The 72,089-nt window shown below is 40.1% G+C and overlaps 2 protein-coding genes across 2 annotated transcripts; both read left to right on the top strand.

Annotated features, from left to right (window-relative positions):
* Positions 1-46,004: 46,004 nt before the first annotated feature.
* On the top strand, positions 46,005-48,037 carry atp5mc3a (ATP synthase membrane subunit c locus 3a). Its single transcript, XM_030757747.1, has 5 exons — positions 46,005-46,061; positions 46,262-46,358; positions 47,123-47,197; positions 47,439-47,629; positions 47,727-48,037. The coding sequence occupies exons 2-5, from the start codon at positions 46,320-46,322 to the stop codon at positions 47,839-47,841; spliced, it is 420 nt and encodes a 139-aa protein (XP_030613607.1). The 5' UTR covers positions 46,005-46,061; positions 46,262-46,319; the 3' UTR covers positions 47,842-48,037.
* A 1,547-nt stretch (positions 48,038-49,584) lies between these two features.
* atf2 (activating transcription factor 2) lies at positions 49,585-68,882 on the top strand. The gene is made up of 12 exons (XM_030758393.1): positions 49,585-49,645; positions 50,310-50,382; positions 51,708-51,804; positions 51,890-52,008; positions 52,100-52,225; positions 52,631-52,809; positions 54,931-55,045; positions 56,866-56,958; positions 59,520-59,750; positions 60,463-60,669; positions 63,030-63,135; positions 66,959-68,882. Exons 2-12 carry the CDS (start codon positions 50,335-50,337, stop codon positions 67,180-67,182), a joined length of 1,545 nt encoding a protein of 514 aa, XP_030614253.1. The 5' UTR covers positions 49,585-49,645; positions 50,310-50,334; the 3' UTR covers positions 67,183-68,882.
* Positions 68,883-72,089: the final 3,207 nt, after the last annotated feature.

The raw sequence follows: 72,089 nt of genomic DNA, 5'->3' as shown, positions 1-72,089 counted from the left end.
AACATTAGCAAGTCAATTTGAGATCTGGGCGCTGTAAACAGGGCTTCGCATAGCCCTGCTTTGCTTGCTTGAAAAAAAGAGAATAAGTGTGTTCCCAGACAGCAAATTCCATTTGAAACAACTGAAATCTTTTTCTTTTTACCCCCTTTTCCTTCATGCATGTCTACATTTTAATATTTTCTCCTTTTCAGTCAGACTTTTCATAATCTTGCAGTTGATATTTTATTACATATGCTTGTCTTTACTTGGCTTTACAGTTATCAGTAACCAGTGAAACACTAGCAGCGTTTGCTGTATAGAAAGCCTTTTTGTGCTTTTTCGAAAGAAACGGGCCATTTTTTAAAAAAAAAACTTCACTATTCACATTTAATGCACAAAGACAGTAGGATGTCTCACAACATCTCACACTTGTTTATTTTATCTGCACCTCACTTTTCATTTGTCAATATATTCATTCAGTTTCTACTTTTGAGGTGCTTTGATTAGTTTGATTCCAAGATGCCCCACCATCTTCTTTACAGGAGGTAACCGACAAATTTCAAAAACGGCCGTGTTTGTGCTTCAGTATAATTGGTGATGGGTTGTTTTGTGACAGATGTGGAAACTAAAAAAAAAAAATATCGTGTGCTGCATTACCCAAACACAATACAAGATGCTCCATGTTGAAGCTGCATATGAATGTGTGTGCGTAAACATGCGGGGTCTCTTTAATTGTATGGTTTTCTTCCAGACCCACAGCTGACACAAACAGGCAGCCTGTTTAATGGATGAGAAGAGCCGTTTGAAGACGGTCTGTCACTTCTGATTGCTTTGCCTCTGTTCTACAGTATAATTGATCACTTGTCTACTAATACCCCTTCATTTAGCTTGAGTTCTTGCAGTCATTATCTTTAATAGATAAATTAGAAATATACAGTAGGTAGGATGAGCTAATGAAAGACTCAGTAATTGCATATTTGACTCGTTAACTAGGTAGATATGGAGATGTATCTGCATACTGCACTCAAAGGTTTAACAAAAAAAAATCTCACTTGTTTCTTCACGCATACTTAAAAAAAAAAAAAAAAAAAAAAAAAAGCCGTAGCTCTCAATATTAGATCAAAATTTCCTTTCGTTACCATGGAGCATAATTAAACTACAGTCAGGCTTTTTGCAGATTAAGCACTTTGATGTATTGTAATTGTGATATTTCTCGATAAACATATTAATTTGAATAATTTATGCACATGCAGTACACACCACTCCATTATACCTATGAACAACAGCGTAGGCAATAAAACATAGATATTGTGAGCTTTATGTAGGGTTGAAACAGTGGGATTCCATGTTATTACCCCCCCCCCCATTACATTGAATGGGTGTGCATTGTTATTATTTGTCATCATATGCTAATTACACATCATTAATGTTAGACCTTAATGGCCCCAAGAGTGGGTAATAGTCTGTAAGGCTGAGCTGGCTGCTTGCAGGGAATCTGAGTCTAGGGGGAGAGAACACATGCTAATGAAGCTGAGACCTTTTATCTTTGCAGATTAAAAGGGAAAAGATCACAACCCTCAAAATAAGCATTTTGACATCTGTAATTGGAAGAGACAACAAGCTTTTGTTCTATTATAGGGAGCAGGAGGCATCAGACTGGATGTATAAATCTCTCCAGCGAGCTTTACTCCCTCAGTACCTTCAGTCAGTTAGCCAAATGAAATCTCACTGCTGCTTTCATGCTTTTAGCTGCAGTTAGACAGAAGATGGAGTGCTGCTGCTTCCAAAGCAGTGCGGAGTCTGTGATCTAGGTGCGTACATGTGTGAGCATGGTAGCTTAGCCTTTTCAAATTAATGGATGCCCTTGTATGCGGAATGGGAACACAGAACTGTGACCGTGTCAATTATTGGAGAAATACTGGAACTGTGTTCACACTCTGTGCTGTTATGCAGAGAACCAACATTGGCAATGATCATAACAAACATGTCTGCTTATTTGCTGCAATGATTTTTGTCAAAATAATGCCAAAGCACTGAGGTCAGATGGCAAAACCTATGTTGCAGTGAGCTGTAGAAGAGTGACTGAGTTGCGCATCTGGCCCCCTCCAACGGGTCTAGCTCAGAGCTGCGGCAAACAGCAAAGCGACAGCTGGTCCAGCATGGCTCCATGTTTGACCCCCAGCACCATGTGTAGTCCTGGGCAGCCAGCGGCACTCCATACCCTGAAGACATGTATGCCATCCTGAACACCTGGTGGGAGGGAGCCCACCTTAGAGCCTAAGGTCTAGTTGTGCTTACACCGGGTTAGGGATGGTGTTGAAGTGTGTGAGGCTAGATTTCAGGGTCTGTGACCCCCTCTTACTTTGACACCTCAGCGACCCAAAAGGCCCAGAAAGCAGGGGGCCTGCTGACTGCCCATTTGCTCTGTCTCTGAGGTCCAAGCCCAGAGGTCCTGTCATCACAAAATGGCTCAGCTGTAGGTGTAATGACCTACATCTATCCTTATAGAACAATATGTATGGTATCATCAGTCTGTTTATTTGACTTGACCTCTGCCAACTGTACTTGCATTTCATATCACAATTCTACACTCGTGCAAATGTCTAAAAGATTTAAACTGGAAAAAGTCTGATTTAGCCTGAGAAACTTTGAAAGCTGTAGTGTGCAAGAAATATGGTGCTGAGAAATGTTCTTGCTTAATTTATGAAATCCTGACTTTGATAGCCCCCATGACTTTCCTCCTGTTGTCTGTTTATGATAAATGTTTTATGCATGAAAGCAGAAAATGTTGATCAGGGAAATTGTATAGAATTTGTCTCCATTATGCATGCTTATCATAATCAAGGCAAGATTATGCAGTAACAAAGAAGCAATGGTAATACAATAAATCTCTCTGTTAAGACAAAACAATGAGGAGATGAAATGATAGTGTGTGATCGTCACATCACCTCCATTCTTTCTGTGTTCCCCTAAAATAAACTCTTACACACATACAGCATTTATAATTACCAAAATGCAAAAAGAAGAGAAATAATAGGAAAATTGTGGTGCTAAAATGTCAGTTTGTTTAATTATCGCTAGTTATCACAATCGCCTTCTCTTTGACTTATGCATGTATGTAATAAGATTGTTTCAGAGTGCCTCAGAGAAATGTGAAAGGTCAGATGTCAGTTTTAATATGACTAGAGCACCTCTAATGAAACACTGTTGCAATATGTGTTGAATACGAATGCATTAATTTCTTAAATGTCTTTCATATTTGCAGGCGCCTCAGCCTTTTTAACTTGGATAATTTGACAGCAGCCCCCTGCCTTCCTCTGACAGCTTTGAGAAGCTAGGGCTCAGCACCTGCGTCCACCCAAGCATTAAACCTCAGATCCTGAACTCTCCTCACAAATGAACTGTCAGATCATTACTGCGCGTGATGCAATATAATCTGTCTCAGAATTAGCATTTGGCCAAGTCCACACTGGGTTTTTTTCCCTCCCATCCCTCTCTTCGTAAAGCTAGCCCCCTCAGAAGGCACTGGTTTGAATATGCATCTCTTCACATTTCCATGAGGGACCCACGGGAAGTACAGGCAGAGAGCAGCTTTCAGCATTAGCATGTCAGGAGGGAAGGGTCCTTTTTGTTCAGGGTCCCACTGCAGATGCTCTGCCTCACTTGTTCATTACAATTGCATTTCATCAGCTTGATGATGTCCACATGTCAATTGAGTGTGAGGATTTTGCACACAAAGGAGCCTCTGGGAGAAGGACTTCGCTGGCTAATCAGCTGATTATCATACCTCAAATGGGGCTGTACTGTTCTGTTACAAACGGCAGCCAGAGAGAACGAGGTGCAGGAGACAGACATACGATGGGTGAGTCCAGCTAGGAGGGCAGCAAGCTAAGCTGATTAAACATGCTCTCTTATGAACACACATAGAGGAATGCAAAGTAAGCAAACAAAGCGGAACTCAAGCAGGAGACAGAAGAGAGCATTAGAATATTTATAGTTAGGTTTTTTTTTTTTTTTACTATTACGACCTTAAAGCCCTAAAGTGAAAATCTGAGTATGGCTATGTTATCCTGACATTCACTTTGATGCCTCAAACATTAAATCTTTTGGTTTTAAAGCTGCCTTTTTGACCTACAGCAAGAAGGAAGTGCATAAATCAAAACAGGATGAATATGTACACATATGAGGCTGGTCTCACAGGCACCTGGAGAGGGCATCACATGGGGATCACATAGTTCTTCAGGGGGACTTCTGTGCTCATGTGAGTAATGAAGGAGAAATCTAGAGAGTTGTGACTGGGAAGAATGGGCTTCTTGAGCTGAAAATCAGTTTGTAACAGTATCATTCCTATGGTGAGGCTGAGGTTATTTCTGAACCAGAAACCAAGAGCTGATGGATTTGTGCGCCCAAAGCTGTGTGCTGCCGCTGAATCTCAGGGCCAGCTCTCATTTCACTGATAATAGTTAAAGCATTTTCTCTCAAATCTCATTTACTTACCAATGCTTATAACGAACTGTCTATAATAAACTATGCATCTGAGTGTACCTAGTATTGTGTATTTTGAGTTCTAGTGTTTGTAGACCACTTTTAATCTGAATTTAAGAGTCATATTCAATTCTGAATTCAAATTGACCAGTAGACTAAACAGGAAGTCTTGGATAACTGCTGCCTCAGGACAAGTCAGTAGACCAGCAGATGGATTTCTAGATTGGTTTTGTAATGTACTTCATACCAAAGCTTGATGGTTGACTTTACTGTCATATGTGATCTAATGCTTGAACCAGTCTGCAATGCTGAGGGTCAACACGACCAGGCCCCTGATTTTGCCTGCCACCCAGCTCACACTGCATCCAACCCCAATGCCTGTCCCCAGAGATGGTGGGCATGTTATTTGTCAGGCTGTGACCAAGCCCTGTGAATACAGGCCTAGCCACCAGATACCCACCTCCAAACTCCCCTCCTGGGCTGCCTCTAGGAGGGGTCCCCAGTTCCCTAGTCCAGGCAAAGCTATCTAGCTGTGAATTTAAGATAAGATAAGATAAAACTTTAATGATCCCACGACGGGGAAATTTGCGCATTACAGCAGCTCACTACAAAGAAAACCAAATGAAATAAAATAGAATTTTCCACTTCATTAGGGTTTTCTTCGTGTCAAAAGGAGCCAGTTGAGGTGGTTCAGGGAACTGGCAAGGATTTTCCTGGGCACATGCCCTTGGGGGTTTCTGGGCACACCTAACTGGAAGGAAACCCCAGGCCACATCAGCTGGTGAGATTATATATCTCATATGACCTGGAAATGCCTCAGGATCTCCCAGCAGGAACAGGAAAGTTCCTGCTACCATGATCTGACTTTGGATAAGCAGATGGATGGATGGACCTGTTACCTTATGACACATGGTGAAGAGAGGAGTAGAGCTGTCAATGTAATTAGTTGATAAGCAAAGAGACATGCTAAAATCCAAAATAGCCTTGAGGATAAATTCATTATCAGGTACAAGTTGTGGAGAAATTCTTTCTTCAGTCTGTCATGGTAATCAAATGCCTCCTTAAACCTTAATTTTAACAAGGCAGCTTTTCTCAACTGTGGACAAAAGGATGTTGGTGTGTGTTGTAGTGGCATCTCAAGAACCAACAGATATCAATCTGACAAATCTTGGTTTGGGAGAAAGTAAGAGAAAACCACAGGAGAAGCAATTATAGGGCTATTGAAAACTGAAGGAAGGCAGGGCTTGTTTTACCAAGCACTGCCTACTTTACCTGAGCATATAAAGATACATAAAAAGATACAGGTCATTGTATTTTCATACTTTTATGAAATAATATTCATCCATCCATCCATCCATCCATCCATTCTCTGCCGCTTATTCTTTTCAGGATTCTGGTATCTATTTTGGCATAATTTTATTTTCTTATCCTTTTATTCATTACTTGAAATCCTGTGGAATTTACTCAGTGTTGATCACAGTGATCAGTAAATTAAGCCATAATGTTTAATAGTGAGCATGTATAGCATAAGTATAATTTAGTGGGGGGAAAGCTTTTAAACTTAATTTTGGGGCAAACTTTTAAAACATTTTGGCCAATGATTCTATACTTTTTATGTTGCACTAAATTATGTCTCTCTACCATTCATTTAGATAGGGCCCTTGAAGGAACTGCCAAGAGGTGTTCCCAAGATGGCTGCCAAATGTGGAGACATGTTTCTGGAAGCACTTTGGTAAACTTAGTTTTCACCAAATATGTACATTTGTATTTATGTATTTACTGCATATTTGAGTGTATCCCTCTGTATGCTTCCCTTTGTCTTCTGGGATTGATGTAGTATACCATTGTCATTTCAATGACCTTGGCAACTTTTTGCAGACGATGTTTTGTTTGTTACTTCATACTGCAATCCCCCACACCAATTCTGAAGAAATAATATTCTGTTAGAATATAGTGAATTTCCTCCATCTGAGCCAGAATTCAGTTGCATTGAATGTTTTCAAGTGCCACATGGTCCTGTGAAGTAAAAGTAAAATGCACTGTGACAGCAGTGAAGTATTGGCAGTTATTTACCCATTGCACCTGACAGTGGAGTCTAAAAAAAAGAGATCTTAGCTTAGAGGCATATCTCTTCATTTGCCACTTAGTCTGTTCTACCTGGTCATAAGCTCTTGGTAGGTGGGAAATGCAGAATAGTTTTGACATGTGTGCCACACCCAGTCTATTAGTGAGCTTGAAACACCTTGGGACTCCTCAGGAGTGGTCAGTTCCTATGATAAACAAATAGCTCATTCATACCATCAAATAGAAAACAATTCTTCAGTCAGCTCCAAAACTCCTAAAAACCCAAAGTAAAAGGAAAGAAAAAAAAAAAGCAAATTACATTTTTTTTCTCACCCTCTTTGTTAAAGCTCCATCCATGGCAGTGTTTTGGACATCAAATTTTTATCTCCAGTGTCCTCTGTGTCCACTAGCAGCTCACATTCAGCTTTTTTTCTAAGAGACCTTTACACTCTAGCATGTGTAGTGTGAAATTCGCTGGTATTCATGAATAAAAATGTATTTATATTGAATATTATTGGTATAGATTGAAAAATGCATATTTTTGGACAGTTCTCGCCGAGGCCATTTTTGACATGTAATGGATTGATACAAGACTGAATTAAATCAAACAGTACTGCTGTCATCGCTGTAAGAATATCTGACTGCATTTAAAGCATCAACATCTATTTCTGCTGAATAGTTATGTAGTTCTTTGGGTTTTATGTTGTGGCTCATAATCCATGGACATTCTCCTAATTCCATGAGCTCAGTGGGAATGTGTTTTTGTTATCAGCTTCTTTTGTTTGAATGGAGATCATCAGCCACACATAGTAGAAGTGAAGTCACAAGTGACCTAAAAGCCCAATTATAAAGTCTGCAATCTGCATTGTTCTTGGAGCGAAAAACAATCAATGTGCTGAAGGCATATCCCCATCAGAAGACCTAATGATGTCTTTCTGGACCACAGCCTTGCACACTGCATAGTAATCTTCTGCTAATTAGGTTTATAATGCCTAGGCAGGCCTCCGCATCAGCACAATTCCAGGGAGGACAGTGAAGTTATTTATTTATCTAACTGTGGCTCATTGTTATAATTAAAGCAAAATTATTTAGATAGGAAAAGGGCTTATTGGAATTAGCATTGCACATTGCAAGTGCATACACTTCAACTGTGTTTTCAATCATAAGGTCACATTAATTCAAACCGTTTGTCTATTAGTCATGCAAATCCATAGAAAGATATCCTCTTACAAAAAGCTCATTCCTAAACTGACACTCTTAAACAAAGTATCATTAAAGTTAAGAAGCTGGAGTGACTTAGAGCTCTATCAACTAATGCTCAAGTATAACACTTAACACCTGAGGTATTTTAACCCGTGAGGCTCAATAAACACAGATCAGTAAGTCAGATCCATTGCTTTAATCATGAAATCATAGTGATTTAGCGACATGCATTTTGTGTCACAATAGGTACTCAACAACGATGCCAATAATGATTAGTTACATTATAAATTTATTAGTTAATTTTAATAATTAGGCTGATCATAACAAATCATTGATGGGTGGCGAAGGGGGAGAGCACAGGTTTTCTACTAATCAGAAGGTTGGTGGGTCGATCCCTGGATGCCCCAGTGTTGTGTGCCAAAGTATCCTTGGGCAAGATACTGAACCCCAAGTTGCTCATCGGCGTGTGAATGTGTGTGCGAATGTTAGATAGAAAGCACTTAGACATAGAAGTGCTTGTATGAATGTATATGTGAATGAGACATGCTGTATAAAGTGTTTTGAGTGCTCATGTAGAGAAGAAAAGTGCTGTATAATAACCAGTCCAGTTACCATCATTAGTACTAATAAAAACACACAAATGACCTTTTTTTTCCCAATAAACTTGACACAAGCACGCTATATTATTCTGGTACATTACAGTGGGCAACTAGGGTTTAGGTCATTTTTTTTCAGTCTTATGGAAGATTCATGATTTATTAATTTTTTTCTCTCAAGACAAAATTTTATTCAGAAATAGATTTTGTTTTCTATTTAAACTATATTAATTTCCCCAGTAACTGCTGTATGTGAATATAAACAGCAAACATTGCCCTTACTCTTATTCACATTGTAAAGAACAGAATATCAACACTTGCAAATGTGTAAGTGTGTGTTACTAACTTAATCGGATTTCTGTATCACTGAAGTGATAGGGCTACTTTTCTTTGTGTTTGCCTCATTGTGTTTGATTGGCAAACTACATGATTGGCTTATGTTACAAACAGGTCTCTCGAGAACCCTTTCTACTAGTAAACCTAGCACATGTCTTGATTGAGCAATTTATACAATATTTACAATACAAACAAAGCTCGTTATTGCCTCTGCAAACACAGTTTAAAACTGTACTATGCAAAGGAAAACCCATATATAAACAAGATCCAGAAATGCCTTCTCTGGAGCTGTGCTCATTTAAGATGAACTGAGGCATGCAAAACTGTCCCGCGGTCTGACGAATCAAAAATTTAAAATTGAAAACAGGAGAGGGACCATCCAGCTTGTTATCAGCACACAGTTCAAAAACCAGCATCCATGGTGGTGTAGGGAAGCATTAGTGCACATGGCATGAGTAACTTATACATCTGTGAAGGCACTGTTGATGCTGAATGATATTTACAGGTTTTGGAGCAACTGTGCTGCCTTCTGAATGATGTCCTTTTGAAAGAAGGCCTTGCTTATTCCAGCCAGGCAAGTCTAGAACACATTCTGCACATTTAAGATCAACATTACAGTAAAAGAGTCTGGGTGCTCCACTTACCTCCCAGCAGTTCAGAACTGGAATCTATTTTTAAATATTTAGAACATTATGAAATGAAAAATATGATAAAGAAGGCCTTGAAATGTGAGCAGCTGAAATCCTTTCAGACCTACAGCTGCCAATCTCCTTAGTTCACAATGGTGTTATGGGTGTTGTAAAAAAAAAAAAAAAAGATCTGATGCAACCCATCTTGGAAACAAACCGTATTTTAATCATTCAGTCTTATGACTGTTAAAACCATTGCTGAGAAACTTTTGAAAAACTCTCCGTGCAGCTTTCCCTTTAAATGCATCAAAACATTTTATCTCAAAGTTAATCAGTGTAAAAAATACTGGTAATTATTTTTCTCAAGAAAGTCTAAACTTTCTTTTTATGGCTTGGAACTTACTGTTGGTCTTTGTCTTTTCTCTGAGAGGTTAGTAACTGTCCACCTTTTTTTTTCTGGCAGACTGTTAACTGACAAGCTTCGAGCATTTGGCAAGATGTTATCCAGCAGCAGAGCTCATCTACAGCTCTGACAGCCCAAAGCACCTGCCAAAGGATCTCCTTACCTTCACTATCTGCTGTGAGTGAGCACTGCTCAATGCTGAGGGAACTATTTCAGGCTCCCTCATGTTGGAATTTTTCAGCTTGTTCCTGTGTTTCCCTTCTCTTTGATTAGACAGAGGAAGCCAAGAAGATAGTTTCATGGATAATGAGACACTGGACAGAGGTTTTATTTGTTTCCCAAGCTAAGGTCTCCATTGGTCTGTTGGCAGATGTGCTGAGTCTAGAATGACAAAAAAAAAAAAAGCCAAACTGCAGTTAGGTTGCTTTACTAATAAATTTAATGGAGATAGCTAAACTATGTAACAAGATTTTCTTTTTATTGTGGAGAACAAACAGAAGATAAAGACTTACCCCTGAACTGCTAGGTGCCAGTTTTATCCTCAAGAGATCCTCTGTTTTTTTTTAAACTGATGCAATCTGGACACAGCTGAGGAGGTAGATGAGAAGAATTTAATTTGGTCTTCTTTCTACTTCAGTGCCTACAAACTTAAGGTCTTATGTCTAATGCAGTCGTGACCATAATAGATAAGCCTGCATAAGTCTACAAAGCCAGCTTCAATGCATCAGAGATTAGCACATCGTCTCAGTCTGAATCTTCGGCAGCAGTGGAGATGACCCTGGCCTTGGTGACAGGACAGCTGGACATAAAAGTCTCCAAGAACCCAGGCAGTTCCTCATAAGAGCATGTGCCATAATTAGAGCCATAATGGCATCTGAATGCGGTGCAGGTTAATGAAACTCTGTCTCTGCGAGGGAACAAGGGGCTTTTGGGTAAAGAAAACAGCAGGGTTCTGCCAGAAGCCCGATGATAGCAATTTGCAGAGTGAGTTATGTCCTATAACCTAGAAGCAGCCAGTACTTTGAGCATGTTTTGTTCTTAAATGGGGTATAGTTTTCCATTTCCCACCCATTAATATGCATAGAACAGCTAATGAGGCTGAACCAACTAAGATAATAAGATTCTGAGGCTGCAGCACCACTGACTGCATTAATGGTGTATGACTTTGTGGTGAGGCATTTGTCTCAGATGCCTTTAGACATAAGCACAAAATGGAAACCTAAAGAAACCGTATTCAGTGATGAATACAGTGAAGATTTGATCTGCATTTTGTTGCTATTGCCCTGTTGGCATGCTCCAGAAAGGAAGGGCTTTTATCCATTGAGATGATCTTTTAATGAGCATTAATGGACTCATTTAATTAGTTCATTTTTTTTTTTTTTTTTTTACATTTTAATTTGTCCCTGCTCATTATCTGTGCTAACTGCAATCATACATTTAAGTTATGTTCCCATATGTAGATCATGAAATGTGAAATTATAGACCTTATGAGCATAATTTTGTGTCTTTTACCTTCAAAATCTTATCTCTTCTTCTCTAACCTGGTCATAGCAGGTATGTAGGTTTTACCCCTTTGAAGACATCTTTACTTTCATACGTCACTGATTGACCTCATCAGTGTCAAAGCACTCCTAATGTAGAAAATGGGGGGAGTATAGATCTCCTCAGATCCAACACCGTGTAGTTGAACCGACAGTGAGAGCGACTGTGGAGGTTGTCTTGAGGTGTATTGGCAGACTGTGGGTTGTTATTAAACATGACTATAAATATAAAATAAGTGCAACGTCCTCTAGGAGGGAAAACCTATGATTTTTGCCCTCTTCCTGTCAGCAGTTTTCTGCAGCCGTGTATTAGCGTTGTCTCCTCTCAGTAAATAATGTGTCCTCATTCAGTCACAGTGAAGAGAAAGAGCATTTGACTACAATGGGCTATTATTGGCTATAATAGGGATGAAGCAGACTCTCAGGAGAGACTGGGAGTCTTGTGAACTGGAAATGTCTGCTGTTCATCACAGCATTTTACAGCCAACGTTTTCTCTGCAAGAGCAGCATCACTGCCCCAGGATAGCTTACACTGATGCCTCACTTCATTTACACAGTGCAGTTTTGCTTCTGCTTGAACAGAAACTGCTGTTAGATGTTGGAAAAACTCGACACCTAGACCACTTGACCAGCCCCCTGTATAGATCCATATATAATGCTGCAAAGAAATCCCTCTCCCTCCCTCCAAAATTTGAGCCATCCATCTTTGTGAATGAGGATCCCCATCACTCTCTTACGCAGACTGGACCTTCCTCTTCTTCTTCTCGTACAACTTAACCCAAGCGCTGTCGTCTTCCTTTCTCATCTCTTTTTTTCTTCTATGGCGTACCACCCAGTAAGGTAGCCTCACTCACTTTATCATCCCTGTTTCTTTTCTTTCATTCTCTACGTTTACCAGACTTACTACAGCCGTGACCATAACACGACTCACCATTGCACCCTCTTTAGCTATGTCTCATCTCTCCCTGCTTTTGAAGGACCCCCCACCCCACCCTTTCCAGAACCCTCTCCTTTTTTTCCCTCCCCCCATACTGACCCTCCTCTCTCCACCCCCTTAGCTGGACCCCTCTCTCTGGTGCGGGGCCTGGCTGTCAGGCCCTCTCCTGTGAGTGCGGCTGCTGTGATTTCCTCTGGGCCATCAGGTGGGCTGCTGCTAACTAGCCAAGCCTGAGACAGGGTGACCTCAAGCCTCAACATGATGGGTCTGAATCAACAATGTGTTCGCCTAAACAGGGAGGGAGAGACCAAACAACTTAGAGGGCTGCCTGCCAGCAAGTAAACCAACAACGCTGCATCTCAAACTTGTCTACCTATGGACATTTTTTTAGTGCAAGTAAGCATTTAATTCTTTTCCCTAAGAGTGCCTATTAGGTCTAACTTATGTCGTTTTAATCTATACTAAACTGTTTTCGCTTGGGTGTGTTTGCTGCAGTGGCTGTCGCAGTGGTGCCTCACAGTAGGTGTATTGTAAATCAACTGGGTGCTGCGTGAACTGTCATTATAGTGATCATTAACACTCGTGATATCATCAGCGCATGGCAGATACTTAATTATCAGATCCCGTCTTGTGTTTCAGAGGCCCTGGTGTATTTTTCTTTTTTCAGAACAATTTCTGATGTCTGCAAAATCCATATAAGCCTGTCTGATTAGAACAAGCTCAGTTTAATGAGTTTCTCCTGTGCCACTGTTTCAGATGGATCTCATTAAGGGTAATCATACTGTAGTATGAGTTCTAAGGAGGACTTTATATACAAGCCAAGGCTATCTAAATTGATTTCCCTTCTCAGTATTGAGTATTTAACAGGTGTGATTCTGTTGGTCATGAGAAAAATGTCATTCTACTAATCAGATATAAAGAGTGATCAAGTAAATGTTTCTGTCAAACTCCACTGTGGTGTGACTGCAGAGCATTTGCCAGCATTTAGGTAATAATCAAATTTAATGATGGCATTACTGAATAGCTGAGGCTTGCTGCAGTTGCTCTTTTCTCTCCTGGGTCCTCCTCTGCTCCTCAAAATGTTTCAAACTTTTTCTTTTCCACAATTCCCTGGAGCTAGCCTCCCATCATATCTGAAATGCGCTTACAGCAGTGGCCGTCTTTTGCTTGAGAGCTCTTTGCCTTATGCTTCCATCAGAGGAGACTGAGTCTCACAGATGCACTGCTTAACAATGCCATCCCCTGCTCCCATCAGAGGGGGGAAGGTTGCGGAGCTGCGCCCCGCAGAATAAGGGGGGCAGGTCCCCTGTGATTGGCGAGAGCTGAACATCGATGCCAGCTTCCATCTGTCATGATAGCCTATCTCTGAACCTTCAATCTGTCAAAAGCTTGCTGCCTAGCTGAAGGCTCCAGGAGATTTGGCGTGCTAAACAGATTTGACAACAGGCATTATCACTGTGAGGGGCCCGGCGAAAAACGCCATCAATGTGTTAATTGTGGCTGGAAATGTAAACTGTCACTTCTCATCTCATTTAACACTAGCTTTGCCAATTTTTTCTCACCTCATTTTCCCTTATGTTAGTAAACATATGGAAATGTTTAGGCAGACACTTTAATCCTTGAACTATATTTGCTTTAAGGCACTGACTTGTACTCCTCACCTACAGGCAGTGAGACCTAGAACTACGCACTCTTTTGTCCTTGGTCAAGGCGCCCTTCCACTTCATGCTCAAAGATATGCAGTCTGAATGGAGCTGTGTTATTTTTTATATATGAAAATCTGTTGCAGTTTCAAAATTCTACAAGCAAAGCTACCTCAAGTTGCAAAACCCAGTCCGTTTTCACCTCATTTGCAAAGCTAGAGGTGAAAATCAGAGTGGGTTTATTTTCTGGATCATTGCGTGCAAACACTAGTGAAGATTTGCAGTATACATTAGAGCGCTTACATCATTAGCTCACAAAAATGACCTAAAATAACATTTTAGAGGGAGTAATGTGTCAATTAGTTGATTAGTCAACTGGCCAATGATTAGTCTACTGTTGTGATAATCAATAAGTAGCTTTCAAAGTAAAAAAATGTCACCAGCTGTGAGGATTTGCTGCTTTTCTCAGTCTCTTATGACACTAAATTTAATATTTAAGACTGTTTGAACATGGCACTTTGACAAGTGTGCCTTGGGCCTCAGGACACTTAATCAGAACATTTAATATTGTTTTCTGGCATTTTCAAGGCCAAGTAAAATTATTAATTAATCCAGGAAATAATTTCTGAATGATTCCCCATATAATTTCCTCTCTTACACTTTTATCTGTACTCCTTTAATAAAAACCTAAAATCTAGTTTCTCATAAACATTTTGTTGCTGTCTTCGTTACAGTTTCCCTTTTTCTGTTACATCTCAGAATGTCAGGCCTGTTCCTATTAGCTCTAATTGATTATCCTCTATCAAAGCACCTAATTATTTGTCAGTTGTAGCGATCAGCCCTATTATTTGTGGGCTTTCCCCTGACAGGCCTTTAATGGTGATGGTTGGTTTAACCCCCAGGCCTTGCTAATAGGATTTAGCAGCAGGTGACTGGTAACACAGACACACACACCCCTCTAACCCCTTCACCCCCAGGAATAACAGACCCTCCCACTGCCTGTTCACTGAAAAGGCGTACAAACACTGCACTAATACAGCCTTGTCATTCCCTCTGAGCTGAATGTATCTGTATGTAGCAAGGCAGGACTGTAGTGTCACGCCTGGTTCTCCCCCTTTGTTTTGATGCTGCGGAGTCAAGATTCATGCAGCAAAGCAGACGTATGCAAAAAGCCAATGCAAATAAAGCCGAAGCAGACAAGGCGCCATCTTGGAGGTGACAGACGACGGCTAGACGGAGAGGCCACGGCCTCTATACGCTGGTTGTTTCCTGACAGTGATGTCATTACAAGCCATGCTGTTTGCAGTGTCATACAGTGTAGATTTGAATGTTTATTAAAGAGAATTTCTGGACACTGGAAGTGAGACAACATAGATTTTATGAATAAGACTTTCAGTGTGACAATATAAGAAGTGATTTATTATTATTGACAGTTTATTAGGATGTTTTACCTGTAAACTGCTGCTTTATCCAGGTGAGGCCCCCGTATCACTATAATGCCTCTGCCAATCAAGTACAGAGCTGCTAACTCAGACAGTCATTCCTTCAGCTTTTATCACTTTATTTGGTGTCCATCCATCCACTCATGGCAAACAGCAGCAAAGGCCATTCATTTATACTGATTGGAAGGAAGAGCGTAGGAAGCCTGGGAGGTGACGGCATTGGCCGAGGGGGGGAAGTAGTGTGAGGAGAACAGGACAATGAGGAGCAGGGAGGGGATGGGTTTGTTATCCTGGTAATTAAGGACAGAGTGGCTTCCATGCCTGGTGTGCGGACAGGATGTGGCAAATTACTAGAATCTTTGTGAGGAAAAGCTGCTCCCTCTCTACTCTGTCCATTCTCAGGGGACCTCATCATCTTCTCTAACAGTCAGGATGGGATTTTGTACCCTCTATTCCCTCACCTTCTCCTTCTCTCGTTCTGTCTCTCTTTTCATTTCCTTTCACTTCTCTCTGTCAGCTTCCTCCTGAAATGCAACTCAGTCTGAAGTAACATTGCGGGTTTAGAATTGTAGATTAGTGTGCCGGCTTCTTGGGAATGAAAACTTTTGGCAATTATTCATGTTTATCTTTTTCAGTATTTACATGCTGCAGAAGAGCTAGGCTTTTTTTTTTTAACATCTTGAGACAGATTTTGATAATTAACTGTGTGTGTTTCTCGCAATGCAATTCCCCTGACATGCAGAGAAGGATAGAGAAATAGACAAACCATAAACAGTAGTTTATGTTCAGTTGCCTCTGTGAAACTGTGTGTGTGTCTCTCAGTGACATCACTGTTACTTTGATATCGTATATTAGGGACAAGAGGATATTATTCCTGCTTTCTCTTGACATTTTGCATTGGGCTCCTCGGGCTGTGGTGCTCAGGTGGGGTTAGAGAAAACAGTGGCCCTCACAACGACATGATACGGTAGCAGCAGCATGGCAAGACAGCAAGAGAACACTCTGGGGTTTAAAAGTACCCAAAGCATCCTGGGTAATTAGCCATTACAGCGCTGTCACAGAGGGTTCTGCAGTCAATACAGAGATAATTTGGGCAATGGTGAATGACAGTGCTGTCCAGGCTTTTGGGATGATCAAGGACAGATCCAGCTGCACCAGGCATCTGTCAGGCCCATGAATCACTCCTCCAGCCAGCAGCTGGGTGAGTGGAGCAGAGAGAATCGCTGGAGAAGCATGTGCAGACACACAAATAAACATGTTCCCCCTCTCTCCCCTCGCCACACCGGGAAATGGCTATTAAAGGTCTGCCGTTACAGAGCACCGAGTGGAAAAGGCTTGTTACCTTCAGTGGCAAATGAATGACATTGGGAATAAGGTGAGGAATAAAAGTCAGACCAAGGGGACATTTTTCACAGTTATTTCAGCTGTGTAGCTAAAGCCAAAGAATGCAGTTAGCATGCATTTTTTTGTGTGTGTTATAGTGATATAAGTAATACGTTTTACGCAAAATAACAACAAGGCTTTATGTTATTACAAAAAAAAAAATCTGGAAACTACCTTGCTGTATCTCTCTTGCTCATTGGCAGTTGAAGACTGTTTGCTGTATTCAGGTTGCAGATTTTAGATATTATGTAAAGCGTCAGCCAAATCCATAGACAAGTACTTCAATTCTTACCTGTTTTGTTTTTTTTTCCTGTAATCCCTACAAAACAGGTAAGAATATAAGAAGGACTGAGCAGCATAACAGATCAGGGCTTGTGTGGTAAAGTGCACGCATCACTGTATGAAGCCCAAGCCTGCCACGTTTGAACCCAGTGTTTCAGGTAATATGAGTTGCTAATTGCTGATATTTTTCATTTTTTACTTGGAAAGGTTTCTTCCAGCATACCTGCTGTCATTAGGTGAGTTTTAATATATTTTAATCCTCTGCAAAATATTGTGCACGATTTTCAATATGACAATATTCACTGGCCCATACTGCTGTGAGCTTTGAATACAGTATCAGTGCTCATGCAGTAGCTTTTAAGAGTTTATTCTTGGACAATGTAACCACATTTGAGGGCTCATCATAGATGTTGATCAGATCACATTTATTTAACCTTAGGAAAACCCTGTCCCCAGTGATATCACATTTATTCATTTATTTATTCAAACCCTTTATTTGATTTTAAGATCTTATACAGCAGTACACAGAATATAATTCTGAACACAAAAACAACGCAAGCTTGTTTTGATTATGAAGCTGAATCTCCATCTTGACACCACAACACTAAGGTTGTGCATGCATGCAAAATTTTAAAGATTGTAGACTCTGTTGATATCATTTGTGTGACACCCTCTGTTGGAATATTGTTCCCTCTTTATAATATTACACTGAGATAAGTTGCAATATAGCTCTACTATAGCTCTACTAAACTAAATAAAATATTTGATACCAAGAGTAGAGTGATGTGCATCGCTGCAGTCTTTCAAATGCCTAAAAGAAAACTCTTTGATCACTGTGGCTAATGATTATGCAGGACTAGTTTATCAAAAGTCATTTTAAATTTCATGATATTATTTTAGTATAGTAACCTTTTAGAAAGTTTTGGTTTTCATCATTTCAGTTGTTGTCTTATTCCTCAGAGAAGTTATGACATCTGTAGTGTCATTATCCAAAACATGATTATGCTGGGGACCAACCCAAAGATTTAATCCCAAAGTAAGGCGCTCTAATAGATGCTATTTTTTTAAAACGTGAAAACAGCTATTTTTAGGATTAGCTCATATGCTGTATATAGATGCACAAGGTTGGCTTCTATGTGAGATATAGGTCCTATCTCTGTGCACCCTATTTAATCATAGCTGTGGAGGCTCTGCCCTGGGACTGGAGCTTTTTCTTATCATACTTTAATCAATATCTTTCTCACTATGTTAACACAAAGCAGTCCTCTCAACACTGTGGCGCTGTAGTGTCCTTATTTTACAGTTGATGAATCTATGGAAATACATCTGTATATTAAGCGTGATTCTGTGACCTGTGCCGATGCTGAAGCACTTCATTTATTTAATAATACTCAGATTACAGTGAGATTGTTTTCAGAGTGTATTCAAAAGGCAGACATTTCTGTATTCATCTCGTTGATACACAGAATATCTTTGCTATAATTTCAGGTGATTTTCAGAGTACATCGTGTAATAGCGCAAGAATAACAGCAGCATATTATGGAAAAGGGAAGCTGATTTCAAGTAAGTCACCTTTCTTTAGTGTTATCACTCCAATTCATCTAAGAATGGAATTAACTTCATGATAGGCGGTGAAAGTACCTATCCATCTTTGATAGAATGAATTCAGAGATGCACAGCACTGACAGTCAATTAAAAATGAAAGATAATCCACCCCTCCCTCGCAGAGGAATATTCAGTTTGGCATATGTACCATAAATACCTGCTATGATTTTACATCAGTTTGCTATTTATCTGTCCTTTTTATTTTTTTCTAAAGTGGATGAGCATAACATCTGAATGTTTACCTGCTTTTTAGTAGGGCTAGTAGTTTCTTGGTGACTGCTGTATTACCACATTTTAGTATTCCCACGGGATCCATTACCGTATATGTGTCTATAAAGGGAATTTGCAGTGAGCAAAGTGAACATGTTATGTCGGTCATTTGCTGCGCAAGGATATTTTCCTGCAAAGTGCATTTTAAATGCTGTGTTTCTCCCCATTACTCTGCACTGAGAAACATTTAAATGCCCTTTAATTAGTGTGTCCTTCCTACTATTGATAGGCCACTGGTAATCACTCAGAGGACTAATGACTCCTAATTGAATTGCTTTAAAGAGGAACACAATAGGTCCTGTCATCAGTACCCAAACAGCAAGATTTGGGAGCAAACCCAAAACGGAGGTCATTTTGTTAAGCATCACGTTAATCGAAGTTACATATTTTCACAGTGGCAGAGAAAAGCCTGATGTTACTGTGGTGATTTCAGATCATGTTCTCTCAATAGAGCCTGGGGAAGGAGGGACTGGGTCGGTGGGGGTGGGGGGGGTTGGGGGTGGAGTGACTTGCGGATCATCAAAATTTCAGTAGATATTGATTTGATCTTTTCATATTGTCAAGGAGAAATCTAATCATAATAGAGCAACATATGATATCTCCCTCAAACACCTTTTAACAAGCTTTTGCAGCTTATTATCCAGTTTGCCTGCACCAAACCCCCATATTATATTTCCAAGCACTACAGACCTGTAAGGATGTCCTTTTCATTCGCTTGTCCTGAAATTCATACACCACAAAACTTTCATCCTGCACCTACATTTCATAACAAGACTAATGGCTTTGAAAAATAACTAAGACTGGGCAGCTGTGCAAAAAAAAAAAAAAAAAAAAAGATGAAAAGCAGCCTTGTATTTGTCCAGGAGGTCAAAGCAGAAATTATGCTAAATATATTCACAGGTAGTTATAAAGATAGTTAAAGTGCCTACATTCTGACATTTCTCTAAAACAGAGGTAAGGGCTACACCTTAAGTTAAACAGAGCCTGGTTGTAATGAAATGAAAAGTTGTAATAAAAAGAATGACTATGACGAGCAATTTTATATAGATACACTGTACAGTGATTTTATATAGAACTTAATGATCCTATATCCTGTAGAGTGTCACTGGCATCGCAGAAACTTTCTGTCCTAATTATCCATTTCAGCCTGCCTGTTTCACATCTCTGCAGTCCCTCATTATCCCCACAGCCACCTCACAGTCTGCTCAGTGTTACATTAGTAAAATAGAGCCTTTGATTTGTCCTCAACAGCACAGACGTTTGAAAAACAGAAGAGCGAATGAGAGCGAGAAAGTGAAACGAAGAAGGAGAAGAGTAAAGTCCTCTGTATTAGCCTGGAAGTGGCCTTGAGTGTTGAATATATTGACCATGTCACCCTCCAGTTTTTGGGGGGGAGAAACTAAATTCAAGGCCACACCAGGGATTTGATGCATCACGGACATAATAGAGGATATTTTGGTTTGCTCTCTGAAGTATGAGAAACATTATTTTTTTTTCCTCCCGATTGCAGGGAGTGTGAATTGCCGGAGGGCATTTGTAAAACAAAATACTTTACTTGACTGTAGAAACAATGAGTGCCCACACCCCCTGCGGTTGTAATGATGCAGTGAAAACCAATTCAACGGTCCTTAAAACAAAACTGCCCTTATTCAGACAGTCTCACACACGCCTTATTCAGATGTTATGTTCAACACATTAACCTGTGTTTCCGAAACCAAGATGCGCTGCACTGAAATATGCCTGGGCTTCATTTGCAATACATTAATAGTCTTGGACTGACTTGCTATGACATTACGTTGGAGTTATTAAAGCGCTCCCTGTACCTTACTGGCCATATTTCAGCACAAAATGACAGCAATAAGAATCTGATCATGTTGGGTCACTCTGTTTGAAAGCTGCCCCTGCCTCTGTTTCCCTTAATTAAACCCACGCAGGGCTCTTTCGTCTTTGCATATTCCACGGCTGGGACATTGATACTCATTATTTCTTAAGTCTAAACACCAAGACTCTGTCAAGAATGCATCCATCACCGGCAGGCTGCTCGGAGTCAGCAGAATTTTTCCCACTCTGTCAGCAAATTTAGCAATTTGCAATTTTCTTACAGGGTTGTGACGTGTTTTTATCGCTGAAGATGACTTTCAAATGCACAGATCATGAGGAAGTTGGCTTGTTAGTTCTTTCTTCTAGCCTCTGCTCTAATGACAGTAATTAACAGGGCCACATTAGAGAGCCACCTCAGGAAGCGTCTGACTGTTCATTTGCATGGCGTTAATACAGGAGGATGCCGTGCTGTGAAAGGCTTGCCACGAGTGCAGCAGTGCAGCTCTGCCTGTTTGGCAAGCCCTCCTGTTCTTAACAGCGCCAGGGCCCATTCTCCCATTCATTATGTGCCTAAAGCTTGAGTTATCCTCTCCTTGGTACGGGGATGAATGTTATTAAAGGCATAGCTGTCTGACACAACTCTAATGAAAAATAGGATGTTTCTGAAGGTTATGTTGCCAGCGAGCGCAGAAATGCCTGCTTCATTTTCCCACCCCAGCACAGGGCAATGTAATTCCCACCTCTTGATAGATATTTTTTCTTAAGTTTTTCATGGCTCTGTGTGCAGGAGCCTCATCATAAAGAGACCTTTATTATCCCTGTTTCTTCCTCTGTAGATGCTCAACAAAGGGCGAGGCTGGACTTTTTGGCAGATCATACAATTGTGAAAAACTACATTTGTGTTTCCTGAAGCGATGGCTGCTGCTGCATGGATTTAATTAAAAGGCACTGCTTGTATATGGTTTTCAGGAAGATATTTGTTTTCATTTGGTGCACCTTAGAGATATAATTGTGTTTTTAAAACCAGGTAAGAAGCAAACTCTAACTCATAAACATCGTCAAGATCATAATTTACAGATTACACAATCGTACCGCAGAAATAAAGGATCATTACTAAATTACAGTAAAACCTCTCCATTCAGATGACGCAGATTTGTGACAGTGAGAGATGGCTGCTCAGCAGCAGGGTCAGATTGCACTTTTCAGAGCTCCATCAGAGGTGGCAGGTCACGCTGAAGATGACCCAATCCGCCCACACTGACGGATCCCAGCTCTGGCCTTAAGTGTAAATCCGCCTCTCCCCCTCACTCCCTGCCCTGGTTTGGCCTTGCCAGTCCCTAACAGCCCTATCAGAGTCACATGGGAGGCCTCTGACAGACACACAAGATAGCAGGCTACTCCAATTTAGCCCAATATTCAAATAAAAGACAGCAAAGTCGCCATGTCGACATCTTTCGTAAGCTCACGATGCTTGGTCCATTTCCATGAGGAAGTGAGGATGTTGCAGAATTATAAATTGCACCTAGTTGTGTGCAGTGCTATTGCAGTATTGATTATTAAAACCAGTATTGAGGGTGTTCCAGTGCTACATATGAATTTTATGTCCTCCCAATAAACTAGTAACCTAAAGCCTGAATATGCTGACTGTCCTTTCTTAAAGTGGAAATTTACCTCAAGGTAGAAATCATTTGCAGTTCAGTGGCTCCTCCTTTGATCCTGTACTGGTGAGCTTATCAAATATCGAAATACCAAAAAAACCCCCAAAAAAACCAGAACTGCCATAATCAAGTCAAAGCAAACATAAACTTTACATTTGTTTTATTTATTAATATAAAGGTTGTGGTGGTGACTTAAGAAATAACTGAGTCAAAGGGCACACATTGTCACAGTAAACATCTATACTGAAATATAAATAATGGAAATCTTTAATTTATGAATTAAAATGGACAAGAAGATGGTCAGTTCTTATGGAAAAATAAACTTTTAGAAAAAAAGTGAATTAATGGAAAACGGCATATCCCCACAAACAAAAATAATAACAATCAATGTTCTATAAAGCGTGCTAATTACTGAACTCTGAAACTGTGAAAGCAGCATTACATTATTTTTTTTCTGAATTATAGATTTATATTTACATAATTAATTATTTACATACTGATTTCAGCTTTGCTATTTTTTTAAATCATTAAAACCAAGTTTGGTAAATAAATATTCATACTACCTTAAAATAGTCAAATGCCATCAATCTGTCATTTTAAACTCTGAAAAATAAGTCCTAACAATTCCCTACAAAACCAACAAAAAAATCATATGTTACACACAGCTGTGTGGAAACTAACTGTGTGGCAGTCCAGGCTGAGTGATTTATATCATCAGCATCAGAAAAAAAGTGTTAGCATCAAAAGACAGGGAAGTTCACCTTCAGGCATAAAGATTTATCAGTAACTATTAATCTTTGAAAAATGATTTTTGACAAGACAGGACACAGATCCAGCGAGGCAGCAGACAGCATGGTGCAGTCACATCAACATATAATGCAATTTTTTTTCATAAAGTCTTTTTATGTAATTGAAAAAAATGTGAATTTATAGAAATGACATTATTTTTTTGCTGCCATTTAAGGAAAATATTTTTTCACCTCTGCCTTGTCTGTTGTGTAATAAGCAACAGACCCTGAACACAGATGTTCCGGGGTCAACCAGCAAGACCTCTGACAATTGGTTACCACCTCTTTCTGTTTGTAAATCACAACCAAAGTCAGTGTCCCTAAAAAAAAAAAACATGGGTATGCGGGTGTTCCCCTTGGCAAACCCCCTCCTCACCAAAAAACCACGTGTGACGAGCTGATATAGGTGTCAGGTCACTTTAATGCTTCATCTTTCGTACCTTGAATTTTCCTATGTGACCCATATTGGCCTTTAAATACAATATCTACTGAAGGATGAAGAGAAAGTTCAAAGTCTTGAAAAATGTACATTTTTTTTTTTTTTTTTGGTCTAATCCTCTTTCATTAGCTACATACCTAGCTAATTTTGTTGACTTGCAGGTGACTGATATCATAACTCCATCACCTGTGGAGCATTTAAAAACATGCAACTATTGTCGCTGTTGTCTGGATTCGTGGTTTGTTAGAGATGTTTTTGAAGCGGCGACTCACCGTGTCAGATTATGCCACATATCCATTTGACTTTCATAAGCTGTTTACGCTTCAGAAATTGTGGCAATGGCTTCTCTCTTGTGCAAAGGCTTTTACATATGTTGTGTGTCTCAGAAATGCTGCCCCAGTTATAGCTATCATTCTGAAAATCAAAAAAAAAAAAAAAAAAAAAAAAACAACCCCGCAAGGTTACATGAGGCTTGTCATTTTGTGATTTCTTTACTTATTTGCATTTTGTTTTGCCTTTTGATAAAGCACGGAGATAATTTCAGTGCAAGGCAAAAATAAAAGTAACAGTGAATTCTGAAGTTGTGCCATAAAGCAGTTATTTTCACTTGATTATTATTAGCCTAATGACGTCCCCATTATTTCTCCCTTCTCATAAAGAACTATGGTCTTTGGCTTATTTCTGTGAATGTATTTATGGCTTATGTCTTACACAAAGCTCACTAATAATGTGTTTAATGTGGACAATATTGCTTACACATGGGCTCTTATTAGTGGTAGCCTGGTCTCAGGATCAGTGGCAGTATCCTTAAGGGATGGCCTCTCTTAGGAAGGGATGAAACAAGTGCATGTGAAAAAAACCCAGTGTGAGTCCTGTTCAAAGGCACAGACGAGTTCTGACTGGATTAACATTTATTGACCGCTAAAGCTTTGCTTTTTTTTTCCACCCACTTTTTTATTTTCCTTTTTTTTTTTTTAGCTCCAGGACAAAGATTCAAACTTAATTGCAGTGGCTGTTCCACCAACTGATCACCAATGTGCCAACAAAAGCCTCCCTAATAGGCGCTTCATTAAGGATTAGAAAGTCTCTATTACAAAACAAATTAAGCATGCTCTGATCTTAACCTATAGGTCGAACGGCATTACAGCAAAGTTTAAGCTGTTAGATGGCTGAAAAACTTATTACGGGTTAGCGCTGAGGTAGCAGTTTGGTATTGATTTTACGATAGCTAGGTATGATGATTTATGGAGTGCTTGTGTCAGTATAACAAGCTGAAGGACACACAATATCATCTCCAACATCATTAAAATTCAGAGGTCTCCAGAGCTAGCTCATCAAGTACTGTTCACCTCTTTGGAATTTGATACACACACACACACATGCACACACACACACAGCTATATATATTTATATATAAAAGATCGAGGTAGAGGTATGTATTAACTCAGACTTTTCAGTTTTTTGGACCTCTTTGAGGCTGTATTACAGTACATTGTACTTTTAGCAGGTTTTTTTTTACCCCATTTTGTGTTTAATTTGCACTGTTATAGCATGCTAATATTCTGTTTTGTGCATAAGCTTGGTTAATGCTTGTATCAATCGTATAGTTGCAGTTCAAAAGGTCTACCCTCAACACAATCAGTGGCTTGGTCTCTGAGCTGCAGTTAACAGATTCTGAGCAGTAAAATCTGTGGTACACTAGAGCCCCCTGTGGGCACATGAAAGTAATACCAGCTGGTTGTAATGAGTTCTACTTATTTACATTTGGATGAGGATTTATTGTTGAAAATTTGTCCCAAGGCTAATGATTAATATTATGTGAAGCATTTTTTTTAATTGTTTCCAGCCAGTTATAAATATTCTGGTACAATTCAGCATCAGTCAGCTTTCTTAACACATGACTTACTGTTTAACTGAAAAGATGGATATAAAATGTGGTCCTGTTTGCTTCATACGTTAGGGCTCGCTTATACTGTTAATGCTGCAAAGACGTGTAGCAGAAAGTGGTGCTTCTCAAACTTTGCTGGTTTGGTAAATCTATTCCATAAATAAGTATTTAAAGACGCTCGTGGTGTATTACACTGTGTTAGTGGGATTCCTAATAATAGTTCATTAGAAATGCACTTTCAACATGAATACCATCGTAAAGCTTTTGTGCTAAGAAAAAGATGCCGGTAGAGTCAGTAGCATAGAAGTAAGTGAAAGTGATAATACAGAACCAAGAAAGTCATTCAGCTGTCATTTCACACCCCTCTTGCTCCCTCTTAAAGAAACCCAACAAGGAGATTCAGACTACCATATAAGGTCGGGTTGTCCGAGGATCGGCCTGTGGGATGAAGGTAAGCTTCTGGGCTTCTGTCTGTCTTTCTCTGTCTCTCAGATTCCTCTGGATCCACCCCCCTCCAGGATCCCAGATTCTCTCCATCATCTCCTCCAACCGTGAGGTCTAACCGGCAGGGCAGGGGCGTGTGGGCGGACATGCTGGGTGCTGGCAGCATGCTCCGTCTGCTAGTGAGTAATGCGAGTACAGAGAGGACCCCCTCCACCCCCCACCCCAAACCACACACACACACACACACACCTCACACTCCTAGAAAGAGATGGGCCATAGATGGAAAGGCAGGCACTCCTGCTGTGACTTGGCGCACCCCACTGGACAGCTGGAGATTTAGGGAAAGGAGACGTTGCCAAACATGCCTGACAGAGCAGGGGAGTGGTAGAGGTGCAAGGCTGGGCGAGGCCTGAGGTGGCTCCCATACCTGCAGCTGATCACCAGCCCATCATCTGTAATTATCTGCACTTATATACCAGTGAGATAAACGGAAAGACACACGTGTGCACTCAGACATACAGTCATGACCACATTAAACAGGTATGATGGGAAATGCATATGTTCTTACGCTATGATTTTGCTTGATGCACTTGTACAGGTATAATAGGCATAATGAGTTTCTGTGTTGTTTAGCTAATGAAAATGATATTGTATAATGAAATCAATTTGATCAAACTGAGAAGAATATTTATTAGTTAAACCAAACAGTGAGATCTCTTACTGTCTTATTTGGGTCATATTTATAAAGGCATCGCAAATAAAAAATAAGCTAAATTACCTCTGCAAAAATGGTAATAATCAGGGACTATGTCAAGTATTTTTCTTTTTTTAACTAATATTTTGCATATAAATCGTCAGAAAAAAAAAATCATTGCATTTTTAAATTTCTACTTCTGGTTAATAGCAGCTCAGCTCAGCAAATATTTTATTTAGAATTTGACTGATGTGCCAGTTGATAATGTGGCCCGATATCTAGATTGGCGTATATGTTGTGAAACATGCACCTTCATGAGTACTTGCATTTATTTTGAAAGAACATTGCGCAGAAACAGATGCTTGGGTTAATTTGGGTTAATTGAAATGGTGTCATCGCATGGTTTGTCCAGCAAAGCTGCTCAGAGTTCATTGTTTGTGTGCAGCACATGCAGCAGAGTAGCATTGCGACTCGATGTCTTTACTTAAGTTGCTAGTTGTGAAATTCATTGCTAAATAGTTAATGCTAAATTTACTAACATAGCGGTGTGTATATATAGTATATTTATATTAACAATATTATTTGCATACCTGATATAACAACTTCTGTCATAAAAAATAATTTGTAGAGGGAAATATATATATATAAAAAGTCAGTATTGCAGAAGCACAGTGGTGATACTCCTTATGATGCAAACAGGCTAGAGTTATTTTCCACTGCAGATTTTCAAACTGCATTAATCCCTCTCTGTGAGGAATATCACCACTTTAATGTTATGAATATTAGACTAAAGCCCCCTGCAACATGGCTGTAGCCCATTTTCTCCTCCTTCATTCTCAATCTAGTGCGTAATCTTGATTCATCAGTTACTGCAGCTTATTATGGAGCCTTGACAGCATGCTCAGGTTCTTGATAAATGACACCACTCAGGCCAGATTCAAAATGTGAGGCTCAAGTGCCAATTATCTATGCAGACCTGGTTAATAAGGGGATCTCTTGTTAACTATCTGATCTCAGCATGAGCATCATTTGTCATGAGGGCCCATGTTTACCTCTGAGACAGGAGTTCCCGAGACCTCCCCTGCCTAACATATGTAAAACCTGGATCTTTGTTCCTTTAATAACCTTTTATTAACAGCCTGACATCATGATTAAGTTTGGTCCAAACACGTGCACAATGAGGTACACAATTATCCGCACCCGCTCGCAGAACCGCAGCAGATCACAGTCAGAGAGAATAATGAATATTGAGCCGACGTTTGATCCATTCCACATTGGAAGCCCAATTTGCTGGAGCACCTGGAGCTGTGCCACTGCATGCAGTTTTTTGAGGTGATGATGGATACTCATGGGAGCTTATTTCCATGAGCACATCTTCTCCTGATTTGTAAAGATGATAAGTGCTTTGACCTTAGCTCATCATTACAGCTCATTAAAGCTTTTGTTTGTACCACCTTGGAAGAAGAAGCTGGTTTTAAATCAGCTCACAAAGCATTATGGCTCTTGACTGTTAAGAAGTTGGATGTGCTGCGTGTCTCTCTTTTAGTTTTTATTTAGCAACTTCTCTGAGGTCTCAAGGTCTCAGATTAATAAACACTCGCTGTGGTCAGAAGTGCACAGCAGCCGAGGGAGGCGAGATGCCGCATGTCCTCTCTGAAACTCAGCATTGCTCGTGGCTATCCTGTCAGCCACATCTTGACGTCTGGCTCACAGGCTCGCTGCTCTGTCTTAGTATGTATTCACTTCCTGGGAAAGTAGCAAATAAAACATTTTGCAAGGCTGCCCAGCCAAGGGACTTTGTCTTCCATCAAGAAACACCTCTAGCTCGTAAGCACAGAAGTTGTAAAATACTTCCAGACAGCACTTGGAACATTCCCTTTAACCTTAGTTGTCCAGCATGAGATACAGAAAAAAAAAAAAGATTCCTTGAAATAAATAATTAATCAGTTTGTTTTCTATTATTGCTTGGATATGGAGTCAGTAGGAAGCCAGGTGGAGCGATCAGATCTTCACAGCATCCCCACTTCCTGTCCCCCACTGAATGCTAGACTGTCTAGGTAGCATCTGCTGAGGAAAATAAAGCCCCTTTTCCTTCTCATGTAGAGAAGATGATTTGCATAATATCCCCCTCTGTAAGGTGAAAACAGAATAATAATTGGTTTGCCCTTTTCTCTCTGTGTGTTGTAAAACAGTTAGGAATTAATTTGAGGATAACTGTGCAATTAATTCTAAATGCTAAAGATGGTGTGGGGGCTTTGATTCAAAGGAGGGGAAAGGATACAGAGACTGAGGTCATGAAACAAAGACTTTGTGTTTCTGTTGCTGCCAGAAAGTACTCTGACTGCATTTAAAGAGCGCATAGGGGGGTCTTGGAATATTTCACTGACAAACAGGGGCAACATGGACACACATTTACCCCCTCCACATTTACTATTCCACTTTAGTCCTCACTTACTGTATATATTCAACTGTGTAGTTGGATATACTTGTCTTAATGATGAATAATAGTACTGCACAAAAAAAAAAAATGTGTTGCGTGAATACTAGGATTCATGAGGTTGTTTTAACCTTGTTACACAATGGTGTAAATTCCACATGTATCCCCATTATAGCTAATGAGCAGCACTGTAATCAGTACTGTTTTTATAGTGAGGGAACATGTTCTGGCTTCCTCAGACAGATGCCAATAATGGCCCCCGTGTGCACACCCTTGAAGGTCAACATCAAAAAGGGTAGTCTGACATGACAATAGACTTGGTGTGACATTAGAGTAAAGGGGATTTGACACATGTACAGATCTTGCTGAGCTTCAATTTAGACCAGAAGTGTGATATCAGGACACAGTGTTACTGCTGTAGCAGTGGCCTGGACATGTGTCCCTTCTGTAGCATTTTTTTTTCTGTATCTGTTAGAGGAGTAGCAGCTCCATTCCCGATATTTCCACAGCAGAAAAAGAACATGCCTCGCCATGAGTCCCAATTACACCTAATGATGGCAAAAGGATGGAGCACATGCAGATTGTGCCGCAGTTCCTTTGTCATGCCAGGCACAAGGTGTGATCATTTATCACACTCGTCATATCCTGCACTCCTCCCTGAGCGCAGACAATAGATCCCAGCACATCATCCATGCTGTTATTTGTGTTTAACTGCCAGGAAAAGGAAAATAAAAGCCCAGTTAGAAGGCACTGCAAGAACACGGCTGTATCCTGTAAGCAATTGTGAGAGTCAGGGAGGAAATGCCGCCATCCTCTAAGTCCTCAGAATAGATCTGTGCTGACAAAGGCTGCACACAGGACCAGCCACCCTCACCCTTTGTGTTTAGATAATTTTGTTTGTAATCAATTTTAGCTTTGAAATTCAAATGAGATGACAGTAAGGTCTGTGTGTTACATGTTGCAGGGTGGGAGAGAGCTTAGTGCGAGATTTGGGTGGTGCTGTGTGAGCGTGTGCGCTTGCCGCAGCACAGAGGAGGCTCTGCGCTTGTCAGTGGCTTTCCCTAATCCTGGCCTGATCTTTGTGTTTGATCCGCAGCGTGGTCCTGAGACAGCATGAGCAGCAGCTATTGCTGTAATTTAAAGTCAATATTGTACTCATGATCCCTCTCCCTGGGCTAACAGAACAGCCTCTCACCGTGATGGAAAAAGTCATCGCTGCTGCTTTAGAGGGAATCCTCAGCTTGAGTAGTTCTCTGTGATTCTCAAAAGAAACCGAGCATGCGGGTTGTGTTAGTTCCTGGAAAAAACAGATTTGGTATTATATAAGACTTTTTTTCTATTTGCTGTTATCCCACCCCTTACCAGACTACTGACGTTCCCTCAAAACCATTAAGAAGTACTCGACTCTCTTCAACACAAAAATATACTGAAATGAACCTCAAACATTTCACGTTGCAGTTTTACTATCTTGCATAATTGGATAATCGAGTGTGTGTTACTCTTTTAGAAGCAAAGTATAAATACAAATAGGATCTGTTTGCTTGACTCTGGGAATCGGCTAACAAGCCTCCACCTCCATCCACAGCTTTGATGATTCATGCAGAAGGACTCGGAAAGATCTAAGATTAGCAGCGGGGGTCTCATCCGCAAATCTCCTCCTGCGTTATTACACCAAGAGCTAAGATATTTATCCTGTGTGAATGACGTGACATATATAAAGATGGCTCAAGGGCCCATTAAATCCATACATGTCATGATCTGCAATGTGTTACACTAAAACTTTCAACAAAATGTGTTGCTGACAAACACTTTGATAGAAGCTGCACAGAGCAGTAAATTTAAGAGGCAGGGTCAGCGAGATAGAGGTGAAATGTCAAAAATTGATTCCTTTAGCGGCCACAATTTGTTTTGATATAGTGAAGCTTTTTATTGTGGAGCTGTTGTTCTAGTTAGTGTTTGTGGATTCATCCAAAATGCAGGAAAACCAGTTATTTTGATTTTGTGGCAGCCTTCGTTAATTTTGGATGCTGGGAGATTAGTTGGTTTTTGATAACACACACTGCTTAGAATTACCTGAACATGTGCCCGTGAACACACCCCTGAAAATGTGCATGTTCCCATGCTGTGGGTCTGGTAAGTGACGTGTCCTTGAAGTATTTTCTCTATTATTGTATCCTGCAGAAAGCATGTACACATGAAGTACAATTCAAATACACTCTAGTTGAAAGTGAATCAGGGTTATTGCATTACTGAGTAACAGGTCAAATTCAGGCACATACTAAACTCTATAAACACGTCTGTCTGCATATGAATATACAGAATGTGTAGGCAAGAGACAAAATTTTTGGTATTTCTGGTTTGTAGTTTGTTTACTTCTACAGACTATAGTAATAAATATTAAATAAACTCATCTATATTAACATTATAAAACATCAAGCCATAAATTTTAAAACATCAACAACTCAACTTTGTTTTATTCAATAAGAGTCCACTTCCACACTATGTTGATATGCTGCTTTTCTGAGCCTATTTTCACTTTTAAGGCGCACACACACAGATACACACACAAGCAGGTGGCTATAGTTTAAAAACTAAACTGGAGATATTTAAAAACTTTAAGTTCTTCCTCTGAACCCATTCAAATCCAAAAATAATCTTCATAAAATGTCTTTGTCTACCAGAGAAACTCTACTTGTATTATACCTTTTAGACCTGAAAACGTGAAAAAGTCAAGAAGATTATAATCCCACACATTAATAAATCTACTAGATACGACTTGCAGTTATATACAGCTGAAAGTGTAAGTCCGCTACATCTTAAAATACACTGAGCTTATAGTCAGTGCTGTGACATTATTTTGGTTATATGAAAAATACCATCACAGTCTTAAAGACTGCATAACCACAGGATGCCATATAAATAATGGAACCACCTAACGGGATGTGAATATCAAGCTCTTAATCAACAGTTGTCCTTGTATGTTGTCATGTATGACCTGAACTGTGCAGTGAACTATTGGGCTGTTCATCGGGGCTGTTTTGAAACCTCGAATTTATGTAATTTATGTTGTTGTGGCATTTTCATTCCGTAATTACATACAGAAGCATCTTGAGTGAACAGTGCTGACACCCTTGGGTGCACCCAGTCCTGGAAAATATTCTCATATTCCCTATCTATTAAGAAACCTTATAGAGCTAATTATGAGTGCTAATGACTCCTGCGAATGGCTGCGCTCACCAGTTGCAACACTCCATTTTAAGTATTTGTGATTTTTTTTTCTTTTTTTAGGTTTTCTCTGTTAACCTGACTGCATGCAGTGAAAAGAGTGGCTGGTATTTAACTGTTTTCAGGTTTTTGAGCTTGTTACAGCAGATTATGCATCATGGCACTTTTAGCACAGCAGCAGCCCTGTCAGATATACCAGCTTTAGGATGATCATGGCACATAGATTTTCTTGCATTAGGATTTTATAGCCTTTGTGTTTGATGTTGTATCTTTAAGTACATTTTAAATTGTTATGCATTCCTTACAGTGAACCTCCTCGATATTGCATGTCAGTTTCTTTGTATGGGCTTTTGTTTGGGTCCACCTTTTGTCCACCTTCTGCACAGGAGGAACCTTTAACTATTTTATTTTTTTCATCTAACGCCAAATTATGTAAGTCAACACAAGGCTAAATGTAACATAATGTCTATGAAAACCAGCTGGGGTTACTGCAGCACTTGGCATAATCCATATCTGTGTACGCAAACATGCGCCAGTGGCCCACTTATAACTTAAATGACTAGTTTAGTTAACCTTCCTGTTTAAGTGTAACATATTGTTATGACAGCAATAGTGCACTGCATAATTTCCACAGCATTAGCATCAGTCATCGGGCCGCCTGCTATAAATACACCTGACAGAACAACTGTTTCAGAAGTGCTCGTTGCAGGATAGCGTGCAGGACTCCAGAGGTGCGGTAGTTTGATAGTGCAGCTCATGAAATATTTGCTGACTTCTATCACCTATGGGACTACTGTTCTGATGGAGCCAATGATATGTGCCCCTATTAGTCTCTAAGGATTTTTCCTAGCCCACTTTCACCCGATCTGTGCCAATTAAGTAGCAGAATTATGTATATTAGTTGAAGTCACTTGTACTTCCATGCAAAGGGGTGCATATAGGGAAGGATGACAGAGGGATACTGTTGAATAATTAGAGTGAATTTTCACAGCCCTGGAAACTCAATCATATGCTGCCATATGCTAACTATTTTTAACCTATTCTTTCGTCCTCCTCTACCCTCTTTCTTTCATATACCCTGCTGCAGAAATAAAGAACAAACTTAACTCTTTATCCATACGGCTGCTGTTGCTTTGCCAAAAGTAATTCTTCAAAGGCTATATGGAAACAAAGAGAACGGACACTTTGACAAAAGCCTCTTTAAAATTTAAGGCATAACAGGTGCTTTCTTAAAATAAACTTGTTTTAATCATTTGTGAATATAAAACCATTCTCTCTTCTCGTGCCTAATTCTCATTTCCCGTCATCGATGATAAACAAGTAAATGGATCCTAAAAGTTATGCATGAAAAAACCTTAATTGAGCTCCTCAGAGTTTCTCTAAACTCATTAAGCCACGCTTGACTTACCATCCATACAATGCTCACAGCAATAGCTCCTCAGTCTTCTTTATGGTGCCGGGTGGTTTGTGGAAATATGGAGTGTCACAAGCAGACCTCTCCTCCTCACAGACACTTCCCACAGTCATCAGTATTCTAATGACTCACCACTGCCATCCCAGGGTGTTTATTTTTAGAGATAGAGAGATTGATGAGATGCTCATATCATCCTTAACCACCAACTAATTAACTAATTAGGACATTCAAATGAAGACTTGCTCTGGATAATGCAGCGTGGCTTTGGCATGAGCAAACAGCTCTTGATTCTAAGTGCTTGACTCAGCCGAGGAGGGGTTCAGCATCATGGTTCACGTTCGCCTCGTTGGTGCCAAATAGTTCAGCCGCATTATTGATGTAGGCAGGTATTGATCAGACAAAAATGATGCTGTATCGGGTGACCAAAGTGGCAGCCGTGACGCCGATGTTATCAAGTGCACATCTTTTATATTCATGTATTCACATACTAATCAGAGCATGTGTTCCTCCTTACAGTTTCTCATGCAGGTGTTCATGAAGAGGTGGTGTGTTGATCAATGAGGTGCCATCAAACCCCGACCAAACCAATCCACCACTTTCACTGTCTGAAGCATACTCTTATTTGTCCAAGATTTCCAATGATTTTCAATCAGGCTCCACTTAGGCTGACTTTGAACTTTGAACTCGCTCGCTGTGGACTCTAAAACTTACCGAGGCAAATATCTCACTGTCTGTATTATAATGAGTTTTTTTTCCCTTTTTTCCCATTGACTCATTCACCCTTTCACCTTGTTCTCACCACGTTTATATTCTCTGTGGTCAGATCTTTATCATTATCCATCTATTCGCAGTGATTGCTAGCTCGCCAGGTGTAATGTGTCAGCACTTTGTAAATTTTAATTGGAAGAAGATATAGATGATGGCTCATAGCTGTTGTAAGTCAGCTCCTTGAAAAGGCTAACATGTAGTGCAGCCATGAGACATCTGATCAGCCCTATAGTCTCCTGATTATGATTGAAATGATACAGCCCATTCTGAGCTTGCGTTGTTTAAAAAAAAAAAAAAGCTTTTGACACCAGCGTTTGAGGGTTTAATCCCACATGTCTCCATTTTAAAGGTTAATAATCCTTTTAATTAAAGGATAAGACTGGTATTGAACGCAAAATGTAATCACCAAAGGATTACAGAGAGAGATGAATATAGCCGTAGCAATTAGTTCAATAATTAAGGCTTTAGTGCTGGACAGAGATGAGAGCGCGCTGGTGATGTGTCATAAAATTCATAGAGTTGTTAGGGCGCTGTGAATGCGTTTGGTTGCAGCTTTACAGCAGCACGCCTGCATGTGCACTCAGGGTGGTGGTGAAACATGGCGTCCCAGTGGATGGAGCCGCAACAGCTGTTCTTGCCTGAGCCTGGTGTTTCGCACAATATGATCGCTCCATCAGCGAGCCCGCTCTCCTAACTGCCGCATCTGCATTCATCAAACACACTTATCAATAAACAGGACCATGCAACAATAAATGATCTCTGAGAGGGAACAAAATAGCCAGAGTGGGGGGAAAAAATGTCAGGCATTCACTTTAATCACTGATGTTGTTAATCAATAAAGCAGCTTCATATCTTTTAATTAAAGTTTTATTCACAGCAAATGTTTGCCAAGTCTGACTGCATGTCTTTTGTTTTTTTCTTTCATTAATGGAACCAGTTGGGACTGGAGAATGGAGGTGGCAGCTGCTGATGACCAGTCACGATGGGGCACTTGTGTTTGTAATTGCATTTTGTCACCTACAGAGGGTGTTAAGAATCCTTGTTAAAAGCTGGGGGGGGAAATCTCACAGTAACAATTATTGTAGAGCAAATTACCAGGTAGGCAATATCTAAGCTGTCAGGAAAGGTTAGGAGAAATGAGAGGAAGAAGATGGACTATTCAGACATTCATCATGGCCGTAGTTGCCGATTCCAAATTGAAAATTGGACGGAATGCATCCTCCATTTTCTCAAAATCTGAATGAGTTAGTTCTGATTATTGCTGTGATTGACAGAAAGGCCTGGATAAATAAATAGGATGGTAATTCATTTCTGTGCTTGTGTCTTAGATCCTTTCCTGGACATCACCTTTCACTGTTTTGGCATTTACATTAATGAGTCAGCCAGGATCAGACAGCCCACATGGACATGTATGTGAGCGGGAACGTGATAGATGCACATGAACATGTATTAATGGATCTAATCTGGCCTTGGATGCTTTGGGGAGGATTTCTTCATTGGCACTGGCTGCACTGGTACCATTGCACAGTGTTGCCATGTGAGATTTTCACTCTACCATCTGTCTCTTTCAACTCTGTATATTACATTTACACCACATGCTTGGAAATGTAGCTTCCTGGTTTTAATGGGAATGTGAGGCAACCGTAAAATAAATATTCTGTCTTTCCTCTGGCACGTAGGGCGTTGCTGGAGCCAAGAGCATCGTCTGTGTTCATTTGCAACAGCACTGTCTTTTGAATTCTATTTATGGTGAGCTATAAATTGAATTATTGAAAAGCTATTGTTTGTTGCATGAAATCAGTGAAGCAGTAAAGGGGTTAAAGTCAAAGGGTTATAAAAACAATAAGCAAGGGAGTGAAAAAAAATCTACTCCAATCAGGACTGGGTCAATATTTAGCCCCTCACCATATCACAGGATTTAATAGGACATGCTCCATGTGTATTTATAGATTGCAGACATCTGCTGAAAATGGGAAAAGGTTTAGGCAGTATTGATTCTGAATTTTAGTACTGTTTTATTCAGTAGCACATACAGTAGGTAACTAAGTTTTGGGGGGGATACGTTTTGGGACATGATCTAGTTTGGTGGAAAAAGTAGGCCTGAGTTTGAGAAAAACTTGGGGGAAAAAAAGAGAAGAAAGAAATCCTGTGGGTATGGAGGACAAGCTGAGTTTTACCTGCTGTGTGTCAGCCTGAAGTTCAAGATCTTTTTTTTTTATTTATGTAGATTACACACACAGTATTATAGGATAGCCCTGAAACAGCTGTCTGATTGATCTGTAACTGATCTGATAATCAATTAAAGCAACAAAGGCCAATCATCTGCAGGTTTGTACTTGAGGATTTCTTTGTCTCATGCGCTTTTTAGCTGAATATTTCGAGGTCGTGGACTGTTAGCGAGATGCAACGGAAACATTTGAAGATGCTGATTTGAGCTTTTTGCACCATCTTCTGAAATTTTATGGAGCAGACAGTTAATTGATTTATCTAGAATATAATCAGCAGCAGATTAACTAATAAATAAAGACCTCTTATACACCATATTGCTGCTAAAAATGATCTCATAAAGACCTCCTCTTTTGGCTCTTAGCCATTTGCAAGCTGTGACCATTGTTGATTCAAGGTGAGCCCTGATATTATTGCCTTATAGGCTTGTGTTTTTATTGTTGTTATTTTCAAGAATGGGCCCATTTTGTCATTTAATTGAGGCTCATGGGCTCGGCTGCGAAACGGCACACAGGGGAATAAGACGTCAAGCGTCTGAATTTCCACAGCCATTAACTGTTCCACACTCAATTAGAATGCATAGGATCCTGACATTTCATAACTTATGGGTCTCCAGGCTGATATAACCCCCTGCTATAAAAGAAGCAACATTCTGAAGACACAGAGCCAGATACTTACATCCTCTCTGAGGTTTTAACCAATTGCTTTGTGAATTTTTGCAGTGAAAAAAAAAAATATCATGGCTAGTTAAAAGAAATGCGTGATGTGATTAAAAAAAAACAAAAAAAAAAACCTTCCAGGGGCTCCGTGCTGCAGCTGCTCTGTGTAGGTGTAGGTGTGGTGTAAAAATATCATGCTGTTTAGCTCAGAAGAAGCCAGAGACTACTCTTTAGATGCCATATCGTCTGAAGCTATCAATTAAATCCAGTTTCATGGCAACATTGTTTTCTTTCCTAATCTAATAAATCATACTGAATACCAGGAATAACAGGAATGGAGGATACACGTATGACACGGTTGTAATACAACATAAATATGAAATATGAACGGCAGCAAATTGAACCGCTTAATAAAAACTAGAATTTGTTATGCTGCTATGAGCCATCTCGGAGAAGGTGATCCTGACAATCAGAATTATGATGAAAGAAATGTAGTTTGATTGCTGTTTAATTTTCTTTGGTGATCTCTCGCCACCACTATAGCTCAGGTTGAAAACAGACAGGTTCTATTTGCCAGGTAATTAATAACAGTCCGCTGAGGCAAGATTTAGCTATTATTTCTAATATGGTGTGTGATTGTAAAAAGTACCTTTTCCAACGGTACGATTGCATTCATTTATATCTTGTTATATTCTAAATGCTTTTGCAGAGCTCTAATTTATACAAAGTGAAAGCAAATTTTCAGCAGAAGCATCAGTAATCTAATTTAAAGGGAGGCTGCTGCTATCTGAAGGGTTATCAATTAATTCAAATTGATTGCCTGTAATAATTTAGCATATTACAGTGCAGTATTAAGCTTTCATTACATGGGCCGTGACTGTTCCTCCTTTGAGTTTTTCAACTTATTTTTCATCAAATAGGTCTGACCTTTAATAACTCATATCATGAATACCTTTATGTAATGTAGAGGTGATGGGTTTTAAGAGTGCTACTGCGAGCATAAAGTACCCGACATGGATAAGATGAGAGCAGAGAAATTGAAGCCAGAGGTTGGGCAATAGATCACACTTTCTTTGGGCTCGCCGTTGGTGGCAAACCAATAAACTTAAAATAGGTGAGGCCCTCTGCCATGAACAACAAAGCACCATCAGCAGTGCCTCCAAGACGGAGCCTTCTATAGGTCACTGCTGCTGTGACTCTCGACAGAATGACAGATTAACGACAACAGGTTGAGCCCCGTACTTTCGGCCGCCCACAATCTCAATTATGTCTGTCTTAATGTACACTGAACAGCCACAATCGCAGGGCCATGGACAGGGTAAACACACTTGCAGGAAGCAGACTAGTGACAGGATAATAAAGTGCCATGATTGATTCAGCTTGCTGTGTGCCACATCGGTTTATTGTGTGGGAGGAGTGGTACCAGATTGTGTAGGGTTCCATGATGAGCTATCTGTTGTTCGGTGATTCTTTGTAAATGTAAAGAGCTGGCTTCCTATACTGTAGCTGCTATGTAGTGTTTTGCATTGTTTTCAAGTAGATATCTAATATGTTTCAAGAACTGTGGGACATTATCAGTAAATATGGCATAAAAAAGCAGCAAAGCTTTAGAAAACGCTTCAGCAAGTATGGGTTTGTTGTTGGGGTTTTTTTGCTGTGGACATTAAGAAGACCCAAAAATCTGTGGATTATTCCAGCTTTAAAACATTTCCCTCTAAAATGTGGAATATCATAAAATACTTTCAGCACTGTATTCAGACATTTTACTTAGTCCTGTTTAGGTTATCTCCATAATAACTTTTCATAGTGAAAAAAATGTACCATGTTTTCAAAAGTTTTTACAAATCTGTTACTTGGTTAATATGTGGCCAGGAGCAACTGTTTGCCTGTGCACACACACTGAAAAGAGAGCTAATGCATATTAATGGGGCCTATAAAAGCAACTAATTGAGCATTCCGGATCTTGCTGAGTTGGGCATCTGTGAGTGACATTGTGCAGCTCCAGGACCTACACCAGACTGCCCTTTATTAGCTCTCTGAACTGGGATGTAGGTCAGGCCATTAAAAGCAGGAAGGGCTCTTTCAGTAAATACTGTTGTGACAGCCTCATACTTGACACCCCAGTATGTGAGCACCGTGCGGGCGACATTTGCAGCGGCTGCACGGTAAATACCTCTAAGCATGGAGACGTTATCGAATGAATTGCCGCACCGAAAAGTTAATCCTAGTTTAAAGCAATTTAATTGAGCACAATAAAAAGCAGCCATATGCCTCCCATAAAAATCAACAGCGTTCCATGTGAGTGCTAAGTAAACACGCCTGGAATATCAGCTTATGCATAACATATAAGTCTCATATCCAGTAATCTTTGTTGATGATTGAAACAAAACCTGCATTTCCTTATTTAGTCATTTGAAGGCGATATTCACAATAGTTAAAGAGCTGCTTGCTGGTTGCATATCATAAAGCCATCATTATTTTAAAATAGAGACTTGTTCTGTTCAAGAAGAGAACAGAGCTTCATCAAAGCATCGTCACATTCAGGTAAAGACATATTTAGCAGTTAAATGCACTTTAAATCAACACCCGGCCATTAAATTTCAGAGTGACGACTGAAATAAACTGAGCTAGACAGAACACTACACTAAATCACCGTCTGAAACTATAAGTAGCAGGGCAGTAATATCTCAATAGGGGGCAGCACACTGTCATTACAGATTGGCCTTTAAATCATATTTAATTGCTCTTTTGTGTAGTAGACTGAAACTGCAGTTTTCCTCAAGCTTGAAATACACCTTTCTTATAATCTACTATACTGTGTGCACCATATAGTGTCTGTCTATCAAATCCATTCTCCATATGCCGTCCTTAACAACCTTCTGTCTGCTCACGTGCATATCTACTGGTTGTTGTAATAAAAACAGACGGCAGCACATCCAGTCACGGACCACACTGTGAGGTCAGGCAGATTCCTCTAACGTGATCGCCTTCGTTTCTTTTCCTGTCATCAGCTTTGGCTGGTTTTTACTAAAGTGTCATAAGCCATTTGATTGTAAATCTCAGCGACCTTGAAGTCACTACAGAAAGCAGAGATCCGTAAACCAATCATCACACGGCTGCCCCTGTCAGCCACGCTCCTGTTCACACAGTCACTGACTGAATTTCCTGATGTTAAACAGAGAGAGGAAAGGGGATTAAAGCTCAGTTCGAGCTGGCGTTTTTCAAAAACAAAGTGTCAGTTTTTAAACTTTATTTAAAATCCAGTGAATATTGGCCAATATAGCGCTCCTGTTAAGGAATAATTTAATAAAATCGCTCTGCTCAGTTGAATACTCCTAAGCATAGGGGATGCAGTGGATATAGAGGTGTTACAGACTTAGCTAAAAAGTCAGGATGAAGACTAATGATACTGCAGCCTTCAGCATTTCTCAGACCACTTCCAGCTGCTCTGCTCAGCAGCAGCACAGACATCAGTGCTATTATGGATTTGCAGAAAAATTGATTTTTGTGAATGTCCTTTAAATCTTTCAGAGATAAACAATGCTTGGTTCATTTCTGTGGGATGATTTTTGGCCGTATTAGGAAACTGTCTGCGTGTTCCAGCTCTGGATTATTGGAGCCGCTGCATGAAGGCTGTCTGTACTCTCACTGAAGATGGTTCTCAGAATCTTTTCATGGGTTAAAGAATCTCGAGTTTCTTAAAAATTTTCACAAGCTACGGGCTCTGCAGAGCTGTGACCTGGATTCGGTCGCCACCTGATTTTACACCTGTTCTCCAGTTTGCTTAGGGAATAAAACTAAAAGTGTTATCATGGTGTATGATCATCACTGCAGTAATTATCAACTGTGCCACCCAGGAGAAGCGGAGCAGTCACATCTTTTAGCTTTGCAGGGCTTGGAAATGTTTTCTCGTAAACACATAATGATTAATAAACCGGGACCACTTTTCCTGCTACATGTTGTCTCTTAGCATTAGAAAATATGAAAATGACCTCAAAATATAAACAAAACAGCATGAATGCATTTAAACAGAATAGTTTCTTTCACCCATTTGTTTATTTGTGAAGCAAAACTACAACCACTGGAGTTACTGACTGCAGGTTGAACCTAATTATGTGTTAGTATTAGAATAGAAACTGAAGTTATGTCTACACTGATATTTCTGAATATTTTAGTGTATCTAAAGTGACTGCTTTGTGTGCCTAAATTTTGTCTCTATTTCTTTTTGGGTCTCAGTGAGACATGTTGAAAAGGATAAGTCTGAAATAAACTGAGCATAACGTTAATGCAGAAAGGCCAGAAAGTCAAGCTCAGCATATTAGATCAACTTCTACACATCCAAGTGGTAAATCTCATATAGCACGCTTCTTCTAAGCCGCTGCATCTGCAATCCACTTTGCAACCCACCTCCACCCCAGCTCCTCCTTTCATCTGATTCCATTAAAACCTGCCCAGTTCTGTGCTGTGGTCTTGCTGCTGCCTTCTCCACCCTCAGCTTTCCATGTATGCATGTGGAAGGAGGAGGTCCTAAAAGAGACCAGTGCTGCTAACTATTAATTAGTCCAGAGAGAATAAAATGGGCTTATCAGACTGACATGTTGATGAACACATAGTACTTGTCTAGTTAGTTCACACTACTCTAAGCTGTGAATACAAAAGGAAAAAACAAAACAATGAGCGAATCCTTGTTAGATTGGACTATGATCTAAACCACTCAACAAGTGTTTCCATCTTATAATTTACTGCTTTTTCTTTGTACCCACAGACAGATTTTAAAAGGAGTAAAAACACCAGGCCAAAAAAACAGGTGAACTGTAGTCCTGCAGGCTGTGTTTCCCTGGTCTCGACAAAGAAAGGAGCCTCAGTAGTTTTGTGCAGCATCCAGCGATAGAGATTAGCATGGAGCCATCAGCAGCGCTGCAGTCCCTCCCTACCTTGCTTCTGCTGTCAGACCGCCTCCTCCCTGCTTGTCAGGAGCTCCGACGAGGAGCTGTAAAAACCTTTTCCCCTCTCCTTAACAACTGCAAAACAACACGCACACACCCCGGCTGAGGTGCCTGCTTTTCTGAGGCCTCTGACAGGACGTGCTGCAGGCACAAATTGTAATTCATAAAGGTTAAGGGGGTCAATGCCTTTTATTACCAGTCTGAGTGCATCCAGCTTGATGGGGCGGGCATGCAAATGGAATGTCTCAGAGTGTTCTGTGCAAGAACTCAGACAGCGAGTGCGTGCATGCTTCTGAATGGGAGGAAGTAAAAGGTGGGTAAAGGGTGGCGCGGAGGGGGGAGGTGTGAAATCGGCTGCTCTCTCCACCCTCCACAGCCATGTAGGACCACACAGCCGCTGCCCGGTTAATTAGACAGTATGACATTGACCTCAGGTAGTTAACGGCCCACTTTGATATGTGCCGTCTTGCAATTAATATTTTGTAAATCTTCATGTTTTATCATCCGGTTAGCTTTGACCTATAAGTTGCTGTGCACCAATTGGATATAGAGTGTGCTCTGTCATTCTACATTGTGCATTAACAGAGTTCAGTATCAGTAGGGGTAAATTGAATCTGTCATATGGTAATTTTGCCAAGAAAGCTCTCTTTCTCTTTTGAGTAAGAGCTCTAGACCAAAACAGGTATAGAATCATAAAAATTTATAAAAAAGTATTTTACCTACAGGATTGATCCTAAATCACAATTAACCAGGCCAAAAAGGTCTGTCCTGACTAATTCACTGTGAATTTTATAAACATGTCACTGTGGAAAGTATAGGTTTCTCTCCTCTTTTGTGCTGTTACCACGACCCCAGCAACAAAGGCTATGATTACATCAGACCCTATTGCACCCTCTGCTGGACCTCAATAAGAATGACCTTTTTCTTCATTCCAAAAACTTTGTTCCAGGCTGTGCATGCCATATAATCAATCAATAACAAGATAACAAGTTTGTAACGTGAGAGATTGCAGATTAGTGAATGGTTTGGAGATGGTGGCACTGACAAAATGACAGGAGGTGGCAGAGCTGAAGATATTAAGATTTTCCTTGGGCGTGACCAGAATGGACAAGATTAGAAATGATTATATCTGAGGTACAACTCAGGTTAAGCGGGTTGGACACAAAACTAGAGAAGAAAGGCTGAGCTGGTTTGGACATGTGTAGAGGAGGGACAGTGGATATATTGGACAAATGATGTTGAACATGGAACTGCCAGGCAGGAGGAAATGAGGAAGACCATAGAGGAAGTTTATGGATGTAGTGAAGGAGGAAATGTAGAGGGGTTGATGTGACAGAGGAGGATGCTAGGGATAGGGTGAGGTTGCCACAGCTGATATATATAAACTTAGCATAAAAAGTAAGGAAATTTGTGTTGGTTGATAATTTGTTATAACAATGCTTCTTGGCAATAAATCTTATACTGCTGAAAAGCCTGTTTATTTCCACTTAAATGGAGCCACATTTGTAAGGAAAATGCATTTGTGGGTTGAGCAGCAGAGTTGAGTATGTGGGTCGCACCCATGAAAAACTTGCCAGAGCTTCTCTGCCAATGCCAAACAGCTTATTCTGCTATTGACTCTTGCTTTGTGTTGTTTATTGGATTGGATGATTGAAGTCTGAAGAAACAAGACATATTGGTAATTTAGCAATTTAGTCATATAAATAAACAGGGGCCTCAGTAGCATGTGGAAGAACCATACACAGCCACAACAGCCTGGCCCCTCCTCCTCATGCTGATTACCAGCTTGGGCACACACTGACCACTGACGGCATCCCATTCGTCAACCAGTGTTTGTCAGCCAGTGTAGTTGTGTTGGTCACTCTGGCACAAAGGGCACACTCAATCTGATCCCACAAGTGTTCATTGGTGTTGAAGTCAGGACTGCAGGCAGGCCATCCTATACATTCCCTGACAAACCCCACTCTGTGGGGGTGAGGGTTGCCATCTTGTCATCTTCAGTCCCAGACTGTGGAGATATGGGATACCCGCTGGTTGCAGAATCTCATCTCTATATCTCTCTGTATTGAGATTACCTCCAATGATGATAAGCATGATTGTCAGCACCTGGGGTACCAGAAGCTCAGAACAAGCTGCTTAGCACTGGCAGAGAAGATCTGGCAAGTTTTTCATGGATGCAACCCACATACTCAACTCTGCTGCTCAATCCACAAATGCATTTTCCTTACAAATGTGGCACCATTTAATGGGAAATAAACAAGCTCTCCAACAGAATAAGAATTATTGCCAAGAAACATTGTTACAATGAATAAATGATCAACCAAATTTCCTTATTTTTGTGCTAGGTTTCTATGTGTATATATGTTGTGTGTATATATGTTGCAGAAATTTGGCTCTGGTTTGTAATATAAGCAACCATCTAAACTCTACAATATAAAGTTTGAAACAAACATGAGGCACAGATTCTGAAAGAATATAAAGGAATAAAGTGGGGTTGAATAGAACAGAACAGAACAGAACATTTAAAAATAGAATATCATTAAGCAGAACTGCATACAATAGTATAGAACAGAATGAAATAGAACCGAATAGATTAGAATAGAATATACTGTAGTACAATGGTAGATCTGAAGGGAATAGTATGTAACAGAATAAAATGAATTATACTACAATAGAGTCAACACAGTACAATAGAAAGGAACAGCATGCAGCTGTTGTGTGCTTTCTTAATGCATAAGATCTGTCACTGTCTTCCTCAGTGTTTCTGGTACATATATGATCTACTGACTGATCCTACTCAATGTTTATGAGGTCAGGAATCTGTAGCTTCATGCTCATTGTAAAACTGAAAAGATCATATCTGAGGAGCCACTGGGACTTTCCTCCCTTTAAGCCAGCTTGCAGCAAAGGCATGCTCCCCGTGCTCATTACCTTTCCATCACAGACCAGCTGCTGTGGAGTCATTCATCACGATTACAAATCTGCCCGGTGCTGGTAGCCTGCAGCTCCAACATCAGCCTGTGAGGAACACAGATAGGCCCTAGTCATCTGTCCCCCTGGACAGAGTGTTAAATTCACACCACAACAGGTGATAGAGGTGGACAGCAGCAGACAGGTTTTGTTATGAGAGAAAAACTAATGCTGAAATGCAGGGTTGAATTCTACCTCTACCTGAAAAATGGTCTCACAATGTTGTCTGAGCTAAATTTAAATATATTACTTAGAGGAGGAAGAGAAACTAATTAAGTACCTGCATTAAAAACAAAAAAAGAGTTGTTGCCACAGTTGGGCTGAGGTGTGTGGCTACACAAGAGTGGGTAGATTAATGTTAATTATCACCCCTCAACCAATTAGCATTGGCACTTCTTTTCCACATAGAACATTTGAGTTAATTACTGAGTTTGCAATTGTCATACATCCTTCTTCTTTTGGCTATTCCCTTTAGTGGGTGTAAACCCTTTGCATGTCCTCCTTCACTATATTTATGAAGTAATGCTATACATCCAATTAAAAATATAGTAAATGACCCAATAGTGCTTCAAACTCAGTGGCTAGTGATTTTCTTTTTATGGTGAATGCAGCTTAAAGGAAATTTAATATTAAAGTACAGTGCCCATGTTTAGTATTTTTGAACATCAAAAAAAAAAAGAGAAGCAGGTAAGTGTGATCAGTTTGTTGTTTATTTTTTTCATTTCATCCGTAAAATATGCCTCTTACATTTATTGATAAAGATTGCTTCCCTGCTCATTTTCAATAAAGTTTCAGTGAAACGACCTTCCTTGTCAGTATCCGGGCCTCTTACAAACACCGTATCGCGCATGCGCACTCTTCCACTGTGGTTCGACCTCTGCAGTCGGTAAGTGTATAATGGCAGTTTGAATGAGAACGCTATCTTTATAAATCCCTTTTCATCCTTTCTTTTAGCTTCGTATTGCAGCGCGCAAGTGAGGATAGCATACAGGATGGATGTGAATGCACTTATGATTGGTGATATTTTTTCCGCTGGGCATTTTTACACCCGTTTGACCTTACTTCTCTCCGGTATTCTTTCCACAGAGAGACCCGGGCTTCAACCAGATTTGACCGAACCGGTGAAAACAACATAAAGTAGAAAATGTACGCCTGCGCAAAGTTCGTCTCCACGCCGGCTGTGGTGAGTTTCGCCCAGTTGTTATGTTTCTTTGAGTCAGACTTTCTTTTAACGTCGCTAATAAAGCCGGTGGGCCTCTGGTTGAACTTGACTGCTGCTTTCCTGCAAGGGTATCTACAGCCTAGGCCGGGCGCTTAGGCGGCTAATGCTAAAGCATTAATTCACAGGGATCCTTAATCGCAGCGGAATGGCTACAATGTTCATGAAAGCTACGCATGCAATGTTTTAATTTTAAAGTAATTCAGCTAAGTTGCTGCTTTAGCCTGTAGCACATAGCTCCCATTATGGCCGCTAGCTAAGGTCACCCAAGTCCTCCGTTAGCTGAATAAGACGCAGACAGATTGCACTAGAAACGCACAATTTGCACGCAATACAACAATGTCTGCATTTTCCATTTGGACTGTCAGCTTGTACATACATGTACCCTGGAGTGTCTTTATCCAAGGTCATAACCATGGCTAACCAGTTTAAATTATTATACAAATGAATGATAGTCTGCTTACTTTTGGTCTCAATTGTAATGTGCCAACTCCATAGGTCAACAATGGATTTTTGGCTGTGCTTGCAGTCATCACTGAATGCCACAGATCACACAGTGGAGTGAATTACACTTTGACATTCAAGGTGTCATCCACCTGCCCATATGCCTATGAAGGGGGAATAGTTACCACAATAAAGCATGTTCTGTGTGTTACTGAGCATGTATGCATGCATGCAAGTTGTTGATCTAGACTCATTATTCAGTGTTGTTGGTGCTGTTGCTGCAGGTCCGTGCTGGTTCCCGGGCTCTTTACAGACCTCTGTCTGCCTCTGTGCTGTCCAGGCCTGATGTCAAATCAGAGGTAAGAAGAAATATAGGTGTTCCGCAAGGGCTGCAGCTCTTTGTTGGAAATGATCACCTAAATCACCAATCTCAAAGAAAAGCTTAAAATTTTACGAAACTGCTTAATTTCCCTAAAATTCAAAAAGTCTCAACCATTATTCCTGTTATTTGTTGCAGCACTATTTTAAATGTCAGCTGATGTTTACATTGAGGTGGGCAGTGAAAGGACAGTGTTTACAGTGCCTCTTCTCTTGTTACAGAGCACTGTTGCTCTGATGCCCCAGAGCCCCCTCAGCCAGGTTACACTGAGAGGCTTCCAGACCAGTGCCGTCAGCAGGGACATTGACACCGCAGCCAAGTTCATTGGCGCTGGAGCCGCCACTGTCGGAGTAGCTGGATCTGGTGCCGGAATTGGGACAGTGTTTGGTAGTCTCATCATCGGCTATGCTAGGTTTGTTTTTAACTTCAGTATCTTCATTCTTCACTAAAACACTAATTGATTTTGGGTGTGTTCTGTAAATGTGCTGACAGCTGCTTCTTCTTCACAGGAACCCATCTCTGAAGCAACAGCTGTTTTCATATGCTATCCTGGGATTCGCCCTGTCTGAAGCCATGGGACTGTTCTGTTTGATGGTGGCTTTTCTTATCCTGTTCGCTATGTAAAACTCTGCCGTCAGACAACAGTTTCATTACAGATGTGACTACATATTTTATTGTGGCTACCAAAATTGTTCTGTGTTGGTGTCATGGAAAATGTACATTTTCAAATCTTTTAGACACTGTCAAAAAAGCCAAGACATGTATTGTACAAATGTAAGAAATTACGTGATTAAAATACATGTGTTTGACTATTTAAAAATGGCAGTAACTTTTATGTCTGGAATATAATGCTAACAGAACAGAAAGCACTTGACTTTCATGAATGTCATCTTTCCTGTGAAGCAGGTGCTTAGACTTGCCATTACTCAGCCTTGTTTTCATAGACCTTAACACACAAGCTTTTTCTTTTTTTGGGTCCACCTTAATGACTTTTTGGTTCAGCTGCACTTAAGAATTACTGTATTCAGTCAGCAAGTGAGTGCTTGGTTTTGTAAATGCCACTGAATAAATCTAGATTTTAATTGAGCTGAGTAATGGTTTTTGAATTTTTTTGACTTGTATTAGTTTCAAAAGCTGACTGTCATAACACCTTTAATGTTGGCTGCATTCACTGGCTGAACTTTAAGATGAAGTCATCAAATCAGTCTTAAAAACGTCAGAGGCAGTAAAGTACCTTATTAAGCAGGGTGTATGTATATATATATATATATATATATATATTTTTTTTTTTTTTTAACATTTCTGAAAGTAAGGTTTGGCTTAACTTTGGCTATGCAGTGCTTTACAATAGTTTAAATCCATCCATCAGTTTTTTCGCTTATCCAATTTAGGTTTTTTTGGGGGGTGGAGCTGGATTGCATCCCAGTTGCCATGTGGCGAGAGGCAGGCTACACCTTATGGTATATATACAAATAAGGTGTGCGAAAGTTACCCCTTGTCAGAAGCCTTATCAGTGAAAAAGGTGCAGGAAATTTGAAAATTTTGACCAACAGCAGTAAAACTGATCGTACAGGATGTCAGATAAAATTTTAACAATTCCATTTTCTTTATATGATACCAAATCACAACAGTCACCTCAAGTTGATTTATATTGTAAGGTAAAGACATACAACAATAACCAAGAAAACCCAACAATCCAAACAACCCCAATGAGCAAGCACTTCGCAACGGTGGGAAGGAAAAACTCCCTTTTAACAGGAAGAAACCTCTGGCAGAACCAGGCTCAGGGAGGCACAGTCATCTGCCACAACTGGTTGGGGGTGAGGAGAGGGAGACAGGACAAACGACATGATATTAATATGATTAAATGTAGAGAGGTGTATAAACAGAGTGAAAGGAGGTGAATGAAAAAGAAATACTCAGTCCATCATGGGAACCCCCCACCAGCCTAGGCCTATTGTAGCATAACTAAGGGAAGGTTCTGGGTCACCTGATTCAGCCCTAACTATAAGCTTGAATAAAAAAAGAATAGTTTTAAGCTTAATCTTAAAAATAGAGAGTGTGTTTGTGTATAGGAGCTAGTACCCTTTTAATATATTTTTTTATTTTTATTTTGATAGATTATAATACAAAAGGAAAACTAATACATATTTGTATGAGTGTAAATGCTAATAAAACGGGTAAGCTTTATCTCCAGAACACATCAGAAATGAGTAATGCAAGCAAGCAGGATATTTTGTATGCCTTAAAACGTTTCTGGTGTGGATTTATTCTCCTAATTCTTTTCCGAAACTACTTGAAGGTCAATGATAGAAAAATACCAAAGTCTAGGCTGTCCGAATGTGACGTTTACGGAAGAGCCGTAGCTGTTCTCGCGATGCTTTAGTACAACCGTGGGATTTTGTAAATCGAGGGTTGTGGCTGAGGGGTAAGTGACCACATAAACTGATAGCGAATGGGTATAAAGCTGTAGTAAAAGACAATTGCTGAGAGCGTGAGGTACTCGTGCTCCGTTACGATGAGACAGCCTTGAAACAAACGTTGACATCTCCTTTGTTTACAGTGATATTTAGGTCCTAATATGGCGACGGTAGTATGTTAACGCAGGGCTCAGGCTATTCCATGGAAGCGACTGGAAGAGACGAGCGCTACCTATGTAGTAACGTTATAGTTACATGTTCTGTGATGCCTGTCAGCGATGAGCTGCTGTATTTACAGTACAGAAGCTTTTGGCCAAAGGTGTCAGACTATAATAGCCCTGGATGTGTAGCTCAGTCGCTTGTTGGGCGAAAACAAATGAAGCGATAATCCTCTTTATGATGACACCGAGGTGTAAACAAGCAAAGCAGCCGCCCTGCATCCATAGGCTTTGTCCAGATTTCCAACTCTGCCTTCTAAATACAGCATCCTTTGCAGGGCTCCTCCAACCACCCTGTATTCACACACCATGAGCTACATTTATTCTCTCAAATTATTATTTGACATAATCCTGTGCATATGCAGCTACCTCTTGAAATATACATTATTCCGTGTCTGCACGTATAACTTTATTCATATATTTACTTTATTTATTTATCTTGATTTTATTTCAGGGCGAGGTAACAGGAATTCCTTAATATGAGTGATGATAAACCTTTCCTATGTACTGCTCCTGGGTGTGGACAGGTAAGTCTTTGATCACCAGTGTTTCATAAATCTCAGTGTTCAGATGAGCAGGACTGGATACACATGTTTGGTGCTCAAGGGCAAAAAAAAAAAAAATTCAATTTACATTACAGGCTGGTCATCACTTCAATCTATTTAGTACATCAGTCCAAAAAAGTTTATTTAGAAAAATCCACCATGTGAGCACATAATAAACTAAAGCAAATATAGAGTTCAAACACTAAGCTTAAAACATATCCCATCATAATAATACTGGATTGACTGCACGTTTATAAGAGGTTAAATCCTAACAGCTACTCACATACATTGATTTGAGGTCCTGAGAAAGTTATTAAGGTTGCCTGCTATTCATGATCAGGTGCTTTTTTGTTGTAATTTTTTTCTCATGATTTTTGAGTTATAAGATGATCTAAAGCCCTCTAAAATGTTTATTTCGGTGGAAATCTATGCTTAATTAATTTATAATTTTGCTAAAATGCATATAATTCAGATGTAGTGAATCCTAAAAGTACTGAAATCTGCCTAAAACCTCTTAAAAAGGGGGGATACTCCTCTTGTAAAATGTATGCCAGTACCATTGCCAGTGATTAAAATAACAGTTTGACTAATAATCAATGCCGATCTCCATTTTTAAATTTAGCTTTTGTTTGCTAATTGCTACCCGTTGTGGGGTAACAAACATAGATTCATTTTAAAAAAAAGTCTTTCAGCTGTTCATCACAAAATTAATGTGACACATCAGATAAAAATAAGCCACTAAACATTTTTCATTTATTTACTGATAGGCTGAAATTGGGACATGGACTGGTACGTGCCTAATTAGATTTAACATATATAAATGGGTCTTCAGACTCCCCAAAGCCCTTTCAAAATACTGAGGACATGGTCAGTGTGTCGTCAGTACTAGACTTGTCAGTTGTCCGATAAGCACAAACTTAGTGCTGTCTACCCTCATGAAGTTCAGTGTCCAAATGTTTGTTACAACTGCTCTACATTCATAGTAACATTAGATACCTTTGGTTGTGGTGCTGCTCAGTTGTTTGTCATTTTGGTCAGCAGGATTTGTTTCTGTTTAGTCAATACTCATAAAGATAAATGGGTTGGGCTCAGTTGTAAAACACTTGCAGCTTTTGTAGTTAAAGCCTGTAATGAGCTTCGACAGCCACATGTTAGAGCCAGTAAGTGTCAGAATGGAATCCACCCATGAAGCAGAAGACAAGTTATTCTTCAGAATTAAAAGGTGGAAGCGTTCTGCTCCAGACGTCTTTCAGTCACATCGCTTTGCTGTATTTTAAAAAAAAATTTTTTTTTTTAACCTTCCATAGAGATTCACAAATGAAGACCACTTGGCTGTCCACAAACACAAACATGAGATGACCCTGAAGTTTGGCCCTGCTCGGAATGACAGCGTTATCATTGCAGGTGAGTGCTCTTTAAGTTGGGATATTTAGATGCGATGGATGCTTTACATTTCTGTGTCTGTGCTCAACAGTTTCCTCCTTTGCAGACCAAACCCCAACACCTACCCGCTTTCTGAAGAACTGTGACGAGGTTGGGCTCTTCAATGAACTCGCAAGTCCTTTTGACCATGACTTCAAAAAAGCCACTGAAGATGAAATCAAAAAGGTGGTTCACGTTGTTAAATGTGTTAGTGGATCATCTGAGCTTTGTCTGCGTTCAGTCTTTTGATGATTTTGGGCTTATTGATGTTCTACAGCTACCCCTGGATTTGTCACCTCTTGCAACACCTATCATACGCAACAAAATTGAGGAGCCCACAGCTATAGAGACACACCGAGATAGCCCTCTGCCTCACCCTGAGTCTACTACAAATGATGACAAGGTATATGCTTTAAATAAGTGCCTCTGGTATTTTATCTAATCACAGAGCATTTACAAAGCTGTAATGAAGGATGCTCTCTGCTCCTGTGATCAGTAATTTGCAGATTCACTGGTATGAACAATCTTTGAAGCTCTGGGACTTTTTGCTCATTATAATTTAATTTTGACTTGAACTCCAACTTGTTTTCTTTTGTTGTGAATCCACAAAAAAAAAAAAAAACTGGCAAGAATAGCATTACATCACAAATATTAGATGGATTCAAACAAATACCTTTTATTTTATTGCTCATATTATTTATTCCTGATGTTGAGGAAAGATTAACTGCGTCTTATAATAGGAAACATTCAAGTAATCTGGTGTCAGTTAAACACTTCATTCAGCTAAGGTCTTGTATGATGTTTCCAGGATTTATCTTTGCAGCCAGCCTCACTGCCAACATCTACTATAGTCCATCCTGCATCCCTCCAAGTTCCCAATGTACTCCTAGCAACCTCAGAGGCTAATGTTGTAATACAGCAAGCTCTCCCATCGCCAACATCTAGCTCTGTTATTACCCAAGTCCCATCTACTAATAGGCCTATAGTGTAAGTAACCAAATGTGTCCATTTCTTGAGATCCTAGTTCTATTAAGTCATTGTTTCCTTTTCCAAATCATTTTTGTGCAGTTTTGCCATGGTGAGCTCATATTTCATGAGGCATGTGCTTGTTTTTGGATTTATTTGCGCTCTGCAGGAACATTTTCTTTTGGCTGTAACTTCCATCTTCGGAGAACAAAATCAGTGTTGCTCAAATATACGCAAATATACAGCACATTAATTAAAAATTAGAGTTTTAGAAGAAAAAAATGAATGGGGTTTTCACATAATCATCGCTGTCACAGCGGGTCTTGCACTTATTTTTGGCTCCAGCATTTTACATAAGTCTTTGGCAAAATTAAAACCTAGCTAAATTTCATTTTTTTTCATAACGGTAACTGAAGGAAACTTCACTCAGTCAGCGACAAAATGCTAGCTGCACTCACAGTTATACTGAGTGTTAGGATCCAATGGTTTTCTCATTCTTACTAATGATTCTTCCCACCTTATTCCCTGCATCCTTTTTTGTCTTCTGAAAGGCTCAGTTTTTTGTTTTTGTTTTTTTGGTTCATCAGCTTATAAAAACCTCCACTGCAGCTTTGTAGGTTTTTCCTCCAGCAGATGGAAATGACATAGAGGCACCTTCATTACTTTGTAAAACTGTGCACCATCTTTTGCCACGCAGGGCAAATTAGAATGAGACTGCAATCTCAAAAAAGTGCAGATGGGAGTGGAAAGTTCTGCGAGTGATCTGCTAAAAGTGCTCATGTCGTTTATCTTTGAGCACAAATCCGGCCATTTCATTTCAGTAATGATCAGTGTGATGTACCAAAAAGCAGTGGAAGTCACAAACATGCAGTAATCTGCTAACAAAAATAATATAATACAGGTGTAGGCTTTACACTTAATGAGTTTCTTCCCAGAAACAGCTTAAAAACTCAAATAAAGAAGAGACAGCTAAAGGAGATTTAATATGTTCTGATTGAAGGGTGAGTCTTGAGTAATTTATTTGCATTCATATAAGATTTAAACTCTGTATTGTATCATATTTAATTTATTGAACTCATCAAATTTTTTGGATTTCCTATTTAACCAAGCTCCCATTTTAGTGTAATTTTTTGTTGTTGTTCATATCTTGGGAGCTATAACAAGGTAATTTCACAACTTTGGGGATAAATAAGGAATCTTAAATGTACACATCCCTGTTTTGTTTTTTTCTTTTCTGCATGCAGGCAAGTCAAAGAATCTCAGCCACAGCCTCCAGTCCTCCACTTTAATCTCTACTCTGGTACATTAAAATAAATGTATTGTGGACTCACCCCTCAACATTTGGAGTGAAACTCAGGGAAGATCTGCTCAAGAGAGCCAAAGCTTTGACACCGGCACTCACAGATTTGATTGACACCCCCCCCCTCCTAGAGTCTACTATCACAGCTATATCAGGCACAGAAAAGGTCACGCTTATTCAGGATTAAATAATGGCATAAATAACAGTAAATTATAAATCACATTTGTATAATTCATTTAAATACACGCGCCCCAAATTTAGCTCTCTGAAAGGGAAACTTTATCCACACTGTTCAGTCACAAACTTAATGAAAAAACAGGGTTTTGCACCTGCACAGATGGTTTGTAAATCTGGGGCTAAGTGCAGAACCTGCTACAGTTGCTATATTATGTTTGAAATGGGGACTTAGTTTGTAAATATATATGATTTTACTATATTTTTTCTATTTTTAGTAGTAAAATTTGTGCTTGATTTTTCAGTATTATTCAATATTTGAAATCCCGACACAGATGATTTGGTGAAAACTCCATGTGTTTTCCTGACAGTGAAATCACTTCGTTACCAGAAATCAATATCTGGGCAATACTGATGTCACTTATTAGGCCTAATGTAACAGTAAAATGTGATTTTTTTGATAATATTGTTTGACTCTGTTATGTAGCAGGTCCTTTTTTTTTTCTTTTTTTTTTCTGTCTGGTTAATTTCCATCAGTTGTTGCCTGAATATGACATTATGTTGTATATTTGTAGTCACCCCTGTCTTTAAGTTGTGACATATTCTGTTTTTTGTTAATCTCAGAGTTGTTTGTTGTCTGCCTCACTGTGATTTCTTTGCTCTTTCAGCCCAGTGTCTGGTACCTTCCCCGTGCTCTTACAGCTGCCTAATGGCCAGACCATGCCAGTTGCTATACCTGCATCTATTACAAGCTCAAGTGTACATATTCCAACTACAATCCCTGTGAGTTTTATGCCCAGTATGTTCTGTCGACATTGTGTTTCATTAAATTAGGCTTAAGCTGTTTTCACAAATGCACTTCAGCCCAGAAACTTGTTTTGCTATCATCTGGCAGACGTGTTTTGGAGAACATGAACGTTGGCCAATCTTTAACATGCCAGCTCACTGGTACAAATTCCTGTACTGGCGTGAGAAGCGCAGGGAATATTCTGGTGAATTCACAGCTAGCGGGTGGTCGTTCTGTACCTGCTACCTGCACGCTCCAGTTAGGCAGCTTCCTCGCCTAAACCACACGGAGTATTTCAAGGAGTGAAAAATGCAGCTGATGCAAATTGTCTTTTGCTGTGTTCTGTATTAAAAAATATATATAATTTTTGAACAGCGTCCCAACCTGATTATCCCAGCATTTTCCAGAGTTCATGTGTGAAAACAGCTTTTCTGTAGAAACTGAACATTTTGGTGTTTATTTGATTAAACCGATCAGCATGCAGTGATCATAACCTGCAGAACAAATAGAGGAGTCAGAGCTATTTATTACTGAAATAATCTTATTGTGAAGTTTATTTAGAAGCTGTTGTGGAGCTTTTGAGCTTCCATAACAAATATAATATGCCCACTTGTCAGTTGCTGAATGCTGTTTCCAAAGAAAAGAATGAACGAATGAAAAAAAAAAAACATTTGTTTTCACCAAATGAGTCGAATGATTTCACGCTCTACTGACCGGTAGTTTACACGGGAAATGTTGCTGTTTTCCATTTAACATCAAAACACATCATTTCTGCAGATATACCTCTGTTGCTTTCAAACATTAATGGATAGTAACTTATGTGGTTAAAAATTCAAATCCCTCTCAGATGACATTGATTTTAAGCTGTTGCAATACTTTGAAATCATTCTTTGTTTGCTTTAGTTGGACAGAGGGACTATTTACAACTTTGGCACCTCAGATTTGGCAGTCAGTGTAAAAGCTGGAGAGGCTGACTGAAATAATAGACTTTAGAGTACACTTGTGGCAAAGACACAGGATTTGGCTGAGGTACAGCGGGCTTCTTTCCAGCACACTTTACTCCTGTTTTTTCTTGTACAATCAAAATCATCGCCCTTAATTTAAAGTGGAAGCGAAAGATGATGCTACTTGTTTTTTGTGCGAATACTATGGCTGTGTGTCATATTAAAATATGCTGTAAATGAAGGTCTTGTTGGCATTTTTTTAACTCTCCCATGTGGTTGCCTGTCCTATTGTTCACTGTAGTCCTGATTATCTACGTGGAACACTGAGCAGCAGTCGATTATCTCCTGATAGAGGCACAGCAGGGAAAACCTCTGTCTTCCTGGTCTGTGGGGATATGGAAAGCCTTTGACAAGTAAAGGAGGACGAAAGTAGATGGAGAACATGAGCCACCAGTGGGCCTCCCTTTCACTCGATCAAACCCCCCCCCCCCCCATCTCTTCCCATCTCCCTCTGTTTCATTGTCAGCGGCAGTGAGAGGAGGCCCAAGTCTGGCCTTCTGACTCATGTCTCTCCATCCTCTCTTCAGCTTCCCTGTCCATATGCTCTCACGCAGGCAGGCAGAGGTTCATTAGCGTGCACACTGCATCTCCATGTGGCGCTGCCTCCACAAAATAACAGGCCATCCAACCTAATGAGGCTGAGATATGAGGAAACTCTGAGAGCCTGCCATGGCTGTGTGTATGTGTGTGTGTGTGTGTCTGTATGTATGTATGTGTGTGTGTTTACATTGTGGGGGGAGCACTGGCTGCCTTTTTACTGCGCAAAGACTAATTTTCTCTGTGCTGATTTGTGTCTGTGTGTCTGCTGTCAGCTTGTCAGACCTGTCACCGTAGTGCCTAACGTCCCCGGAATCCCAGGACCTCCCTCGCCACAGCCTCAGCCCGCCCAATCAGAAGCAAAGCTGGTATTTATTATTTCTTCTTTAATTTGCATCAAATGTTATTTCCACACTGAAGCTGCTATTCCCCATTTGAGAGAGGTGATAACAGCTAAGGTAATGAGAGAGCCTAATGAGGAACAATAAGACAATAAGGTTGCTTTCTTCAAGAATGATGAGGAAGACTGGGTTTGTGCTATCCAAAAAAAAAAATGGTGCTGATGATTTATTAATCCATGAGCAGTGTGCTCACTGGAGACCTTTCCCGGTATTTTGTGATATAAATGATTAATCAATTATTTGAGAAACTAATTAGCAGATTAATGAGGAATGGAATAAAAACACTTACACCTGTCCTACCAATTTAACATGATCCAGCTACAAAAAATGCCCCAAAAATGCGCCAGGTATCTCTCTGAGGGGAGAAGGTGGTCACAGCAGTCTTGTCTTGTATTAACAGTGATAGTTGAAGGGCAGAGATATAAAGTGTTGTGAGGGAGATCAGTGGCAACGTGATGAAGCACGGATCACAGAACCTGTAAGTGTTCGCAGCATGCTCCGCCTTTGGAAATTAACAGCTAAACTACAGAGAGGAGGTGTGTGTGTGTGTGTGTGTGTGTGTGTGTGTGTGTGTGTGTGTGTGTGTGTGTGTGTGTGTGTGTGTGTGTGTGTGTGTGTGTGTGTGTGTGTGTGTGTGTGTGTTGGGAGGGAGGATTGATCCTGACTGGTGAGAAGGAGGAAGAGGGAAGAATAAAGAGAGGGGCAGGGAGTTGTTGGGGATCATGGGGTTCGGAGATGACAAACGGGAAGACAGCGTTGCACTCAGCACGCCGTCACCAGGGCCAACCAGAGGGGGGCTACCTGTGAAAGCCAGCTGGGGGCATCCTGGCACACGCTCAGCGAGGCACATTAAGTTGGCCTCACCCTGCATGGAACCTTTTGTTCAGCAGAATCCTGCCTGACCTGCATCCCCCCTCTTACTCGCGGCACCTCCCACCGCACTCAGCTCATCAGCAAACACCTAATGAGCCTGCGTCAAGAAAACAGACCCCCAGCTCAACCTGCCCGCTCCCCGCCCCCACCTTGCTCTCGGGGGGCACGGAGACGGCACTTTACAAGGACTGATGATGCTGCAAAGACCACAATAATGATAATTAACTTGCTGAATTTAGAAGATTATGCTGTTAATTAGTTGCAAAATAAAGATAAGTAATATAGTAGCAGATGGTTGAATAACACCCATGAGATGGAGGGTTATTACACTGATGAGGTTTCCATGGCAGAGATGAAATATGAATCTGACTGGCTTTTCCCTCTTTCTGTGGGCCATTCCAAGAGAATAATATCTTGTTTCTGCCAGAAGAGCTTCTGGAAGGGTATCACACGATAAACTAATTTGGTAGATAGATTGGTCTGGCAAAGGTAGTTGCTAGAATAATGCGGTCCTCTGTTTTCTCATGTAAATGTATTCCCTCTCACTCTGTTACTGCTTCCAAAGGCTCATTCACTTTCACCTTGTTTGTTTGCATGTTTTTGATGCTAGAGGAATTGACCTGTGAATTGCAGGGAGCAATGTTTGTGTGTCGTGTGGTTAGAGGAAGTGTTAAAAAAAAATCTCTTGGGGGTGGAGGTGCTGTTCGGACTTCTCAATCATTCTAATGCGAGATCCAGTGTGTTTAGTCAGTTTTAGACCCACAGTTCACCATCATGTCCATGCCATGAAATCCAAGGAACTGTCTGTAGATCTGAAATTATGGCGAAGCATCGATTGAGCAAAAATCTAAATCCACTGCCATCTCATTAATAAGACCCCTACAATTAAACACGGTGGAGGCAGCATCATGCAGAGGGACCGGGGAGAAGGGTTTCTGAGCAGCATGGACAGGCAGACTGGCTAGTTAAAGGATAGATTATTGCAGTCACATCCTGAAGATGAAGAAAGGCAACTTCTTCCAGATTGCACAGGAATTGAGACTGGGGTCCAGGTGTCCAGCCTTAACCTCATACTGTAAAACATCTTGCCATACAGCCACGACAAAAAGAAGAGTTACACCATATAAAATATAACTTTGGAGAGACCCCGAGAAAGCAGCTTCCTATCTAATCAAATGAAGCTTGAGATGATCTGAGAGGGAGAATAAGACGAACTACCCTGTAAGTCTGCAGAAACTTACCAGAAGTGTAAGTGCTACTAAATGTTTTTCTGCAAAGTATCAGGATGCTATTGTAAATGAGAAATGTCCTTTTTGTTTTTTGAAACATTATAGAATTAAAATTTTGGTCCATGTCGGTAGCCTTTCTCATTTCACAAAATGGAAATAGAAACTCTCCTGAAGGTAATAACAGCTGAAAATCAGCAGTTTTTGTGCTCTGTTATACATCACGCTGTGATAGACAGTGAAAATTCATTTTGATGTTCAGAAATGTAACTTTTATATGCCTACACTTTTACTCTGCAGTTTAGGGAGCCATATGGTCTCTTTTTAAAATCACTTTCTACATAATGTTTTCCATCTTGCACTAACCAGTGCTTGTTTTTTTTATAAACCTTGCACAGATATTTTCCCTCTGCCAAATTTTGTTTCCAGAAATTGAAAGCCACATTAAGCCAGCAGCTTCCTCAGGTAACCAATGGAGATGGTGGTGAAATCCAAAGCAGTGCTGTAACACACACTGCCACCCCGGCTTCTCCTGCCCCCACACCAACCCCAACTCCAGCCCCGACCGCAGTCCTAACTCCGGCTCCTCACCTGCCCACAACCGAGGCACCCTCTCCACATTCTCTGCAGCAGCCAGCCACCTCCACCACAGAGACACCTGTAAGTATTTATATCTTCTCCACAGTTTATTGTTTTATTACTGTTTCATCTATTGTGTGTCTTAAATCTTTGGCCAGACTAATACATTTAATACATAATCAATTTTTTTTGCTTATTAAGTCATGGCTTAAACACCACATTTTCCTGCAAAGTCATTTGGTTTTAAAATGTCTCAGAAGTTCATTCAAGTAAGTATTAGGTTCTATTTGTTGCTTACCAATAGTTCGTTGGTATCTATGCCATGGATGCGCCAAGCTTGCCAGCATTAGCTGTTAACATACTTCACCTTTTTGTCCACAGCAAATTTCTGTCACAGCAGCTAGTATTTAGAAAAAAAAAAAAAAACTGAAAATCCCCCTTTGCTATTCTGTTTAACGGCAAACAGTGATGGTAAAGTGGTCGCTTAGTAGCAGGAAGAGTGTGGTTCTGGTATGAGAACCAGAATTTCCAATAATACTTCAGACCTACTGTAGTATCATCAGTAATATCTTTTAGCCATCTCTGAGAATATTTTGTGCCTGTATTAAAGCCTTTTGTAAGCACAAGCTTATATCACAGTATTAAACAGGACGACCTGAAACTAGATTAAGTTAAAAATGACGTGTGACATGGTAAATTTTTTAGTTACAAAATGCAATTAGTGATTTTCTTCTTCTAGTTATGTCTCTATATCATCATGATTGTTAGTATTTTGTTTGTTGATGTTGCACAGGCTTCCCCGGTGCCCCCTGCGCCAAACCCACCGAGCACAGGGGGTCGGCGGCGCAGAACCACGAGTGAAGATCCCGATGAGAAGCGGCGCAAATTCCTGGAGCGTAACAGGGCTGCAGCTTCTCGCTGCAGGCAGAAGAGAAAGGTGTGGGTCCAGTCTTTGGAGAAGAAAGCTGAGGACCTCGCCTCCATGAACGCACAACTACAGGTGCTTTTTTACATACTTCAGTCAGCTGCCGAGAATAAAAATCCCTCCTTCGTCTCTCTTTGTTTTGCGCTCAGATGCATTAGTGTGTCGCTTTGTGTATGCATGCGTGCCTACTGTATGTCTGTTTGTCAGTCTAAGATGTTAGCGTATGTGTCCTTACGCAGACTTTTCCCTTCTGTGGTGATGAAGTCATTAAAGCCGATTAAGAAGAGCTGCCGTGTGACAGCAGCGGTGTGTGAGCCCTTTACATCGATATGTCCCTGTCAATAAAGATGTATCCTCCAGATGTCAGCCGCACACAAGCGTGTCTTCGCTTCTGTCTCAGCAGTTTACTGAATGGCCTCAAAAATCTCCTAGGGAAAGGTGTCTTTTTGAACCTTCATTTCGCTGGAAGCAATTAGGATCTGATGCTGACAAGTTCGAAACAGTTCATGTATCTGCTGTCTCTGTTGATAAGTGTGAGCCGGGGGTGCGGCACATCGGTGTTCCAGACAATTAAATGAGATGTGGTGTTTATTTGCTCACTGTCTTATTTTTCTATGAAAGCAGAGTAAGATGTGCAGGGTGGAGGAGGGAATACACGGCAGTGGAAAATAAATGGGTTCATGTTGTTAATATCTTCTGGTTCAAAAACAAGTTATCAGCACTTGTCATGGCGACGCGACTCAGTATTTTATTTAAATAAAGGTAGATGAAAAGGAAATGATAGGTGAGTGAATAAGGTTATAAAATGAGAACTAAAAAAAGGAGAACAACATGTGGCTGAGAATAAAAGGGACGCTTTATACGGGGGCATTAATCAGCATTGCAGGGCTTTTTTGTTTTTTAAACACATGCTGACATGGCCCAGCTGATCAGCAAAACTGCCTCTAATGATGCACAATTATTTTAACATCATCCTTAACTGGCTTTTTAATGAGGTGTCAGACCAGGCAGCTCAGAGAGCTTCCAGCATCACCGAAGGCCCATTTACTCAATTCCGATTAAATCACAAAGTTTGAGATAAGTTTTTAACTCTCAAAAGTCCATTTTAGTCCCATTTTAAATCCTACGTAGGATGCAGTTTAATGTTACTGGTGTTGGAATTTTTGGCAAGTGTCTGTCTCTGTAGTGAATTGGAAGAAGTGGTTCAAAATCATTTTCTGTTGCCTGTAAATGAAAGCAGTCATGGTGGAATAACAGTGAGTACAGCGTTGGCTGGATGCGATACATACGCTTCTTCCAGCTGTGTTTAAATCTGTCTTACAATAGCTCAACCCTGCCAAAGGCAGCTAGACTAAACAGATGGAATCAAATAAATTGGCTGCTTTTAGACTAATAGATTAAGCCACCCATAGTCCTTTAAAGGAGAAGAGACAGAGCTTAAATCTGCCATTGGGTGTTCTGTGGGCCCCTGGCCGCTCTAAATCCAGTTAAAGTCACCTTCAACGTAATGTGGCTCTCTTTTACGACATGCAGAAATCCTCACCTCCCTCGGGAGCTGTAACGACACGAAAGCGTAAATCTGCGCAGCATCTACAAAGTTGCTCTGACAATCCGAACAGCTCACCTCTGACAAATGTGCTGGTCGGTAGCCAGTGAAGGCTCATAATTATTGCACAGGAAATACATAAATGAAAAAGTGCATACTTTATTCTGAATTCATTTGTTGTATTGTTGCCCTTCCCCTGTGTTCACTGGTTCTTGTTGGAGTGTTTGCAGGTTTGGTTACAGTAACATAGTGGTCATGTCGTTAGTACTGTACAGAGGAGGTCTTTAGAATGCAACCCTACATTTCCAGTAATAATTCATTGAAGATGAAGCTTTTCATATAGAGAGGGCACAAAACAACATTCAGGTTGCTTTTGTGTGTGTTCATGCATATGTGAATTTATTATATTGTATACATGAACATTTGGGGATGCATCTTTTGCAGTAACATTACCACTATAGCATATTGTGTTGGCCTTTTTTGGAGCTTAAACTCTAGCTAAACCTCAAACACTCAGAGTACACATTCATCCATATTAGCTTATTTCTTACATATTTGCTTTAAATTTGGCTAAGAACCAGACAGAAATAGTAATCATACATATTTTGCCTAACAGAAAGAATATTAAAAAAAATAAGATTATCAATCTAAGTTGATTAAAAACGTTTGTGTACCACATGTAAAAAAAACTTGGAATTACTTTGTAAAGGCCCTTGTTCATATTTTAATTTCTGCAATAATCAGCTAACCTTTTATCTAGTTTGTAAGATTTGAACTATGTGCACCTGTCACCTGTTTTTTTTCCCACCCTCCATGTTTACATCTGGCATGCTGTTTGCTCCGGTGACCATTTTACTGATCGCTGTTGTGTGTCTCCTCTCTCCTCAAGAATGAAGTCACCCTGCTGAGAAACGAAGTGGCTCAGCTGAAGCAGCTTCTTCTGGCTCATAAAGATTGCCCTGTAACCGCCATGCAGAAGAAATCTGGCTATCACAGTGAGTAATGCTCCATTATTCTCAGCCCGAGGCTTCCAATGAAACGTGTCTAAAAATGAGCTCCGGCTAACCACTAGAAGGACATGTGGCCAAACAAAAAGAGCTGTTGACATATTAGTTTTTGACAAACTTGGTAAAAGTTTGGATATTTATGGGTGCTGGTGTGTGAGACAAATTCTCACTTGCAGTCTTCCTATAAAGAGGCCACAGGTGGTATCCACAGTTTCTCCTCATTTGATACCTAAATCAACATTTGTTAGATGAAGGTAAATGTCTGCTGAATGTGTCTGGAAGGGTGTTCAGAAGAAAAAGGTGTCAAGAACTGAATTATAAAGGATGTTAACTCTTTTTGTAAGCATTCACTTATTTGTAGTTTGAACATCTTTAGCTTACAATGATCATCTTAGTGGATATTTGAATAAGCGAGAAGTGTCTGCCATTTGCAGCCTCTTTATTCAAATTGCTGTTGTCAGCCTGTACTGTACAGCATCATCACAAAGTCTCATTTAGAAATATATCACCTATTTTTCTTCGTTTCCTCGGATCGGGGCTCTGTCAGTCTGATTTTTTGGTCATAACTCACCTTCCTTCACAGATGAGCCAGCATGCAGCCCAGAGCGAGTGTGCTCCAAGCCACTTCTCCACTGCTCTGAACACCTCTGCTGACTTGTATTGACAATGATTGCCGCTGAAATGAATCCAGTACTGCAGAGCATTCTCATTGTGGGGTGTCCACCAAATTCCACTGTTCATTATGCATCTCTTATTGCTAACCATCCCACGGATGCATGTCATGTGCATTATGGGACTGATGGTTTCCAGGCTAGAGTGGGCTGTCAGAGCCAAGTCTCATTTGGTGCAGACATTTTTAGCTGAGTTCACAGATGAAGTGGGTCATCTTTCTCACGTGTTTGCTGAGGGTGTCTGTCCTCTCTTTCTGGACCTTTGTGAAACACTTTTGCAACGTTTTGTTTAATGCATTTTGAAAAATAGAACCTTTTTCAAACACCACAGTTTACTGGTTTGGTTTCTGCTAACAGGTGCGTTTGAATTTCAAAAAGCCTAGAAGGAAAGCCAATTAGAGAGAGAGTGAAAGTAAGTAAGGTGAAGTCTGGTTGAATGGCAGAATCCAGGGATTCCAAATAGTTTTTGATGTCCACCTTAAAAAGCTCAAGTAGTCCTTGATTAGCCCCACCCTTGTGTTCAATTGAACTAGTTTTTCATTAGGGGTAGGGCAGAATATCAACATGAAAATAAACTTTGTTAGGTACACCTGTTCAACACCTCATTAATGCAAATATCTAATCAGCCAATCACATGGCAGCAGGCATGTAGACATGGTCAAGACAACCTGCTGAAGTTCAAATTGAGCATCAGAATGGGGAATTAAGGTGATTTAAGTGACTTTGAACATGGCATGGTTGTTGGTGCAAGATGGGCTGGTCTGTGTATTTTAAAAACTGCTGATCTGCTGGGATTTTCCCCACACAGCCATCTTTAGAGTTTACAGAGAATGGTCTGAAAAAGAGAAAATATCCAGTGAGCAGCAGCTCTCTGGGAAAAATGCCATGTTGATGCCAGAGGTCAGAGGAAAATGGCAAGACCCCTTAGAAGTGATAGAAAGGCAACAGCAACTCAATTAGCCACATGTAACTTGCAAAGTATGCAGAAGAGCATCCCTCAACAAGTTGAATCTTGAAGCAGAAGACCACACCGAGTGCCACTCCTGTCAGTTTAAACCACAAAACTAAGGCTGCAGTTCACACAGGCTCGCCAAAATTGGACAGTAGACGATTGGAAAAACATTGACTGGTCTAATGAGTCAGCAGGGTAACACACCATGTCACAATGCTCATATAATTTCAAACTGGTTTCTTGAACATGACAATGAGTTCACTGTATTTAAATGACCTCTGGAGTCACCAGGTCTCAACCCAATAGAGCACCTTTGGGATGTGGTGGAGTGGGATTTGCATCAAGGATGTGCAGCTTGAAAAAATCTGCAGCAACTGTGTGATGCTTTCATGTTAATATGAATCAAAATATCTGAGGAATTGTTTCAGCATTTTGTTGAATTGATGACACTAAGAATTAAGGCAGTTCTGTAGTCAAAAGTGGGTCCAACACTGTACTAGCAAGGCATAGCTAACAAAGTGGCTGTCCGTATATATGTTGAAGATTTAGATATTTTTATTTGAACTTCATATTTATTTATTGATATTTTTCCAACTAGAACAACTGCTTCATTTCTTCTCGTGGTGTTGTTTACCAAATGGATGAGGGTAAAACACACAAACAGAAGTTACCTAACTTGACGTGAAGAAGTGTTTTTCCCTTTTCAACCATTTAGCCATCACATATACTAACTTTAACCTGTGCTTAGCTTTAGCTGTCTGTTGCAGCTGCTTTTGTATTAAAACTGAGCTGTTTACTAAGTGCTGCTGAGATATTTCCATTCATTCATCCATGACTAATAGCGAACATCTCTCCTTGCTTGCTAACTGGTATTCGCACACTTAAAACTGCAACATTAACAAAGAGGTAATTTTCTCTCATTTCTGTTTATTTCAAATTACTCCACAGTCCTCCATTTATTCAGCAGAATTACCCCCTGGGGCTTGAGCACTCCAGTTGAGAATCCTGAAATAATCTATTTTGCTAATTAGTAAAGCGCGTTATTTAATTGTGACTGACTCATGTAAAGCACTCATCAGGCACTCTGTTTTCTCAGTGTTACATACCACATAAGGCCACACTGGCCCTCCACACCCTGTAATACCCTTCATCGTCCTGCCCAAGCGTAGACATGGCAGGTGGGAGGAAATTACCCAGACTGCCCCGCAAACAAGCCAGGCCATGCTTTCACTTGGCACACCAAGCTGTCCATCTGTCTACAGCGAACCCCTCTTCAGGAACCAAGAGAGCGGAAAGAAGCTCCTGTCGGTCCAGGGAACCAGAGTTTTAGAGCATTATGAAATATCAGGCAGCCAGCACTTAGCGTTGTTAGGAGCAATAATGCTCACTTGAACATGAAACAAAAACCACCAAGCTGATTTATTCCGAGGCTGACCTTCTGCACAGTAAAGCAGCGAGGGAGTTTATAGCTCTTTGACATTCACTTGCACTAAATCACATGGTCAAAGTCCAGCCAAGAAGGCAGATGAAACCTCTAATGTGAAGACATTTGTATCGCTCTTTAATTGCATCTTCCTGCTTTGGAATTTCTATTTTACATTCTCGAATACGAAACCCAGTCATTAATTACAAAGTGCCATCGCAAGTGACTTCATATCATTAGCAATATTAATTATCATTGTGCTCCTTATTCCTTTATGAAACAGAGCATGAGAGTGGAGTCTCTTTTTTTTTCCATCAGGATCCAATTAATTCAATGCAACTGCCTAACAGCTGGTGGCATTTCGACTCCAAGTCTTGCCTACTCTCCAGTGTGAGCATCATTAAAATCAGGTGCTGTAATCATCTGTCGCTGCAGTAGTTGGCAAGGTAACAAAAAACAAATGAGAATGCATTTAGGGATGGGAAACACTGCCACATGCCCCAGAATGTAATGTACCCTTATGATGTGGGTTTAAATTGACATCGGAGCTTTAATTAAAGGAAGGGGTGCAGAAATAGCATTATGGGGATTAATGAAACAGTTTGCATACACTACATGCAAATATCTGTTTTACATCTGATTAGGCCTGTGTGACACAGCTAGCCCAAGCCTTCTGGAGTGTATCCGGTAAAATAAAATGTCTGGAAGTGTTGCAGCAGCCTAAGCCCCTCAAACGGTTATTTTTTTGTTCTGACGTCTTTGCAGTTACCGATAAAGATGAGAGCTGCGAGGAGATGTCCGTCCCAAGCAGCCCCCAGAGCGAGGCCATTCAGCACAGCTCCGTCAGCACCTCCAACGGGGTCAGCTCCTCCTCCACGACCCCGGCCGTCTCCGCCCCGTCTGGCGCTGCCGCCACCGCATCAAATCAGAGCACAGAGGAGAGCCAGCCACGGAGGGGCGCCAACCAGTCTCAGCCTTCAGGGAGTTGATCGTCCCAAACGGTGCCCGAGCGTCATCGCCGGAGTGCTGTTGCCTCTTCAGTCTCTCTGACAAGCAGAGCAAAGGGATTCTCTCTCAGCTTCAGTTCGGACCGTACTGTTTTTAATTTATTCCTGATTTCTTTTCTGTTTGGTCCATTCTGTACTTTGTAGGCAATGCTTTTAAAAATGCAATGTTTTCTCTGGAATTGATGAAGACAAAAGAACAGGCACTTTAGGTGTAAGATGTAAAATGTGTTTTGTTTTTTGTATTTGTGTGACTTATTTATTAATCTTATCTATTTTTTTATTTGAAGGCGATCACCTTCAGGGGTTGATCAGTGAAACGTTAGCGACCTTACCAAAGGTGTGTCGTGGCTCATTTGCAGTTTGCTTGCTTGTGTCATCTCCATGACGTTTGTAAGCACTATCTCTACGATGAACTAGAACAGACACTTTTATTTTTTAAGTCATTTTCCTTTTTCCATTTTGCACATATTTGAGAGATGACGGGTTTACTATTTAAAGACAGTCCGCATGATTAAGTACAGGCAGCTTTTTTTTAGAAGTAGATTGGAATACTGTCACATCACACAAACGTTAATGTCTGAATCAGATTTTCAATTTGACAGATTTTCTGTGAGTGAGGTCAGCTGTAGTTGTGCAGTTTGAATGTTTGAGCTCACCTCTGCTCGTAGAGTAGTCTTCCGGAGGGGAGCTGGTTAGAAACGTGTGTAATTCCATTGACATTCCACCTGTAGTCTGATTGTTTCTGAAGCAGTGATTGTAGGATTGCAGTACTTTTTTCCATTACTCAATCATGGTGATGTTGACTTCATCCAGTGCCATTAATGTTTTTGTATAAATGAACTGAGTACATTTTTAATGCAGATTAGCTTCAGTTGATTGCTGTTCTCTCAGATTTTAAGGGTCTCATGAACATAACTGCTCAGTAGAGGAGACCTCCTGCTTTGTATACTGTCTCTGCTTTATAAGTGACTCTTTATGGCTTTAGTGTCTAATGCAGAGCACTTAAGGACATTAGGCTGTTTTCATGGTTGCATTTCTAGGTGACATTTTTAGAAAACATTGTAAATAACATCAATGATACATTGTATGTGATCTTTCTTGGTATTATGTACTTTGTTTTTATAGGATTGTCTGGATTCAGTAGCTGAGCCCTTTTGATCACATTAAGCGATTCAAAACTGACCTGAAAAGTCGTATTAGGATATGCTTTTTTTTTTTTGTTTGTTTGTTTTCCAACAGGTCGTCATATAAAATGAAAGCATTCAGATGTGAACTGGAATCACATCATGTATATTAAACTACTACAGCTCTGTAAGAATTGTGAGCATTTCATCATTCAGATAATTGTAAGAAGTCAAATTACACCATGAAGTCAGTTTGCCTTTTCTCTTAGTCTGTACTGGCTTACTACTGTGTAGTTTTACAAGAAGCTAAATCATTGTTTTCTTAAAGTATGATTTTTAAAGTTTTACTGTTATGTGCTATCTGCATGAGATAATGATTCTCTGCGAGAATTTAACTGTTTATTTAATAATGTCTCAGATAAATATCATTAAACGAGTTATTACAACATGAGTTGTGAAAGCTTTGGTTACTTGTTTTACGTTGGCTTAAGTGCTAAAAAAAAAAAAAACAATAAGGGGTGTGATACTGTGTTGAAAGTGTACTTGTAACGTGAAAGTTCTGCATAAAATTTTGAATTGATAAGTTGTTGTAATAAACCTTTTAATATCTCTTTAAAATCCATCTCTGCTTCCATTTAATTTGCAAGTGACTTCATCTGAATAAAACACAGATGGGATGAAACTTCTGAACTATTCATACGCTTATTACATGTTTCTATAATTTGATGAGTGACAAATCCAGACAGGACTGTGTCACGTGGAGGCTGTGCCAAGCGTCAGCATTTATTGTGGTGTAGGCTGCCACCTTGTGGAAAATCTGGATTTGTAATCCAATATCAGCCAGTCCAAAAGAGGGTATGACTAAACAATACATCAAATATTTTATCACCATCACTACAGTTTCCTTTGGTTTTGAAATGTAATGTTCTCATTACAGAGAGTGAATTAATGAATCCCACCACAACTGACTGACAGAACTTTACAGAATCATGATTTGACTGAAACCAGCTTCAGAATCTCCTTTTTTCAGTAATGGCAATTCATTCAGGAGCATCAGGTGCTCTATTGTGTCCTATATTATAAAACAGATGGAGTTCAGCTGAGTATTAGTATCGTTAGGATTAGTATCTGAGCAGAGTTTATTGATATAATCAATGCCGAGACCCCTGGACAGCTGCAATGTGACTGGATTAGAGTTCAGCTCGATTCAGACCGTCCAGTTCTTCATCTGTCACTCTCAGCACCCAATCGTCTTCCCCTTTTCAAAATAGATGTGTGATGATGTCATTCCCTCCATTTCCTTCATTTTGTGGATATATTTTGTCACAAAGAAAAGGGACCGGCTGACACATGCACTGCTCTGCGCTGGTAAAAGTTAAGTCCACAAAGAATAGTCTGCGTGCATAAAGACTACAGCATGAAGTGCTTAAGCTGTAAAGACGGACAGTTACACCTTCAGGTGGACGGGCAATCAATGCCTTTACTTGGAAAGTATACAAACTTTTTTTGTGTGTAAAACAGGTTCACAACTTATGACTATTAATTTTTCTTTTTTTTTTTTTCTTTTTTTTTTACCTGAGTGTTTTGCTATGCTATCATGTCAGTATGGACCAACATCTCTGAAGAATGTTTCCAGCACCTTGTTGAATCTCTGCCATGATCCAGATCCCCTGTACTTTCTCCAGGACAGCCTAATACAAAAAACCAAAAAAAACCAAAACCCAAAACAAAACCAAAGTCATGAGGAGGGTAAAATGTCACGCACCTCAGTTTATTGTTTACAGATTAGACAAAAAAGATAGAATCGGCATCTATTCCTGGAAAAGTGCAGGAATGCCTGCAGTGCAGATGGACATGCAGCACAAAGCAGGGTAGCTCAATTCGTTCCTAGAATATGCTCAACATCAAACACCAATAATCAATACTTAAGTCTAAATATCATATCATATATTCAAGTGTAGCTCTATAATTCCAAATTCAAAAACATTAACCCAAATACTTCTAACAGACGAGCTGATAGTCTTTGGGGAGTATCCTAAACAAGTTCTAAACAAAACAATCTATCTGAAAATTTTAAGAAGGACCAAATTAAAAGAATTGGAGCTTTTTTGGAGAGTTCAATCATATTTGAGAGGCAATGGCCAAGGATTGTGTGTAGTTTCAGTAAACAAATTAAAAAAAAAAAAGGCAAAATAGTAACTGAACTGTTTGAACTATATGCAAATATGAGAATGTAGGTTAGCTACTGTAAAATGCAGTTAAACTACAGGTGTAATCACATAGTTCACTACTCCCTAACTTTGGGTATTATGACACTTAATTATTAATCCACCAGCACCAGCTCAGAGTGCCCAGCAGGTGGCATTACATCCAAACCCAACAGAAGAGACTGATTTAAGGTCTGTATCTGCTGTTCACAGCAAGGTATACGTAAATTTTTGTCAAGAGGAATCACTGAGGAGCAGCACTGTTACTAAATTAAGGAAGATTCAATCTCTCATAAATAAACACACATTCAGTTCAACTGGTGTCATTTTTTAGTGTTTTATAACATAAAATGAATAACAGTTTGAGAGTAAAATATTCTATGCTATTTAGTTATGTTTATTTTTTAATGTAAAGCAGACTGAATTTTGCCCACCAACACTGATGCATAGTAACATCGCCTAACTAGGGCAGCCTTGATTAGCTGCTGATCAGAGAGGGAGAATTGCAAATGGTACTATGTAGGTCACAGCACTGGCTGATAACGCTTTTGCTGGTTGCTCTATACTTCCAAAGCTGGAAGTGAATGTTCTTATAGCACCTCAAAGAGCAGGAGAAAAGCAGAGCAGCACCGTGAACTGTTTCACCACACACAGAATTTTGATTGTTTAATTAAATTCCCCTTGGCAAACAGCTCTGTATTATTCATTATTCATTTCATAATTATTTTAATGCTAATTTGATGAGGTTTTTCATTAATTAATGCGGACCGTTCAGAGGTATCGCTATTTTCTGGCTGCTGCAGCGGGATGGAAATCTTTCAGGCAGTTGGCCTTAAAGCTTTTTTTGGTGAATAATCCACAAATTTTGTTGTTTTCCCAGCATCAGATTCCAGGAAATAATGAGCAGCAGAGTCTAATTGGGAAAGAATAGCAACAGAAATAAAGATGGCCAACTGGAGTTGAGAGACTCCCTGTTTCAGGCTCCCGATAAATGAGCAGGATACTAATGTGGTGCTGATCTGCTGACAGGCAGGCTGCTCCAGCTGTTCCCATAATTCGACAGGTATTACGCTTTGGCCCTTAGCAGTCTGCCTCAGCAGACTGGCACTTAATTAGGCAAGGATTAAGGCCAAACTGCCTCATTTACGTGAATTGTATCATAAATACATACTGGATGCCCCTTTTCCTTCAGGGGGCATCTGGGGTAGGTTTTTCTTTAAAAAAGCAGAGGATGCTGAAATGAAGAGGCTCCGGGCCTTTAGCTCCAGATTTCTCAACAATGAGGACTCCTTCCCCCCCTGCTGAGGGGTGCTGTTTTTGAGCACACGCTTTAACCCCTCAAATCCAGGGAGACTTACGCAGGCAGATGAAACAGCTTGATTTACATTTAATTCAGATTATGTAAATACACTGGTTGGGTCCCAAATCAAACATGGGACACAATGCACGATGCCTGCAGCACCCAGCGAAAGCAGACTCTATTGTCATTTAAATATATTGGATTTAATATTTTTTCACACATGGTCTGGGCATTTAATTGAACTCTTGATCAGATATA

The sequence above is a fragment of the Archocentrus centrarchus genome, chromosome 21 (genome assembly GCF_007364275.1).
Source record: "Archocentrus centrarchus isolate MPI-CPG fArcCen1 chromosome 21, fArcCen1, whole genome shotgun sequence".
Lineage (NCBI taxonomy): Eukaryota > Metazoa > Chordata > Actinopteri > Cichliformes > Cichlidae > Archocentrus > Archocentrus centrarchus.
The sequence above is the reverse complement of the archived record's forward strand: the minus strand, read 5'-3'. Positions and strand labels throughout refer to the sequence as shown.

Excerpts from the sequence above, each read along its gene's own strand:
- atp5mc3a (XM_030757747.1), top strand. The coding sequence starts at position 46,320 with ATGTACGCCTGCGCAAAGTTCGTCTCCACGCCGGCTGTG. Across the intron at positions 46,359-47,122 it reads TCGTCTCCACGCCGGCTGTG|GTCCGTGCTGGTTCCCGGGC; the intron begins GTGAGTTTCGCC and ends CTGTTGCTGCAG. Across the intron at positions 47,198-47,438 it reads GGCCTGATGTCAAATCAGAG|AGCACTGTTGCTCTGATGCC; the intron begins GTAAGAAGAAAT and ends CTCTTGTTACAG.
- atf2 (XM_030758393.1), top strand. The coding sequence starts at position 50,335 with ATGAGTGATGATAAACCTTTCCTATGTACTGCTCCTGGGTGTGGACAG. Across the intron at positions 52,009-52,099 it reads CTGAAGATGAAATCAAAAAG|CTACCCCTGGATTTGTCACC; the intron begins GTGGTTCACGTT and ends GATGTTCTACAG. Across the intron at positions 56,959-59,519 it reads CCCAATCAGAAGCAAAGCTG|AAATTGAAAGCCACATTAAG; the intron begins GTATTTATTATT and ends TTTTGTTTCCAG.